General features: G+C 33.1%; 7 protein-coding genes across 12 annotated transcripts; 4 read left to right on the top strand and 3 right to left on the bottom strand.

Annotated features, from left to right (window-relative positions):
* Nucleotides 1-8,473: 8,473 nt before the first annotated feature.
* Nucleotides 8,474-9,474, top strand: LOC116011700 (heavy metal-associated isoprenylated plant protein 7-like). The gene is made up of 3 exons (XM_031251101.1): nucleotides 8,474-8,722; nucleotides 9,005-9,080; nucleotides 9,193-9,474. The coding sequence occupies exons 1-3, from the start codon at nucleotides 8,507-8,509 to the stop codon at nucleotides 9,327-9,329; spliced, it is 429 nt and encodes a 142-aa protein (XP_031106961.1). The 5' UTR covers nucleotides 8,474-8,506; the 3' UTR covers nucleotides 9,330-9,474.
* A 632-nt stretch (nucleotides 9,475-10,106) lies between these two features.
* LOC116013718 lies at nucleotides 10,107-13,222 on the top strand. The gene is made up of 2 exons (XM_031253618.1): nucleotides 10,107-10,684; nucleotides 12,998-13,222. Exon 1 carries the CDS (start codon nucleotides 10,221-10,223, stop codon nucleotides 10,680-10,682), a length of 462 nt encoding a protein of 153 aa, XP_031109478.1. The 5' UTR covers nucleotides 10,107-10,220; the 3' UTR covers nucleotides 10,683-10,684; nucleotides 12,998-13,222.
* Nucleotides 13,223-20,748: 7,526 nt separating this feature from the next.
* Nucleotides 20,749-28,183, top strand: LOC116012648 (VIN3-like protein 1). 2 transcript variants are annotated; one of them, XM_031252271.1, is made up of 5 exons: nucleotides 20,749-20,941; nucleotides 22,067-22,143; nucleotides 24,600-25,208; nucleotides 26,182-26,492; nucleotides 26,633-28,183. In XM_031252271.1, exons 3-5 carry the CDS (start codon nucleotides 24,751-24,753, stop codon nucleotides 27,820-27,822), a joined length of 1,959 nt encoding a protein of 652 aa, XP_031108131.1. In that variant the 5' UTR covers nucleotides 20,749-20,941; nucleotides 22,067-22,143; nucleotides 24,600-24,750; the 3' UTR covers nucleotides 27,823-28,183. The 2 variants fall into 2 exon arrangements, with proteins under 2 accessions (XP_031108131.1, XP_031108132.1); XM_031252272.1 differs by having other exon boundaries at nucleotides 22,072-22,143.
* A 5,290-nt stretch (nucleotides 28,184-33,473) lies between these two features.
* LOC116014137 (probable esterase KAI2) lies at nucleotides 33,474-35,084 on the top strand. Its single transcript, XM_031254143.1, has 2 exons — nucleotides 33,474-33,899; nucleotides 34,462-35,084. Exons 1-2 carry the CDS (start codon nucleotides 33,523-33,525, stop codon nucleotides 34,892-34,894), a joined length of 810 nt encoding a protein of 269 aa, XP_031110003.1. The 5' UTR covers nucleotides 33,474-33,522; the 3' UTR covers nucleotides 34,895-35,084.
* A 455-nt stretch (nucleotides 35,085-35,539) lies between these two features.
* On the bottom strand, nucleotides 35,540-40,714 carry LOC116013654 (nudix hydrolase 20, chloroplastic-like). 5 transcript variants are annotated; one of them, XM_031253530.1, is made up of 15 exons: nucleotides 40,602-40,714; nucleotides 39,505-39,560; nucleotides 39,264-39,315; nucleotides 39,080-39,151; nucleotides 38,677-38,827; nucleotides 38,386-38,468; nucleotides 37,846-38,202; nucleotides 37,667-37,731; nucleotides 37,237-37,423; nucleotides 37,018-37,098; nucleotides 36,738-36,863; nucleotides 36,362-36,441; nucleotides 36,111-36,226; nucleotides 35,880-36,000; nucleotides 35,540-35,749 (listed from the first exon to the last, which is right to left on the bottom strand). In XM_031253530.1, the coding sequence occupies exons 5-15, from the start codon at nucleotides 38,810-38,812 to the stop codon at nucleotides 35,680-35,682; spliced, it is 1,422 nt and encodes a 473-aa protein (XP_031109390.1). In that variant the 5' UTR covers nucleotides 38,813-38,827; nucleotides 39,080-39,151; nucleotides 39,264-39,315; nucleotides 39,505-39,560; nucleotides 40,602-40,714; the 3' UTR covers nucleotides 35,540-35,679. The 5 variants fall into 5 exon arrangements, with proteins under 5 accessions (XP_031109390.1, XP_031109389.1, XP_031109391.1 ...); XM_031253529.1 differs by lacking the exon at nucleotides 39,080-39,151; XM_031253531.1 differs by lacking the exons at nucleotides 39,080-39,151; nucleotides 40,602-40,714 and adding an exon at nucleotides 40,456-40,483.
* A 4,509-nt stretch (nucleotides 40,715-45,223) lies between these two features.
* On the bottom strand, nucleotides 45,224-57,996 carry LOC116013000 (pre-mRNA-splicing factor SLU7-like). The gene is made up of 3 exons (XM_031252665.1): nucleotides 57,853-57,996; nucleotides 57,466-57,608; nucleotides 45,224-46,610 (listed from the first exon to the last, which is right to left on the bottom strand). The coding sequence occupies exons 1-3, from the start codon at nucleotides 57,994-57,996 to the stop codon at nucleotides 45,434-45,436; spliced, it is 1,464 nt and encodes a 487-aa protein (XP_031108525.1). The 3' UTR covers nucleotides 45,224-45,433.
* A 6,545-nt stretch (nucleotides 57,997-64,541) lies between these two features.
* Nucleotides 64,542-66,620, bottom strand: LOC116013001. The gene has a single exon (XM_031252666.1). It carries the CDS (start codon nucleotides 66,618-66,620, stop codon nucleotides 64,542-64,544), a length of 2,079 nt encoding a protein of 692 aa, XP_031108526.1.
* Between the last annotated feature and the right edge of the window lie 5,185 nt (nucleotides 66,621-71,805).

The following is a 71,805-nucleotide window of genomic DNA, read 5'->3' on the forward strand; positions in this document are numbered from 1 at the left end:
ATAATACATACATTTATATAATTAATAGTAATTAAATGCACCAACCAATCATCGTCTTAGCCTACTGCTCACTGATACAGTGAAAATACTTTATTATAAAGTTTTTCAATCATACGACTGACCATAAAATTTTAATTTGTAGCCCTCCATTGGCGGCACGTGGATGAATTCATTTATTAATATTTAATAACAATAATAATAATAATAATAATAATAATAATAATAAACCATATAGTATTATATAACTATTTTGACGAAAAATCTAATTCAAAGTCATAAGGATTTGTGGAAGATGAAAAATCCTCGAATTCACTTCAAAACATATTTTGTGAAGACGTTATAGGAATCTCTAACGTTTTTTAAAAATATAATTTTTCTCTTCTTTCTTATTTTAAAATAGAATTGTAGACCTTTCGTTTAGATCTAACAAAAATTAATTAAGGGATTGTTTTATGCTTTCAATGTTTTCATTATTATAGATTACAGCTAATATAGTAAATGCTAGGAATATAAAATCTAGAAAGATGTATGTTAATTGCGTGTGTGCTTTCTGGTCGTAACGCCCTGTCAAGGTTGAATTTGTGGTATTACATAAGCCAGAAATTGACTTCCACATTTCAAATATAACTACTTTTCCTAATCTTGTTTTCGTTTTTTTTTTTTTCTTTTCCATCTTTTCTTATAGATTCATAGATTTCTTTCTAATCATGCACTGCCTTCTATCCAACCATCAGATTATAATACCACGTTATCTTCTAGAAGACAATGTTATTTATATGAAATTTTAAACTATTTGACACATTTTATTTAATTATACAAAATGCTAGTAAATAAATTATATAAAAGCCAAAAATAAAAATATGTTGATAAAAATTATTGACGTTACTTAAAAAAAATTATTGGAAAAGCATTTAGTTAAGATCATTTATTTGTCTCTTTATTTTTTCAACTTTTCAATTTTCTCATCCTACTTAGGACTTTGTTCAAGACCAATAATGCAGATACTTTAAAAAAAAAAAAAATCAGCGTAGAAAATTGGAAAATAAAAAAATGAAGAGACAACGATGCCCTTGTCTAATATATATAGAGTTTTAGATAAAAAGTTATTGGAATAGTCAAAAATATCCAAAATATGATAGTTTAGAGTATTAAATGACAAAAATAATAATCTATTACTCAATTTAAAATTATTATCAAAGATAATGTGACCTCCTCTATAATTAACTCATTGAATAAGTGTTAATCTCAATTCTCAAATGTGAAATAATGTCGTAATTCAATATGAGACAATATCCAGCAGGCTTTAGAAAATGTATTTAACGTGACATGCATGGCAACGTAGCCATGATGAAAGTTGATATCATGACAAGGCTATAATCATGACACAAGTGATATAAGAGGATCACTATAATTTAAAAAAAAAAAAAAAAAAAAAAAAAANAAAAAAAAAAAAAAAAAAAAAAAAGAAGAGGATCACTATATACTAAAGAAACATCCTTTCAATAACCTAATGTCACATTCGATTCCAAATAATAAAGGCATAGACTTTACAAAGAATTATATTACATATACTCTCAAATTCTATTCTTTCATTTTTACTCCATGATATGACAACCAATGATAAGATATTTTTATCACCCGGATCCCAGAAAAAATGTCCACATCAATAATTTGTGCGAAAGTAGAAGTGGAAGTCCATGTAATATTTTTCCTTTACAAATGCATATTTTATATCTTTTTCTTTTTAATTGCTGAAAAGGACGGCGAATTTAATAAAATTCCTTTAAAAAGAATATAGTACTAAGTTTCTAACTAATATAGGTGCATAATAATTAATATATTGTGCAAAAACATTTGCTACAACTCAGCTTTATGTTAATGATGATGAAGGTGGCAACATTAAAGTTCTCAACTAATTAAAGCTTTGCTATCAATGCTGTGATAGGTATTGTCTACTTGAAATATTAAGGGCTCTTTCAGCAATAATGAAGAGTTCTTGGGCTTAAAAGAATATCTAAAGGTGAACATTATTGGACATTGTCCCGATGGGCTGATCCATTATTTGAGCTCACTGCATGTAAACCAATAATTAATGGGCCAGACTTGTTCCAAAGCCTACAAATTTGGAGGTGAAACTGACTTGCTAGAGGAAGAAAGGCAAATCTCGGATGCAGGGTCGTTCCAATAAAAATATAAAAATTGGAGCCCTGTGCCATATCTTATTTTGGGTTCCTTTTCTGAGTAATTTCTATGTATAAATAATAGTTGTTCAAAAAGTTGAATCAAAATATAAATATTGTATAAAAAATACATACAGAATTTTATTTAAAAAGTGACATGCATCGTACACATTTAGACGCAAAATCATCAATCAAACTTTTGATATCAACTTCTTCCAAAAGCTCATTTTCAATGGAGATTAAAGCTAATTCATTGAGTCTCTCTTGCAACATACTTGATCATAAGTAAGATTTTAACAATTTCAACTTTGAAAAACTCCTTTCTGCAGAGGCAGTAGTAATCGCGATAGTCAATAATATTCGGTATGCAATAGTACCATTTGGAAAACAAGTAGCATTTGGAAAACAACTCATATGTTTCAAGAAGAATTGAAGAATTAGTTGAGTTGCGGTTTGCGATCTACGAAATTACCGAATTGTGAATTGTTGAATTTCGTTATGGTATTGCCGTATTTTATAGGGTTGGGAATTGAGAATTTACTAATTGTCTAATTGAGATGTGAATTATGATTTATGAAATATAATTGCGGAACGGAATTGGCAATCTTTTTTGATTAGGAATTTTTTTTTTTTGAGTACTACTGACTCTGTTACAATGTAGTATCTGTTTATAGTTACTTTCTCAACCTACTGAAGCACAATGAGTCAACAGTTACCTCCACTGAGGCTCGAACCCACTCCCATCATCCATGTGGGAGTGTTAACCGGGACATCCAGGCTTTTGATTAGGAATATATATATATATATATATATATATATATATATATATATATATAGTTTTTAAAGTAATTGTCAATTGGGCTCAATTTATCTTGTCACAAATTGGTCAAATCTTCATACATTTAGCCTAAATTTTTGTAAACTATATATACATATAATCATTTTTTTTAAATATGGGGCCCCCAAAAATCGGGGCCCTGTGCGGTCGTACATGTTAGACATGCTCAGATACGGCATTGTTCATATGGCATGTAGTGACTCTCTCATATGAGAGGTTATGAGATTGAGCTTCAGGGGTATTGACTTTTTGTGCTTCAATAGGTTGAGAAAGTATGTATGAACAGATACCACAATGTAATAGAATCAGTAGCACTATTAACAAAAAAAAAAAAAAAGTAGCAACCATAGTTTATCACTTTATCTTGCAATTGTGATCAGAATTCAAAACAACATTCAAAATTCATATAATTAATATATTATGTATTTGTAAATAAATTAAATGTACATAACATGTTAATTGCAGATACATAATCTGAACATGATCCACCATGAATGTACATGGTGGTCCTTGGTTCATAATATAACAATTGAGGAAGAAATCTAAAAATAATTTAAAACATGGTTCATATGAGAACCACTCCCAACTGAGAACCTGTGAACAAATCTAAACCATTGGTTTGATTGATAGAAAATCAAGTAAAAAAAATAGTTGGATCATTTTCATAAATATTACAAACTTTTGAAATTTGTAATATTTATGAAAACGATCACATCATTTTTTAAATAAATTTTTAACCACTAAATTTGCTAGTCAATGATTTTAATTTATTTATTTTTTTGAAAAACAGAAACCAAATATATTAATTAACGGAGTTCATACAAACGATATTAGAAATGCAACGAGGAATATATACAATCTAAATATTCAATAAAGACATTCCTAGAATTTCGTAAAGCATCCTTTGCCATCGCATGAGCCAGACCATTAAACTCCCTCGGCAAGAAACAAAAATAGACCGAGTCAAGTTGAGATAACAAGACTATTAGATCAATGATTTAGATTTGTTGACATGTTCTCACCTGGAACATGGTTCTGAGTTAGACTCAAATAAGTCGTCCTAAGTAACAACTTTAACCAGGCCACTCATAGCGTGAAATCCATAATATTCAATAAAAAAAATGTTATATTACACATTATGCCTCATATATGCTAAGCCTGCAAAAATTACTATTTCTTTTTCCTATTTGCAAAATTTGTAAACCGTAAATGCTTTTATATATATATATATATATATATAGTGATTGAAGACTGAAGAGGATGTACTCTAACTTTAGAGTATAGAAACAAAAATGACAAGTAAGAGATTCGTTAGAATTGAGAACAATTGTAACATTTTTCATTGAATTGAATATGATGATTACACGAGTGACTTAGTTAAAATTGCACCTTTGAAGATAATTAAAGGAGAAAATAAAAGTAGATACAATAATAATTTAATTAAGGATGAAATCTATATTATAGATATAATTAGAGGAATAAAAGTAGATAAAATAATAATTGAATTAAGGAACAAACACCTTAGCTTTTGAGCGTTGGTTCTTTTTTGAAAGTGGAAATTGATGTGTGTACTGTGTAGTAACACAAGTTAAATAAAATTTTGGCATAGAAATAAAATAGTGCAAAGTCTCGAAGTTAGGTTGCACGAATCAATTATCAATTGTTGATTAATGCTATTTAAGGGAATCTAATCAATTCAATTCATTAAAGTTGATAACTTATCTTTAAGCCAATGGAGCGAAGGACAGGTGCTTGCATGTATCACTAGAATCCAACACAATAGCAAATACGATTATACTAAACAAAACCATTGGAAAAATGGGAATCTAATGATCTATTAATCAAAGATTATATTAACTACACGCATACATGTGAGGAATGAATATTTAATTTATTAAGTAGTAGTATATATATTTTTCACAAATCTTAATGCATTTAGAACTTATCGAGTATAAGGTGCATAAAGTGTTACCTGTACATGTCTTTGAGACGTCACCGGAAACCACAAGATGATGTTGTTATTTGCAGAATTGCGGGACATTACTAATGACCACGAGGTGTTGTTGCCACAAGGTACCTAGTGGGGGACAACAAGTCGTTTGGAACCCTAGCAGTTGGCAGGGGTTAAACGTCTACGTGCTTTGTTGGGTGATTTTTAGGTCCTTGCAAGGTCTAACATGTGTGTGGACAATGCCAATAGACCACTGCACACATGCATTCTTAGAGGAATTTGGTGGGAACACACACACATATAGGGGTCATTTGTCCTGTTCAGACATCATCATCAATAGTGGACTCCACTTGATTTCTATTATCCTTTGTTTTTTTTTTTTTGGAAACTTGAGATGTCTGAGTGTTGTAATCAGCAGAGGATAAGAGCGTTCAATTATTTTGATTGAAAAAGTAGTGCATTTACTAACTCAAATTTTTTTTTTTTGAAAAATAAAACATTTGAGCTGAGAGAATAATAAAGAGTTTGAAAAATGAGTATTGGTAAATATCATATTTTCTAAATCAAAAAACAAGAACAGAAATTAGAAAATGGAGAAATGAAAAATTCCAGATTTAAAAAAAAAAAAAGAAAGAAAAGTAGTAGAAGAAGAAGAATTGAAGTACATTATCCTAAAACCTAACATATTTTATATATTATAGTTTGGTAGCTAGCTGACACACTTCAATGTCACGTAACCAGTGCCATTCATTAATATATCATCTGCGAGTGGTAGCCACCTTAATATTTTAGCCGGCAAGGCACATCCCTCCTTTTTTTGGTCACAACTCACAATCCATTTGGAAATTGTGTTAAAATAGCTAAATTTTTACATTTTATTCTTTTTATATATAATTTATTCGATCCGTCTTAAAAAAAAATAAAATAGAAGCATTATACTATTCGTAGTATTAATGAATCATACATCAATAATAAATTTTCAAAACGATAGTTTGTGTTGGGTTAGAAACTTATGACATCTTTAATTTTAATCATATAGTATAATAACATGCACACCTTCTTTATTTTATTTGGTATATATACTATTATTTTTTTTAGTACTACTGACTCTGTTACACTATAGTAACCTATTGTAGCACAAAGACTCAATATCACCTCCACTGATACTCGAACCCACCGGGTGCTACTAAACCACAAGGTCTTGAAATATATACTACTATTTCAAGACTCAAACATTGTTGTAACTTATTTATATAAGCATGCAAGTAATAGTCACAACATTTTGTTACTTTTTAAAAAGTCAATATGCTTAACCAAAGATCTCCGAATTCAAGCCCTGAGCTGCTTGGTGTAGGCTAACCTTTGCTTATCGTCCTAATTTAATGTGTTATTTGGTTAAAATTTGTATAGTTGTTCATAATTTTTTTCTTCACTGTACTCAAGAATTGGTTGAGCATGCGTATTTTGCAAGCTATTACATATGAGTGAAATTTACACAATAATGCGCACACTTTCAAATAATGACTGCAGTTTTTCTCATCATCTAAAAAAAAAAACAAAAAAAAAACATAAAACATAAAACAAAAAAGCAAGAAAAGAAGTGGTTGCCAACTAAAACCATCCTTTTAGGTTTTAAAGTCACTTTGAAATAATAGGTAGCAAATTCTCAATTACTTTGACCTTAACTTCCTAAAAATTATTATCTTATTTACCCCCAAAATATTTTCTTTGGCGCCGTTAAGCTTAGTTACTATGAAAGTAACTCTTCTTTAGTTGTTATACGTAATTAGGTAAGTGAAATATCATTTAGGGAAATAATAGCGATTGCTACATAATAATGTTTATTACGGAGTATTTTATGAACAATGCTTCCATATAGTGTGTCCACGTACATTAAAATAATATTTATTTTACACAATAATGATATTTATTTATTATACAATTTTAAATAATGGCTGCAATTTCCCTATCTCATCCAAAATGACCAAAACAATTAAAAAAAAAAGTCACTTTCTACAAAATTTTAAAAGAAAAGTAAAAGTGGTGTTGATCAATTTTTGACTTTTATTGCATTGACAGTACAACAACTTCATCCGTTAATCACTCTCACAGTCATATTCTTATGTATCTAGTTGAATTAATAAAAATAAAAAAATTATTTACAATATAAATTTTGAAATATTAGATTAACAATAATAATTTTTCAAAAAAAGATTAACAGTAATAAATAAAATTTATATATTTAGAAACCACATTACACTTTTATTAAAACCAAAAAACTCACATTTAAGTTTATAAGAAATTAATAATAATATTTAATAATTAAAAAAAATCAGTTTGAATAATGAATTATAGTAGATAGGACAAATAAGGCAAATTGGAAGGGGGTTATGTTATGCTTAGTCCAAATAAAGTTAATGGCAACTATTTTAAGTATATCTGAAAGAGTATAAATAATTTAAGATTTATTGTATAAACTTTTAGATTCATTTACTTCAATTTTTCAAATTGAAAAGATATACAAGTAAACAAATGACTTGTTTTCCTTTTTCTAATTTGTTATTTCTGTTGAAAAAAATAGAAGTTTTTTTAATTTGTAAATGTACCATTAAATTTAGACTTATTGTTGTTTTTTATCCTCCGATGTATTATTCATTTATTAGATTTGGTTCCAACTATTAATCTCAGTAACAATATTGTGTATTTAGATTTGAATGGACAATTTTTTCCTTGTAACAACCTCGAATGAGAGAATATTATATTTTTCGATAAGGAATTACTAGAGATTTAGTCGTGAAGACCAATGTGGCAACAAAAATATATTGTTCACCAAATGTGACAAAATTAATAGTTAAGAACCAAATGTGACAAGTGAATGATATTCATGAAGTCAAAATCGTCAATAAATCATTAAATTTATGACATTGGATAATAATATATCTGAATTATTGCCAATTAAAGGCAATGGATATGCATTATGCATGCTACTTATTAGCTGTACAATACTAGAAATGCTACTATACTGTATGTCACATATCATGACAAGTTTAGAGGGCCTTCTTCTACAAGATCCTTGTTTTATGCAGCAATTTCCTCTTCCATTTAATTGCCATATATATATATATATATATATATATATATATATATATATATATATATAGTTATCATCAAAAGAAACCTCAGCTCATTTCTACCAAGCTACTAATATAATTCTCAACAGAAATTGTTGAAGAGTCTGAAGAATGCATGCACTACTGCCCCCACCCAAATAAAAAACTTTAGTTTTATTTACTAGACCTAGCTAGCTCCATTCTCATCACATGACAAGATCTAGTTTTTGTTCCCTAGACAAAAGTGAGCCCACTAGTATTGGCTGTTGCTTTGACTCCATCCCATTTTGGATGGCTTATTTAGTGACACAAAATTGACCTTTGCCCTTCTCATTTCACACTATATATGCACCTTAATTAGCTTCTTCTCTTCTTGAACCCACCAGATCAGAGTTAGGCTTAATTTCTGATAATCTTGATCATCAAGATGGGGAGGCTCAGTTTTGGCAAGGCGTTGGATTCTTTGTGCCTGTTTTCTGGATCATCATTATCGTCAGGGTCTTGCTTTTGCAGCAATGGTTTTGACAGTCCAGATGATTTTGAGAAGAAGCCTTTCATTAGTCCTAAAGTAGCAGGGCAGGTGGTCAAGTTGAAGGATGTTGTTGCAGGACCTCCCACCTTGGCTTTTCACCTCAAGCCTAAGGTAAATATATACATGGCTTCCACTCTTCTGTCTTTTCTTCCTATTTCTCCATAGGAGGGAAACCCGCATCCATTAATTGAGGGTGTGCACTGGGTAAACCTACTAGCTAGTTCATAAACTACACAAGAGAGGTATAATAATATAAACCAATTTTGCTCTTTTTTCCCTTGTAATTAGTTGGAAGCTAGATAAAGTAATGAAAAAACATGATTATTATGACAATAAGCTAAGGGAAATTAAAGTGTGCTAATCTTAATTATATTATGTTGTTAAACCATGTAGACAGTGGTGCTAAGGGTCTCCATGCACTGCAAAAGCTGTGCAAAGAAAGTGGAGAAACATATCTCCAAGATGGAAGGTATGGCTATTACTATAAACTAATTTATATTATATATTAATTACATGCATAATTAGATTTTATTCTTTTTTAATAATGTGCAAATATATGATTTTAAAAAAAAATGATGCAGGAGTGAGTTCATATCAAATAGACATGGAAACGAAGATGGTAGTGGTGATAGGTGATGTTGTGCCTTTCGAAGTGTTGGAGAGTGTTTCAAAGGTTAAAAATGCCCAGCTTTGGACCACTGCTCCTCACCTTACTTAATTCATATATGCATCCTTCTCATGTTTATATATTGAAGTTAATTTTGTATGTAAATTTCAAGTGGCCATATGATGTTAAAGAATCGAGGAAGTTTAGCTTGTGTTTCAATAATAATGCTTGTGAAAGCTCCAAAAATTGATAGCAATTTAACTTTGTATGTATATATTAGTCTGAATTTAATGCAAATATTATGTATTGAGATGACTATAATGTCTGAAAGTAATTAAGTATGAAATTATGAAAATATGAAGCTTCCAGAATTAGTTGATCAAAACAAATTATACCATATCATGATGATACACATTGTAATATGAGCTTTTAATATAAAAATAAATAAATTTTTAGTATATATATATATTAAATGAATCTTCAATATAGCGAAGAAAAAAAATTATATATAAATGATCTACTTTCCTCAAAAAAATATATAAATGATCTACTTTAATTTGCAATGGATAATGGTCCATGGTATAAGGATTGATCGATGAATGTGCCGAAATCTATAGTCATATTAGGCCCAACACATAATTGTAGTCCATTTCAACTTTCAAGAGCCATATAGTTTTGGGTCTTAATAAATAAAGAGCTCACAGTATTTATCATTTCCACGCTCTTCTTTGGATCAAATTAATTTCTGGACCATCACTTCTTGGCCCAATGGACCCCGGCCACTCCTCCGTTATTGAGAATTCAAACTTGAGAATTACTACCTTACTTCAATTTATGATAAAATAAAATGATAACCATTGGGTACGGATTAGTATGTTTTCGACGAAGTAGTTGGGCGACAATAACGGGAGTCATTACGTAGTCAAATCTCTCTTTCATTTCATCCATAAAAAATCTTCTTCTCCTTCTTCTCTCTCGCACACTGATACTCGCAACACGAAAATGGCGAAGCAGCTCTTCTTTTTTATCGCCCTCGCCGTCTTCTTCACTCTCTCCCGCTCCGACCCGGATCAGACCCCGAAAGCGGCTCCATCCGAGGCTCACCGCGAGCTAATCAAGTACGGATTTCCCATCGGGCTTCTCCCGACAAGCGTCCGAGGTTACAGCATTAACCAGACCACCGGCAGCTTCGTCTTGTTTCTTGACGACAAGTGCCGCATCACTCTCCCGCCGGATAACTACCTGGCGACTTATTCGAAGAAAATCACCGGGAAAATCGTCGAAAATCGCATCGCCGAGCTCGACGGGATCAGCGTCAAGGCTTTCTTCAAGTGGTGGGGCATCACCGGAATCAGATCCAGCGGCGACAACTTGGTGTTCGAGGTTGGAATGGTCACCGCCAAATACCCTTCCAAGAATTTCGACGAGAGCCCTGAGTGTGAGGGCAAGCGCTCCTCTTCTTGAGGGTATGTACTGTCTTTTGCTCCCCTTAACTTTTAGTTCCTTTCAAATCTGCTTTTACTTTCTGAAATTTCAGTTGAATTACTAAATTTGTAGTGTATATATGTGTTATTGTGAAGAATTACGTATTTAGGTTTACTTTCAAGATTAAACTTTATTAGTGAGAAATGCTAAAGTTATGAGCTCTGGAACAAAAAATTTAAGAAAATTTTAATGTGGTTTATGTTATGTGGCCTCTTTAGTCTTTACCCCATGAGAAAATTTCTCACCTTTATTGAATTTGTTAAAACTGGGAAGTCAACTCTTGAGATCCCCTAAATCAAGTCATTGCTAACCAAGCTATACCCTTAATCCAATTTATAGAGTTCAAGGCAATTTTTTTCTTGATTTTCTTGAAAAAGTATGGCCCTTTTTAGACTTTGTTGTTATGAGGGTGAACTTGCTATTTTGTTGATGACAGCTAAATTAATTGTATGTGCAGTGTGCTTGCTTACTTCTTAAAGAATTTTACTTTTAAACTAGATTGAGTATCCAAGTTGAGTCAAAGTTTCATGGATTTTCCTTTTTTAGAAGAGGAAAAAGTATGGTGATGCATAGCATGTGGTGAACTGTCTGTACATACTACATAACTGAATTATCACTCTTCCAATTATGTGTGGTTTTCTAATGTCTTTACTTTTCTTTGTTCCCCAATTAGTGGAGCATATTGGGTTTGTTAGTTGGACAGTCTGTTGTCATTACTACTGGACAAGCATGATGATGCCAGCTAATTGTTGCTGCTTATACATTTGTAAATACACAAATGTCTCTCTGTGTGTATTTATTTATTTATGTATTGTATGTATGTGTGTGTATAAATCTTGGTTGGGGTTTTTTGGTTTCAAATACAAAAAAAAAATAAAAAAAATTAAAACAAATCAGTTCTTTTATCCATGACCTTTAATTTATGCTTAGCTGCTGTTTTGGTTTTTGCAAAATGTTTTGGTGGACCATTGTGTATAATTATTCTAAGGGTCTTAGTTGACAAAAAGTAGGAAGATAATGAAATAATTAATATTCAAAAAGCATATAGTTGCTTGTTGTGATTCAGAGTATTTTTTTTTAGCTTTTGTGTGGATGAATTATTATAGTGTATTATTGTATATGTGTGTGCAAAACCATTGCCGTTTATTCTTTGTACCTTTAGTTATTTGGACTAACTAGCTATTTCAACGCATTTTCTTCCTTAGTTCTATTTTTCAGACATTGAAGTCTTCTCTTCCAGTGGTTAGCCATTTAGCATTTGCTCTTTGTCGATTGATGTATATTACCTCATCCAACTAACATACAACAGTTTCTGTTACATGATACACCGTAAAAGATTCAACTTGATGTAGCTGTATTGAACTAATATTGCTATTAAAATCTGAATAAGAAACTAGCGAAATAATTTTAGCACGTCAACTTTTTAGATTGCAAATCTGTGATTGATGCGACATTGATTGACAGTACTAGAAAATTAGAGACTGTTCTTTTCCATTTACAGTACTAGGAGTATTGCGATGTGTTGAAAACCCGTTGTTAGTTGAAATCTGTCACTATAGTTTCCGAGTGAACATTTCCTGAACTTCTTGATGTCCCTCTAGCATTTGACAAATATAGCTTTCACAATTTCATTTTTATAGTTATTGAATGCATTCTGAATGTCAGACCATAAAAGGAACCAAGTTAATGGTTAACAAGCCGAGGTAACATAGTATTAATAAATAACATTAAAATAAACTAAAAATAGTATACTAATATTTCGCATGGAGTAGAAGATGAATATTTAATGGGCAATGTGAACAGAACAGCCAGAGCTCTCTTGTAAAGGCAGAGGGGCCGGGGCTTCATACTCGAGTCTAAGAACACATCTTGTTTGAAGTTTCTTAGCCTTACTTAAAAGCATTCTGTGAAGGAAGAGACATAATTATTTTTGTCAGAAAAAACAGCCTGGCTTTACGTTGTGATTTTTGAACCAACAGTCTTATGGTCAGGGAAATTGATAATCGGGGTGTGTGTGTATACACACACACACACACACAACATGCACGGGGTTTGTGGTTGATATTAGGAATGAAGGTAAATTCTACATTTCTACCATGCCGGGGGTGGAGTTGTACTCACCCTCCATGGTACTTTCGACAAAGAAAAGGATAGAATTGCATGGAGTATACGACCATCTTAGAATCGCATATGAAATGAATGCATATATGCTTGGCTACTATTGTTGTTCTGCTGATAAACAACAGCTTGATTTTCTATGGTAAATCCACTGATAACCACTTTTATCCTTGCAGGTGATTCATCTGTTGTGGATTTTAATTAGCCTGTGAAATAATTTCCGCATAATAGTGGACGCAGAATGTATTATGTACTGATAAATTAAGTTAAATGTAATCAAAAGATCTAGCTGCCTATGATAGCAGATTTGACAATGCATTTGTTGTATATATGCTTTATGTTTATTGTTTGTACTACGTAATGGCTCTAATGTTATATGCCTAATCGCTTCCATTCAGCAATACCTTTTTTCTATGTTGCACATAAACTTTGTAAGGGTAGCCTTTTTTTTGGGTTTCAGTGATCCGTTTCCAAAATTCGTCCATCGTGTTATGAGAAATTGAGTGGAGTCTGTCTGAGATATTGGTGCAACGCACGAGAAATTTTATTTAAGGCTTGTTTCTAGAGATGTTATAATATAACTCAAAAAAGATAATTTATATTTGCATTGCATATACGAGGTAACGTCATTCAAGTTAGTCAGACAGCTTAGTAACTACAATGTTTTAAGTTCAACTTACTGTGAGAGTTATCTATTAACACTCTTGATTTAAGTCGATTAGTTATAGTCTAACCACTTAATTAGTTAAGTTTACTTATTATGATCCTTTACCGGGTATAATATAAATTTCATTTAAATAGTGAGTGATGGTAGGTTTTTTGTAAATGAAATTAACGTTTTGCATGTACGGTGTTAATTGCGAGTGGACGGTGACTAATTGCATATATACTGTCTGATGAGTGGAATTAAACTTGAAAACGCATGCCAATGAATTCTCCACCAAGAAAGTCGGTCATTTGCACCACTAATAAAATTTGGATGCATCATCAAACAAACCAAACCAACCCCCAAGCACGGGTACAAATGTGCAATTCCAAATTTGAACAACTCCAATCGAAATCAAAGTCAAATTTCAAAACCTATAACCCACAATTAGACCTTCAAACCAAGTTTTCAAAACTTTAAGTTAAATCATTTTCTAGGAATTTGTAAATTTATTATTATTTTTTTGTGCTACAGAGGATCCTTTAAACGGTGTTCATTTTATTTTTTAAATGGTCACTCCTAAGACGTTAACCTGAAGAGTTCCTCCCATGCTATTTGGCGGGTCAATCCATATCATAGTTCCTAGTCTCTTTCTTGACTCAAGTTGGTTACAAGATCGGCACATATGTTATCCTCTCTTAGGGTGTGAGAGATCGTTGTGATATCGTAAAGAGAGATAAGCTTCTTACAATCCGTGATTAGTGTTGAGAGACCCTAATCAGAGCTGAGTCTTTGAGGATGTCACCACTTCTTAATCAAGCAACATGAGCACTTTGTTCTCCCGCCTTGCCCCAATGCCCCCGCCCCCCTTCTCCTTCACCAGCCGAAGTCCCTTTTGTTTTAATTAATACGAGGATAAAACACACCTTTGGATTCCAAACGTTGTAAGTTTGGCCTCTCATTTACCTTCTTGTTAATTTTTTTTTAATTATATCCTTTTCTTTTCATTTGATCTAAATAAATTATTTACTAACTTTTTATATAGACAATATAAAAATCTTTTATATGTACAATTTAATTATTTTGTTAAAAGAAAGCCATTTACATATTCTTTTTTAAATCTAAACCGACAAATAAACTACTAATTCGTTAGTTGTACAATTTAAAAAAAAAAAAACATAGTATAGTTAGAACTTTTCAAATACAGGGTCTAAATTGATTTTTTTAAAAGACATAATATAATGGAAAAAATATACTTTTACAAAACTAAATACGCCTTCTATGGCTCTATCCCAATGCATCCTAAAAGTGCGTGTAAAGCGTTCGTCTCATTCAACCTTATTTTTTACGTGGCAAATTTGACCAAATTTTCTCTTGAAATCAATGCACTTAAATAACACTAAAAATTATGGGGTTTTATTATTTTTTAATGAAATAAGATCAAATAGATAATTAAACTGCACACAATAATGCAATTAAAGCACTGAATTTAAAAATTACAATTGAATCCTTAATTAATAGGGCATAACTTATTTTATGCAATTAAATTCAGTAGTCTAATTATATTATCGCAGGCAGTTTAATAACTTATTTGACTCTTATTTATTTACTAGTCTTTTCCATGCACGATGCGCAAAGACATATGCCCAATATTTATATTTTAAAAAATATCTAACAAATTCTTATTAATTAAAATCTAAATAAAAAAATTATTTATTATATAATGTTTACAAATATTATTATCATTAAAGAATATAAAAAAATGATAAGGTAGATGCATGTGCATGATAAAATTAATGGAAAAGATAACAAAAGTTATAACGGTAAGGGTATTTTTGTCCAAAAATTTGTATAGTACAACTCTAAAAACACAATATACAAAATAGTTAGCACTTAAAACATGGACATAAATGAGGAATATAGACTTATTATGTTTTTAGATTAGATTTTTTAATTAAAGAAACCCAACAAGAAAAAAAAAAAAAAATGGGCCGCCGCCTGCATAATATTCGATGATCCAGTGGCCAATTTGTAAGCAATAAATACTTTACAATAAAGTTCTGCAATTAACTATCTTATAGCTGTTACATCAACAATATGAACCAAGCACCCCAAAAAAAATCAACAATATGAAACCGAGTATTCTTTTTTTTTTTTTTCTTTTTTTTTTTCTTTCTTCCACGTTGGATATGATGGATGAATTTATTAAACAAACATATTTAGTTGCGTCTTCATGTTCATTTCAATTATATTGCATACACTATTGCACTCATATAATATAAATACAAATGAAATTAAAGATCAATTTTTCTTTTGATTTTAGGTTACGAGGAAAATTCACACTCATTATTTCAGAGTGTACACTAAATAACCTCTCTTGCTCCTATGACTATGCATTTTTTTATCACACAGATTTTCCTATTCCTTCATCGCATGTACACTTATGCGCCCCAATTACTCCTCAGGTTCTCGACTATGACACTGTCGTTGAAAGTAGGACTACAACTAACTAAGCATTGATTTGGTGATTACTTGAGTTACCTCGCACGAGACATTAAACTCGTAAATTCATATATAAGAATCACGCTCTACTCATTGGATCATTCCTTCGGAACATGAGGGCTCATTTTTGAAACATGTTTATCATTTTCTAAGGCGATAATTACTTTTCGTGCATTAACGTTGATGATTTTTGTATTTTTTTTTCTTGACAAAGCATCAACGTCGACTTTGCTTCTTGAGTACCAAATAAGTTTCGATACACATATATGCATACACAGTATATCATTGTCAAGTTGATGCTAAAATTTGCATCTTCTATATTTTAGAGTTAATTCCAACAATGGTCCTCCGACTATATTGATTTTCCAAAATTAGTCCCCGACTTCCAATTTGGACAGTTTAGGCCCCTTGAGTTTGTAATTCTTTCCAATAATGATCCTTTCGTCAAATGAAAGGGAAGTTAATGTTAAATTAAGGGTAAAATCGTCATTTCAAGTGCTTAGTGTATAATTCATGGTCTTTCTCCCTTCCTCCGGTCCCGCCTCGCTATCGACTTGATCGTCCATGATGCCATGTTGCAAAACTTCGTAGCCGTGAAATTCTTGGTCGGCTCGATCACGCCGAGGAGGTGGTGGGGCACGTCGCACTGCTCCTCCTACTCCTTCACGTCTGTAATATCACATATCCCTTCTCCATCCATGGTCGGAGCACCTCCATCACGGCAGGGTGTACGCCGCCGGTGTCATAGAACACAAAATGGGATTTCTTGTCGTACACCACCCATTCTCGTACCCTCATTGTAATGTGTATATCTATCCAAAGAGTTTTTATCCATTTCTCTTGGCTTTTCAGCATCATCAAACTGCAGCAAGCGATCTTTTTTGTCCATCTCTCTTGGCTTTTCAGCATCATCAAATTGCAGCAAGCGATCTTTATTGTTATAGAAATAGCAAATGTACATTAATGAATTATATAAACTATAGAATCTTACTGCTCCATATTGGTTTGCTACTTCATAACGGTTGCATGCATAGAAGTCACTTGTTTTCTCATCGTGATCCGACCATGGACCTAGGCAGAGCCTGCAGACCTTAATAACAACAGGATTTCATCGTCTAAAAAAATGAACTTACCAGCAAAACACAAATTTACAGGGAGATGTGCATGCAACCTTGATTTTTTTTTCAATTGGCAGCTTGCACTTTGGACAAGGTTTAGAATTATCTAAAATCCTGAAATATGTTGCAAGAAAAATGTTTCTAACACGAGAAATTTAAATATGCAAATTCCGAAAGAAACAGCCATTTCGATTTATCAATCACCAGAAGTGAAAGTGGCGAAATCATGCGGTACGCCATCCATTCTGTTGGAGGAAGAAGGTGGTGAAGGGCATTAGAGTTTGTTAGTCCATGTCCTTCTCCTTCCTGTACATATATATACACACACTGCACTGTACTTCTTCCAACTTCATATTGTAAGCTTCCATTCTACATTCATCAATACAACATTTCCTATCTTTTCCTTTTTCCTTGCTATACTACTGTGCACAATTCCAACAAATTCTCATACTCTCTAACGGCTCAAATTGCAGTATAGAGATGAACCGCAGTAGAAGAAGTCGTAGTTGGGCTTAGACGAAAACACAGAAGTGAAAGTGGCGAAATCCTGCGGCGTCTCGGTCAGGGCATTGAACGTGTCGATTACATTGAGGTGGATGTCGCTGGTGTCGTTGGTTGTGTTGGGGGGCTTCCCGAGACCCACTCGCCGGAAAATCAAGACTCTCCATCGACCTGGCCACCCGGTTCTCGGCGGAGGTGGTGAACTCAGATAAAATGCAAGTGTACCAGGGAATGGAATTAGTGATGAACAAGATCACAGAGAAGGAGAGACGTGCCCCACCACCTCCTCAGCGTGATCGAAACGACAAAGAATTTCACGATGACGAATTTTTGCAGATGGCGTCGTGGACGATCAAGTTGATAGCGGGGCGGGACCGGAAGAAAGGAGAAAGACCGTGAATTATTCACTAAGCAGTTGAAAGGACGATTTTACCCCTTAATTTAACGTTAACTTCACTTTCATTTGACGGAAGGATCATTATTGAAAAGAATTACAAACTCAAGGGACCTAAATTGTCCAAATTGAAAGTCGGGGACTAATTTTGGAAAATCAATATAGTCGGAGGACCATTACTGGAATTAACTCTATATTTTATGCATATTATATTCCGCGTAGAAATCTTTAATTGTCAACGTCGACTTTGCTTCTTGAGAAATGGTCCATTCAACTTATAGTGCGTGCAAAATGTGAAATCAAAGCATATAGTTCAGCCGTGTGATATGGTACATACACTGCATCTATATATAACAAAATCACATAGTTCAGCCGTGTGATGTGGTACATACACATACACTGCATCTATATATAACAAAATCACATGTCATACTGAAAACTTTTTAGTTTATTATGAGTTTATTATAGACTATTATATGTTTCATGTTTATATTATATCTAGTCTTTTATATGTGCGATGTGCAAAAATATATGCTAAATATTTATATTTTAAAAAAGTACTAATAAATTTTTACTAATTAAAATTTAAATAAAAAATTATTTATTATACTAATTCAATATATAATGTCTACAAATATTATTATCATTAAAGAATATAAGAGCATTCATTTTTTTGCACAATTTTTTAGAAGCCACAGGAGAGAAAGTGTGAAAGAGAAAATATAAGAAAAAAGGGAAAACAACATTGTCAGTAGTATCATCTCTTTCTCTCTCTTTGAAACCCAAAAAAAATCATTTCTTGTAGGAGTTAAAATTTGCTTCTTTCCTTATTCTCTCACATCCACCTCACGATGGGCTCCACAAAAAACCAACAAAAATCCACTAGTGTGGATGCTTTAAGAAAATATATGATGGATGCATCTGCATGATAAAGTTAATGGAAAAAATAACGAAAGTTATAACGGCAAGTGTATTTTTGTCTTAAAAAAATTGTATAGTACTAATCTAAAAACACAATGTACAAAATGGTTTAAAAACATGAACATAAATTAATGATATAACTTTGATTGAGATGTAAGTATGCAAAATCATATATATATATATATATATATATATAATTTAGTTCCCGTGCGGTTGGTGTGTCACGTGCGATTATGCGATTAAATCTGAGTCATTGATCTTACTTAAATCAACGTCCAAGATTAACAAAATAAAAAAAAAATACGGTGGCAATTTGGTAATTTTTGCATCTATGTCAAATTTAAGGTGTGTAGTTTTCCTTATTAAGGTGACTAATTTTTTTTGCTTAAGGTGCGTGGGTTGTGTGCTTAATGTGAGTAGTTGTTGAAACTTAAGGTGCGCCAACTTGAAGCTTAAGGTGCGTGATTTATATGCTTAAGATGCGTGAGTTGCTGAAACTTAAGGTTCTTAAGGTGCGTGGTTTGTGTGCTTAAGGTGAGTACGTGATTTGTGTACTTAAGGTGCGTCATTTTAATGCTTAGGGTGCGTGATTTGTGTACTTAATGTGCACCATTTTAATGCTTAAAGTGCGTGGTTTGTGTTCTTAAGGTGTTTTGTTTGTGTGATTAAGGTGCGTAATTTGTGTATTTAAGGTGCGTCATTTTAATGCTTAAGGTATGATTTTGTGTTAACCGCACAAACGCAAAAGATGCGTTCAAACCGATAAAGTTAATAGACAACTCTTATATGAAGTCGAACTTGGGATATTATGGTTATGTTAATAAAAATTTCGTCATATTAAATGTATGATTTATTGGCAACAAAAAAAAATCTTGTAATTTAGTAATCAATCAGTTATTATATTTCATGTAAGGCGTGATTTTTATTGAGACGACTACATGAGTAATTCTATCGTTCTCATTTAGGCAATATGATATTATCTTAGTTTTTTTTTTTTTTTTTTTTTAAATACAAAGAAAAAGAAATTTTGAAATTAATGAACTGTGATTTTTCTGCTCTAATTTTGTTCACTATCAAATCGATTGATGCCAACTGACTAATTATCTACAATTTGTAAACCAAATTGCACACAGTCTACATATATCACCGGCTAATATAAGTATACATAAATTGATATGATCAATTATAAATATACCCGATACAACATTTTTACTCTCCCGCTATAGCAACATTATAACATGGACAAAAACTTGTGTGAGACAATTTGATGGATCATTGTTTGTGGGACGGGTCACGTCAAGATGAATAAATATTTTATTTCTGATTAGTATTACATTTTCATTTATAAATATTACATTTTCATATTGACTCGACCTGACACATTTGATCAATAAGAATCTGTAAGGCGTTCACACACACATGTGACACTATGGTATAAGATGCGAATCTATCACATTACCACCCCCTCATAATCTTCTCCACCGTATTCATATACAACATTAAAGGGTGACCTAATATATATTCCCCATTTGGGATATTGGCGAAAAATGGGGTCGGGGGGCTATCTTATTACGTAATACACTAATACGGAATAATAACTAAAACGAGCAATTAATAATTTAAAAGAAAAATGAGACATATCCAGATAATCTTATCTTTACGCGCGAAAACAACGCGTGATGATCACGAACAAAGCAGAGACAGACAGGTGGTCCTGGTACTTCCAACGCCAAGAATCAACCACTACGCTTTTCCAGCTGATCCCGTTTACCCACGCGCCTTTCCCGCCCGTGACGCTTCGCCGCTTCAGCTCCAATCAGCGTTCAATTACGCAGCAGAAACAAGAAAAGTCCCCAACTAACACTCCAAACAAAAACAGCGAAAGAGAGAAGAAAGCTTTCGTTTCAAAGATTTTTTTTTGTTTTTTGTTTTTTCATTCGTTCGTTACCCTCCAGAATGAAACCCCATAACCCCTTTTCTCCTTCCCCTGCGTAGAAGCCCTAGTCGTTTTCTCTCCCTGTTTCTTTCCTTCCCACAGGTATATTTTTTTCTTCGAATTTTTCCGGGTTTGACATCATATATTATACGTGCGCTTCTTTGAATTTGGATGTGTAGAATGTTTCTGGGTTCAGATCTGCGACTGGGTTTTCCATACTGTGAATATTATTGATTATTTCGAAAGTTTGGATTTTTGTGTGGGTAATATATGTGTTTTATATTTACGCCGGGGATAAGCTTGATTGCGACGATGCCATGAGGGGAGTATGGAGTTTGCTGGTATGGGTTTTCAGGGATTTTGGGCAATGTCTAAATTCTGTATGTGGGGGACTGCTTTAAATGCCAAATGTGGGTGCGCTGATGTTTTGTTTTTATCGGGTTGTTTCTATATTTTCGTTTTGGGTTCTTGAATTTCCAGTATTTAGCTAAATGTCATTTTTTTTATTGGAGTGTATAACAATGGATGTGATTACTAATCGTATTTGTGCTTTTATATTTCTTGTTTGTTTTAGCCAATTAGTTGGGCTATTTTGTTGACTTGTTTTCTCCCTTCTTCCGTCAAATACCATTCCCAGTGAAAAAGAGATTAAAAAAAGAGAGATTTTTTGTGGTTCTTGGGAATGATGGTTTGCTTTTTTATATGTCAAATTGAGCTTTAATAATCTCAAGAACATGCACATACTGCTACTAAGTTTTTGGAGGTTGTATACTTGTTTCAGTTTCATATCTTTGAAAATCATAGAGAGTTACATATGTATCCATGGAATAGAGGGCAATGATAATCAGATTCAGGAGCACCATATCTGACATGGTTGCATGCATTTTAAATAATTCAAGTGAGTTACTTTTGTTTGTTGAATGCAGACAGGACATGGTTACATCAAGATTACAACAAATGAAGGTTTTAGTAATAGAGTTTAGAAGCACCATGCAAGTTTACTGTAGTCTACAATTCTACATATAGGGAGAGATAGGAAAAAAGTGTCTTAGTCAATTGTTGCCAAAGTTTTTATTTTTTATTTTCTTCTTCATGCAATATGTATGTGCTTATTGGAAGTGGTTTGTAGAGAAAGATTATTGTTTTTACATTACATGGGATATATGCATAGCTTGACACCTTATTTTGCTATGTCAAGAATTATTTCAAAAATGATTTTTAACACAGATCAGCTGGGAGGGTTTCATCAGCACTTCTAACTGCCTTTCACAACTTGGATGTGGAAGATAGATTTCTTGCTAAAGGTGAGATGTTTCCTCATGTTGTTGTTTCTTGTATGTTATAAAACATTTCCCTTGATGTTTCCTCAGGCAGCCTTTGCAGTGTCCCCTGTTTCTTGAACTTGAACTTTAACATGTATAGTTTGTTTCTCTACACTGACTTGCTCAATCCACTTCTGTACAAGTATTCAACATTTATTACTGGTTTAATGTTCTTTGGGTTGTATAGATTGCTCCTTCAAATCCTTCCTGGTGCATGTGGCTTTTAAGTATGATATCTAGCTGATTCTTGAATAAAGAAAATCAAGTTGATTCTTCTCTAGTTTTCTCCGATTATTTTAGCTTCTTGTGCAAGGATATCCTTAAACAGTCTTAGCCTTGGCATTGCAATTACACTTACATGCATTCTCTCTCTATAAAAGCAAAAGTCCCCTATTGTTTTGATACCCTCTTTTGTTTCCTTTTTTCATGTAATTGGAATATAGATTGCATGCTTTATTTTACCAAATTTTTGATTTAATAAATCAAGTAAGATATTGAGGATGTTTTCCTCCTCAACCTACATTGGCTTGAGGTTTGATACTTCTCATCTCAGTTCTGAAGTGTTTCTCATAAAACTAGGGGTTGTAGAAAATGGGAGATGAAACCAACCCTTTTTGTGCTTTGTGGTGGAGAGTGGCTTAAAATTTGACTGGTTCTATGGCACCATATGAGCCATGCAAGGTCTTTAAACTACCTATTTACAGTTCTTTTCCCTATGGATGATAAAGAAACTTTAAAACATAATATGTGGAAACATTAAGTAGGCCCCATGTTTCCCTAAAGTTTAAATATATGAGAAGATAAGCTTTTATCAATTTCATGCTTTTTTTAGTTTGTCTTTCTTTAAAAGAGGAGAAATGATATTAATTTCATGCATGGGTCATTACTGTTCTTGCCTAAAATAAGAGAACAGCTGGTTTGTGTATACGTCGTTTTACTTGGTAAAGCCTTATTATTTATTTACATTTAGATGCCCACTTACATGAATCTTCCTCAGTACATGCTTCAAGGATAAGTTCAGAGTATTACAACGATACTGGCATTTATTATGTGAATGATACTGGCTCTTGTAAATGGTGCAATTGTTTGAAGTAATCTTTCCTTTCCTTTTCCTGGTGATTTTTATTGTTAACTTTGAGATGTAATGATGGAGATTTCTCATGTGCATTAAAGTTATAGGATTGGTAAAAACTAGTATCTTTCATGTTATTGGATCATGCCTCTAGGCTTTTTAGGTGGATCATATTTCGAGGAATTCAGCCCAATACCATTAGGAATTTAGGATTTAACTTGTCAAAGTTTAGAAGGAAATCATCAACTATTTATACAGGCATGATTGTTAACTACTCTCATCGATGAAAAGACAAGGCATTCAGATTGATGTAATGTGAAACCCTCAATATTTCTAGATCTGGCATTATTATTTGAGATCTGGTGATATGGGTGTTCTTCTAGCATTTGTCTTTGAGTTAATCCACTCGTAATCCATTCCGTTTATGATCAAGGTGTTCTGTGTTGATTCGTTTGTGGTATGCTTCCAGTATTACGTAATCTCATGCTCATTCTGTACTTGCTTAAAGGATGATTGGTTTCTCTTTAACTGTAATCCCCTTTAAGTTAGATACTCTTTTTTTATTGCCCACAGAGTTGAAAATCAATCTTCCATTAGCATGGATGTGTTTTAACTAACAAGGTGGGAAACAAATACATTTCTGCTGGTCATTTCCTGATGACAAAGTTATTTGATTTGTTCGTTTGAATAGAAGATATTTCTTGAATATCATCTATTTAGTGTCATCCTGGATGGAATCTGCATTCAGTGTTTTGCTATTTTTCTATAGTTTATCCTGTGCTTGCTTTCTATCTCCCCTTGATTTTTTATAATGTCTCTTTTAAACTTAAACAGTTGAATGCAAGAAAAACCTCATTTGCTAGCCTAGCCCCATTGGATCTTAACTCTGAAACTGATAACTAAATTGCATGCAACAGGACAAAATAGTGTTTGGTTGTATTTGATCTTCTGTTATCATTATCAGATCTTATGTATCTTAGCCACGCCTTACCACTGATCACATTTGAGAGCATTTATATGCTTGGTTGTCAAAAAAGTTCTGTTTTTTCCGCATCTTAAACATAGGGACAGCATGGTTGCGAATTCAATTGTGTTTCCACCATCACGATGGTGATTTATGTAGTTCTTTTTTACCTTTCACCATCTTTTGACTGCTTGTCACAGTATGGATTCAGATGCAATAGTCATCAAATAAGTTCTCTATGTAAGAAACCTATTGGCTATTGGATAACATCAAAAGATATATTTAAATTGAAGTGTTCAATTACTGATAAATTCGTTTTGTGAATTCCAAATGCTATGAATAGATGATGCTGAATTGGATTTGGTATGCAAGATTGACTGGCACATTTTCCTTTGGTTTCAGGTTTCAAAATCTTTGCTCGTGATAAAATGGAAATAAAAATGTTTCATCAAACTGTCCAGATTCACTCCAAAAATTGCTGATTTGTTATACAAGAAAAGATCTTTTGAAACGCTTCAAGGAAAAGAAGAAACTGGCTTCATCCAAGTGTAAAATGTCTGAGCAACCACCAAAGTCCAGCAAGAAAATTTTGAAGGGTCAGGAACAAAAGAAATCGTCTTCTAGTCCCAAGGATCATCTTTCAAGAAAGCAGCAGAGGAAAGGGGAAAACCCCGTCCGAATACCACCATCCACAGAGCAGTGTTCAGATTTTAAATGTTCAAATTCATGGATCTGCAAAAATTCTGCTTGTCGAGCTTCTATTTCAATAGATGACACATTCTGTAAGAGGTGCTCTTGCTGTATTTGTCACTTGTTTGATGATAATAAGGATCCAAGTCTTTGGTTGGAATGTGCTTCAGAGTCTGGTCAGGGAGAATCATGTGGATTAACTTGCCACATTGAGTGTGCCATCCAACGAGGGAAGGTAGGGGTTGTTGATCTTGGACAACTAATGCAGCTAGATGGGAGCTATTGTTGCGCTTCGTGTGGTAAAGTTTCTGGAATACTGGGGTATGTCCTTCACCCAATTTCTCTTTTGTGTAACTCCTCTTAACCCACTCCCTCACTTCCAACAGGACAGACGAGGGGAAACCTCTGGATACATAAAACTGATTTGAGACTGCTAAAAACAGGCATGGGGGAATTGTGTTTGCCCCGTAGTGTGACATATCTTTCGTTCAAAGTCACTTTGCCAAGATTTATCAGCTTTTTACTAATGCTTAGTTATCTATATGTGCTTGACTGCAGCCAAAAAGACAAAGCCAGGATATACGTTTTAAGTTATAGTGCCTCATATAAGAATCAATTTAGGGGGATGCATTTGGTGGTATGGGCCAACAAGCAATTTGGCACTTCCCAACCTCAAAGGATGATGTAATGTAGGATTGAGACAGATCCAGATGAAAACAAAAACACACCAAAAGAGAGGATCAACAAGTTCTAGCGTAGGAATATTCAGAGGGTACAAATTGGTGGTAATTCCATCTCAAACGGAACCCCAAAAATCCCAAGTTTGAAGCCCGAATAAAGAATGCTATTGCATTTAGAAATATGCATTTACTAAAGCTCTCAAGCTCTAGGAGGATATCATCTCAAATGGTTATCCTCATAAGATGGGATTTTCAACAAAACTGGTTCACTCACAAACAGTTCATTCCACCTCACTAAAGGCTCTCACCAAATTGGGTTCTCTCTAATGATTTACTCTCACTATCTTGAAGTGAACAATAGGGACCTATATCAAGTTCTTTAACATTCTCCACATCCTCTTTCGGCATGGAACAATGCTCATAATTTATGTTTTGAATGACATATCGCATTTTAGTGTAGCAGGATCATGACCTGTAGTTCATCTCATTACTCATTGTCATTTACAGAAATTCTTTGCCCACTAATGATGACATGGATTTAACTTGAAGTGCTTGTAATGTGTTGACTGTTGAAATTCTAGCTTATTTTTCCAGGCTTTGGTTGAATTTGTCAGGTTTTGGAAGAAACAACTTAGCATAGCAAAGGATGCTCGCCGTGTTGATGTCCTCTGTTATAGAATATACTTGTGTTACAGGCTCCTTGATGGGACTTCTAGATTTAGAGAGCTACATGAAATCATTAAAGAAGCCAAGGCAAAATTGGAAACAGAGGTTGGCCCCGTGAATGGAGTTTCAGCCAAGATGGCCCGGGGCATTGTTAGCAGACTTTCTGTTGCAGTTGATGTCCAATTGCTTTGCTCTCAAGCTATTGAGAAAGCAGATGAATGGCTAGCTACAAAGTCCTGTGCTGCCCCTAACCTCGGAGGTATTACTTGTCTAGTTAAACCAGCATTAGGGAATAGAGATAATTTTTGTTTTGATATACTGAATTAGAATGTGGGCTATCGTCATGAGTTGTGTCTTTTCTTCTGCTGCTTTTTTATGTAATGATATGCCTTTTTCCAGAGGGTTCACGGCCAGCAGCCTGCAAGTTCCTTTTCGAGGAAGTGACATCTTCTTCAGCTGTTATTGTGCTGATAGAGCTATCCACTGCATCGTCAGAAGATGTCAAAGGCTACAAGCTCTGGTACTGTAGGAATAGAGAAGACGTTTACACCAAAGAGCCACTTTGTGTCTTTCCAAGAAGTCAGAGAAGGGTTTTGATATCTAATTTACTTCCCTGCACAGAATACTGCTTTAGGATTGTATCATATACAGAGGCAGGTGACTTGGGACACTCCGAGGCTAAGTGTTTCACAAAGAGTGTTGAGATATTGAATAGAAACTTGAGCCCAACTGATAGAAATCACGGGAAGGGGAATCTAGACACTGGAGGAAGCTCTAGTGCAAATGCAGACCACAAGGCTATAACAGCAGTGGAGTCGGATTCTGGGTTCAAGGTCCGTGACCTTGGAAAAATCTTAAGGCTAGCCTGGGCTCAACAGCAAGGCTGCTCGGAGGGGTTCTGTGGAGAAGAAATAGAAAAGTTTTGTGAATGCAACAATGTTAAACCTAACAACACCGTACAAGAGGACCATAAACCTTCTGCTTCTCGGCAGCTTGACTTAAATGTTGCTTCAGTTCCTGATTTGAATGAAGAGTTAACCCCTCCTATTGACTCTTCTAGGGATGAAGATAACGGGTGCACGATTGGGCAAACCGTTGAGGCAGATGATGCTGTCTCTCATGACAACGAGAGAAATGGTGTTGCCGGGTCACATGGGAGCGGTGACTCCCAAAATTGGAACCACACGCAGACAGGAGACGTGACAGTAGTCGATTCTAAGGTGGAAGGACGGAAGAAGAGGGCAGCTAGCACCAACGGTGAGACACATGACTCTGATAGCACTCTGATAAATGGATCACCGATCCAAATTCAGAATGGTTCAGGGTGCTTTGACGAAAACTTTGAGTACTGTGTAAAGATTATACGCTGGCTGGAATGCGAGGGTCACATAAAGAAGGACTTCAGATTAAAGTTGCTTACTTGGTTTAGTTTGAGATCAACAGAGCAGGAAAGGCGGGTGGTGAACACCTTCATTCAAACTCTCATGGATGATCCGGGTAGCTTAGCAGGACAATTGATTGATTCTTTTTCGGACATCATATCCTGCAAGAGGCCTCGCAATGGCTTTTGCAGTAGGCTCTGGCATTAAAGGTGCAACACAGAATTTGAAACTTAGTAGTTTTAACATTTATTTTGACGAATTGTTGCAGAAAATCTTGCCCATTCTCTGTGTACAGGCAATATTTTTTGTGAAGTTGCTAGTGAAGTGATTCATTGGTAGTGGACAGGCAGGCCTGTGTAGCTCAGCCTATAAAACATTTGGATTCAAGAAAGCTTTTTACTTTTGTGTAGGAAGAATTGACTCTCTCCCTCCTGAGGGGAGAGAATTTAGATTCAAGAAAGCTTTACCACTTGTAGGAAACCATTTCTTGTTTCTCTGAAAGCAGCCAAAACTAAAACATTACTCATTTGAGTATTCATTTGGATAATACATCATTGTGTTAGTTACATTTGGTGCCCAAATCCTATTTAACTTCTTGAATCTTGCTTTTCCAGTTCTCAATATGCTGAAACTTGCAGAGTTTTGATTAAACTTTTATTGAGCTAAGTATTTGATGCACTTTTAGTGTATATATTGATAGTGAACAAGAAGTTGTTAGTTCATTAATGGGTAAGTCAGTTGTGGTAATTTATGATCAGATCAATTCGGGCGTCATGTGAGTCTTCAAAAAAGTATTCACATCAAGAATTTGAGAATGAGAATAGTAGTCGGGAGTAGAAAATGAGAATATGCGTAGTATTTTTCGTCCCCATTGTCAATATATACATTTCGATCATACACTAATATTGCATTAAATATGTGTTCATTATCAATATTATAAATTTAATGATAGACTTAATACTTGTTTGAAAACAATTATGAGCTATGGATTTTGCCTGCTCTTGTTAAGTTAATATAATCCAAGACTCTTTAGGTTATTTAGAGTTCATTAACTAGTTAACTAAATGATGTAACCATGCCATGCAAGGGGTGAATGACTTCATTATAATATATGCTCACCAAACATGATAAAGCCTCATTAATTATTTATATATTTATTTATATTTAAGCTAAGGCCAGAAGAGTAGAGGATTCAGTATCAACTAATTGACCAAAATATGATTGACTGTTTCTAAAAAATTATTGAATTTAGTTTGAAGAAATTAAAATAAAAGAATGCATGGTTGGCAATAAGTCATAATTAACGATTGCCTAATGAGGAGAAAAAAGTTGGTCGTTGGACTTCTCTCGATGGAATACTCCAACAGCAAACATAAGGACAAAGGAATCCTTTTTTGACTCAATAAATTAATAATGTTTTCCATTATATTTTTATTGTCTGAAAACAACCAATTTTTGTTAATTATATTGCTCCCGCCTGCTGATAGCTGGCTGCCTGGCTGCTGCTCAACTAGTTATATACGATCTTCTTCTAGTAGTATTTATGGATTTTTGACTGAATTGGGTTGTTTTCATGGACAAGTGACAAGAATGAGAAACTTTTAAAATTTAGACAAAAGATGAAAAAATGTGTTTATAGCTTGAGTTTCTTGTTAGAAACACAACTTGCACTTGACTTGAGCGTCACTTGTGTTTGTTAAAATGTATACAAGAAACACAACGAACAAGAAACGCATGTACAAGAAACGCAAGTATGACATGCGTTTCTTGTTCTCGCTGGTGTGGTATCTCCGGCAACAAGAAACGCAAGATTAGAAACTCAATTCCCAACAATTTTGAGAGTCTAGATCATGCTTCGATTGCGTTGGACCATCATTGATCTATGTTAGTATGTGGTATTACCGATCACATCCAATTCCAGGTAACTCGAGATTTATGAAACCAAAGGGCTTCCTCCTATTCCATGACACTATTAATCTCTTCAACAAGCCTTGCCTATAAGTCCTATAGGGTGGTGGAAAGTGATAATCTACTCCTAGATACCTAGAAATCTAGAATGTGGGCTTGTAGGAGTTATTTTTAATAACAAATATTTATGAAAACTTTATCATTCTATTCCTTTCTTTTCAATGTGACATCGATAATAACAGTGACTAAGTTGTGTCCTCGCTCCTTTCACGTAGACCTTTAGAGTTCCCTATAATCATCTCTAGGAAGCCAGACTACTTCAATCTAAAGGATCTAGACTCAACCATGAACAAAATGGGATAATGGTCAGAATAAAGCCTTGGGAGGATGATTGTCTTAACTTTTGGAAAGCATCCATATATGTTCCAAAGGACCCCATCAAGTCGACGCCTCAAGACTCTATGTCCTCCCTCCAACAATCCAACCTTGCGAGTTGCGAACCCAATAGAACCTTGACCAGAGGACTCCAAGTCAAACAATCCACAGTCGTCAATAGCAATCACAAACTTGTTAATTGTCAAAAAAAATATTTTCTAGGTTCGCAAAAGGACCCTAAGTCAATTTACTAACATACAACCTACTTTTAAAATTTTTTATTTCAATTACTAAATGTTTAATTACGATTTCGTGTTTTCTATATTCTAACAAAACACGGGGTCAACTGCCTCATAAATGTCTTCCTCAAATTTTCCTTAGAGTTATGGTCTTCATTCTAAGTCCATTTTATCCAGCGCTGTATCTTGATGTTGCTGAGAGTTTGACTTTATATATATATATATATATATATATATATATATATATATATCTAAAATCAAGTGTCAATAATGATAGTCTTTAATTAGAATGAAAATTGTACGTGTTGTTAGTATAAATTGTATAAGTGTTTGTTCTTTGTATTGTTCTTTTACACTTTTTTCTAATTTTATTGTTCACATTTTTCATTTTGACATTTATTTTAAATTAGTTCTTAGATGAAATTAATTTTTTTAGTGAAATACCAGTAAGTAGCATTAAATGTTTTTATTTGGTGACACCGTTTAGTTTTCCTGTTAAGTCTGTGCATGTCAGATTTTGTGAGGTGGCATATAATAATTTGATTAATAATAATAACTTGAACCTCTTGGATAAGAAAAGCAATTCTTTGCCACTAAGCTATTCATTAATCTTGGCATATAAGTGTAAGAAATAACTAATATTCTTATTCTACTGAAATACTAAAATATAAAATAGGAAAAGACATCCAGAGGCGCTTAGTAATATAAAATAGGAAAAGGCAAAAACAAAAATCAGTTATTAATGTAAGCAAAAAAAAAATGTCTTAGATATATTTTTACAATACTAATTGGCAGTTTATTTAGCACATAAAATTAATTTTCATTTTTGGTAGAACTAGCTAGGACAATCTAACAAATACGTAGTTGCAACATCTAATACATTAATACTGGATCATGAATTTCACTTGGTAAACTACAAGTAAGTTGCAACAACTAACTGCCTCTAAAGGCCTTTTCCTATTTTATACTTCGTATTTTAGTATTTTAGTTGAATAAGAATATTATTTATTTCTTACACTTATATATTAAGATTAATGAGTAGCTTGGTGGTAGAGAACTAACTCTATTATCCAAGAGATTTAATTTATTAATATCTTCTTTGTCTTTATTTATTCTTTTCAACATGTCCGGTATTATACTGGTTGCGCTGGGACGCAATATTAGAGGATCTGCTCAATTGATGTAGGAAAAAAAATTGACAATCCAATAGGATAAACAAAATTCAGGGTTCAATAAAACTTCAATTTAAATGGTTGATAATAATATTCAAGATACATGCTGATAAACAAGGCTATAAATAATCAGCAATACAAAGTAAAAGAGAAACTTAAATGCTAAATAAATGAAAGGTGGCGTGCATGGAAACCTGATAGCTATTCCTAAGGATACTATTCTTTTGGCATACGAATTTGTGGCCATTTTCATCAATTACCTGTTACCTGTACAAGAGGTAACCACTTCTATATTGGAGTGTTTTGGAGGCAAAGTGTGTGTAGTGTGTCTCACATTCCACCATTTTTAATGAGTTTGGAATGTGATATAAATGTCTTCGAAAAAATATTTATTTCAAAATAATCCAAAATATTTACATTATCGGTTTATGTTACATACACAACAATAACAATGTTTACAATTGTTTATTTAAAGTAAATATAAGAAATACAAAATATAAATTTTAAATGAAATAAATGTTTTTGTAATTAAATAATATTTTATTTTTATTTATATAATAATAATAATAATAATAATAATAATAATAATAATTGAACATTGTTAAGGTGAGACATGATACTAATTGTAAGGAATGCAAATTTTGCAATTCTTACTATATACATTGATGAATAGACTTGTTGATGATATTAACATGGTCAAAGTACCTATGAGGTCCATATACTATAGTGCTTTGTTTAATTTAGTCCTTGTATCAATATTTTGTTCAACTTAATCCTTGTACTTTAAAAAATGGTGCAATTAAGGACAATGGTTAACAATGTTAAAATTACCGTTAACTTATGAGGCGCTGAGATCATCACTATCACATCATGATATTTATATACCGACTCATATATTATTTTATAAATATTTAAAATTAATTATTTTTATCACCAATATATTACATTAATATGTAAAAAATAAATTGATAGAACAAATAGTTATATACAGTGTGTAGAGAGTGTGTATATAAAAAATATGAGCATAGGGAAAAATTGGCTTTGGTTAGAGAGAAGATGAGAGAAAATATCATTTGTATAGAGAAAGAAGTGGCAAAAGCTCCCCCTCCCTTTGTGTATGGAAGAACAAGTTATATATTGGTGGTAAAAATAATTAATTGTAAATATTTATAAAGTAATATATGAGTTGAAATATAAATATAATGATATGATATGATGTTAGCACCATGTAAGCTAAGTTAACTGTAATATTAATATTATTAACTATTGTCCTTAATTGTATCACTTTATAAAGCACATGGACTAAATTGAACAAAATATCATAAATAATAACATGTGTTTATTTATTTTTTATATTTGAATTTCAAATCAAATCTTTAATAATAAATTTAATAGAAAATATATTTTGTTAATCATTTATGAAATTAGAAAAATGTTAAGTTCTCCTAAATTTACCACTACAACTAACAAAGTCACTTCATGATGTAACAAGTTTAAATAGATCTGTTTCTATTTTTATTTTCTTTTTTAAATTTCAAATGACAACCTATTAGAGGGAGTAACTTCGTTATGAGTGGTAGATGTATGAGCATATATCATTGGCTATAAAATTATTGGACAAAGACATCCTTTGGGTTTGGTTTTTTTTTTTTATAAAAAAAAATAATAAAGAAACGCATTCATTTAATTATAAGCTAAAACAATTACAAATATGATCAATGGAAGTATAGAACGGTATACCATTCCTTACAGCCAAACATCCTTTGGGTTTTTATAATGAATTTTGTGTGTTAAATTAACAAATTAAAACGTCCAACTACTAACAGTGAAGAATGTTCAAAGTATCAAGAATTTAAGTCTCATCACCTCAAATATGTTTGAAACGGATGGTATTAAGATCCCATATACTAAATTCTTTTAATTTAAATAATAATCGATTATCTTAAAATATAAATTTTGACTAAAAAATATTCAGTCAATAATATAATAGTGTTGCATGAGCATCAATGCATCATAAATTATAATTAATTTATTATTAAAGTATTATATCGTATATACTTTCATATCCTCCGATCCATTTGTTGCCTATATATATAACAAAGTCCTAAACCATGAAAACCCACACAAACAATATATTAGTTGCCTATTCAATATATTGTCTTCTTCTTCTTAATTATATTGTTTCAAAACTGTACGTACTGTGAGCATAAAGAATGAGTACTGAGGGTTTATCAAAAGCTCTGAATGTAAGAAAGGTTGGGAGTGGGGAAGAGACACTGGTTCTAACACATGGGTTTGGAGCAGACCAGTGTGTGTGGGACAAAGTAGTTCCCAGGTTGGCCCAATCGTACCAAGTTGTACTGTTCGATTGGTGCTTTTCTGGAGCTGTTGAGGACAGGACTTTATTTGATGCTGACAAGTATTCTTCCTATCAGCCTTTTGCTGATGACTTGATTGCCCTTCTGGAGGAACTCAACCTCAAATCTTGTGTTCTTGTTTCCCATTCCATGTCTGGTCTTATTGCCTGCATTGCTTCCATTACAAAACCTCACCTCTTTAAGAAGCTCATCCTTGTCTGTTCTTCTCCCAGGTATCCTCCAATATATCCTTAGCATTAGATCTAATCATGTGTTTATGGTTCATTCATATTCTAATCATGGTTGAAAAAATCTCTAAGCCCTCCAGGAGCTCTTAGAGCGTTTAGGTGATTGTATTTTTTATTTTTTTTTTTTAAAAAAATTTGTTTAAAATTTTTTAATTTTTAAAGACTTGATAATTATAAACTATTTTAATTCTAAAATATTAAATATTAACCTAAAACACATCTAGAGTATAAACAATTTTGAATTATTTCGTTCAAAACGATATCAATTTTGAGTGAAATAACCTAGTTAAAAAATAAGGAACAATAGCTAATCGCCGACTATGCGACATAGTTGATGCCTAGGAGGCTTAGGCGGCCTAGCCGGCCAGTCGCCTAGACCACTGATTATGATGATACGCTAGGCGGCCGGCCAACGCCTAGGCGAGATTTTTGCAACACTGATTCTAATCATCTAATGTATGTCAAACTTCATCTCTAATGTATGTTAAAACTTCATCTTGACATAATAATTCTTGGTCTTAGACACTATATATATTTTGGCGTGCAGGTTCTTGAACGACACGGATAATGATTATAAAGGAGGGTTTGAAAAATCAGACATTGACCAACTCCTCTTCAACATTGAAACTAACTTTGATCAATGGACTTCAGGCTTTGCAAACGCTGTAATGGGTCCAAAAGACCCTCTTTCCGTGGAATATTTTGAGAAAAGTTTTAAGAAAATGGGAGCCCAAGTTGGTTTAGCCATGGCAAAAGTGATCTTCGTCAGTGATTATAGGAGTGTTCTTGACAAGGTTACTGTCCAGTGCACCTTAATTCATGCCGAGGTTGATTTCGTGGTTCCGCCCGAAGTCGCTACCTTCATGCACCAAAACATTGGAGGTGAAGCCACGATTAAGGTTTTTGAAGGTGAGGGACATTTCCCTCAGCTAACTGCTCATGAAGATTTCCTCGAGGCTGTTCTTGCAGCCTTAACTTGAAATGTGGTTTTGCATTAAGGTTTATCCGTTTATGTGCAACAAAAAATAACCAGTTGGACTGGTTACGCTTGTTTCAGTGTGTTTTTGTAGTTTTTATCAATGTGTTTGTGTATTTTCTTAATTTTTATCAGTCTTTTTGTAACCTCCATATCACCTGTTTTAAACAGTTAAATTATTATTATTATTATTATTATTATTATTATTATTATTGAGTATTATTTAGGGATCAAATCAACCAATTCATGACACCCAATGAATACAAACCATAAACCATGAAGAAAATATTTTAAAAAATTTAATCGGGGTATCCTATTATTTATCCGCCAGAAACCAATCTAGACACATCCAAACACTAAAAATTCAGAAAATAATTTTCAGATATCATTTTCCGGGTTTCCAAACACACCCTTATACGAAGATAAGTGTAACCTAACTGACTGAAGGAAAATTTTTTTTTTAAAAAAAAAACCGGATCACCTGGTTAATCAACTCAAAATAAGTTGTTTGTGTGTGCTAGTGTATAAGTATTTAGGGACCTATTAACTAAATGAGACATATTTTGTACGGAGTAATTTACTTCCCTCATTTACCAAGTCGTCCTAGTTCTCTAGGACTGGAGCGGTGAGAAATGGAGCACGGGCAATCAGAGTTGAAAACTTAATAAGATTAAGTTATATGTCAAAAAATGTCCCTCTCAGAAAAATGAAAATAACTCAAGTACCATTGCTAAAAAAAAATGAGTGGCAAAACAAAGAATCAGAAAAACAGACTGATGTAGTTCTAAATTAGGAGCAATCTCCACTTCTCAAACTCTGCAGTAGCTCTAAATACCCGAATTCTTCGGGCTTTATGTACCTGCAGGCATTTCATCGGGTTGTTAACGCTGCAACTCGCATTAGCTTGCTTGTACACATACTGAAGTTATTACACAGCTGAAGACATGAGAAATGCAGGCAATGAATTAATAGAAAACGGAAATTCATACCCATGCCGTATAAGGAAATCAATTATAACAACATTGCAGTTTGTTTTGAAAAATGAAGTCCTCCTGATTATATTTGCAACTTCAGAGATGGGGACCAATCTAAAGCTTTCGACCTCCCCATCTGTAAGTGCAACAACGAAGAAAACATATAAGCTTACAATCCCTGCATCAGCCAATTTATTATTTTCATCATCTCTATGGGAATAAGAAATTCAGAATTTGATCAATTACCTTCATTACTAGGAATAAAGCTTTCGGGAAGCTTAAGATCATAGCAAAAGAGGACATCTCTCTTGAATCTATATCTATCTATATCCATGTATGACACAGCCCCTACTGGTATAGCCCTGACCAGAAGAAAATAAGGTATATAATGTTTATAACACATGAGTATCTGGAAAAAAAATATTGAGTCTCTAGCCCACAGTTGGATTACTCAAAAACTCAACATCAACTCTGACACAAATGGCGATCCAACTTACTGGGTGGAAAAAGATTCTGGAATCCCTGCTTCTTCTTTGCATTCTTTCACAAGATTCTCTCCACAAGAAATCCCATGTGGCTGCAATCAATGATCGCATACATTAAATGTTAAATGATCTTGGATAACTAGCAAACTAGAACTCCATTGGAGAAAAAATATTCGGTCTGCAAAAATAAGAATTACTAAATAGCTTTCAACAGTATTAAAAAACCTGCAAACAGAATAATGGCACAAAAAAACTCCTGGTGAAGTGTCGGTAGCAAACAAAGCTGATAATGTATGTTCCGAGACATAACCTTTGGTCAATCAAGGTACCATGAAAATATATAGAGGCTATATGTACTGAAGTATAAAGCTTCCAGTTAACAACATACCAGTCCTCCAGCAACTAGATGATCAAGCATTCCAGGAAATGTTGATTTTTCTTCACTTCTCTTCCCTATCCATAGAAACTTCTGCCCGTTGCTTTCAACATAGCCATTCATATGAACTCCATAAGCCTGGGATGCAAAGTTCCAGAAAGTGGAAGAGGAGGGAGGGAGGGGTTGGTTTAAGAAACTTATAAGACCATTAAATGAACTGAGCAAACAAAAGGGCATTTCCAAACACAATTGTGCTACTCCATACACCTGGTAGTGGAAGCAAAAAACGCACCTTTATCCCAAAGTACGGTGCTGCTGCTCTTTCCATTGAAAAAAATATTGATGTACCAAAAGATGACACTACTGGATATAGCTGATTGTGGTCAACATATCCCGAAGAGGTATCAAAGAAGAGAACAAAACAAGTCAGTATCATTGATGCCTAATCATGGAAAAAGTGATCACAGAGTGAAACGGGGCTACAACATTGTTAAGTGATCAAAAGAAGTACCTCATTCCGTATACCTGGAATCAGTTCTTCCCCTAAAGACTTGACCACTTCAGCAAAAGCAGCAGTCCTATCCTCCGGTGTCTTAAGCAACGGATGTAATGTAACATGGCACCCAAAATGGCTGCCATAAGAATTATCTTTGGGGAACACAAACACATTTCTAAATGCCCTCAGGTGATCAGCAAACCTACATAACATTGAATTAGCCCCTGATTAAAGAAACTTTAAACAACTCTGTACGAAACAAAAATTCTTAGTATGTTGCAAAGCTTTGAGTAATATAATTCTTCAAGCAACCTAACAGTCATGAAAAATTCAATCTTTAAACCAATTATATTTCAAACAGACTATAAATTGACAATAAAAATGTGCATAAGATTGAGTCCTGAACAAGATACAGTACTACAAGTCATAAATTAAAGGGCATTACCCATTGTGAACATAGCCAACTATTTGATTCTCCATAACAAATGGCATGAACTCATTTTTCTTTTCCTGCAACAAATATCAAAATATCACCATCAAAATGTTTTCTTCGAAAAAAAAAAAAAAAAAAAACCTATAATAAAAATCAGACCCGTGACAGAGATGGAGGTTGGGGGCGTTTACCGAATTGCGATTGCAGAGTTTGACCTTATCGAAGAAGCCTTGTAGGTCAGAAGAGTGATTTCCAGGAGAATTAGAGAGTCGAGACACATCATCCCAAGTGAAGCTGATAGTGCCACTTCCTCCGCCACCGTGGCCGTGAGAGGAGACTGAAACGGCGAAGGGCCGACAGGGGTAGCGTAAGGAAATGGTGGGTAGAAGGGTAAATGAGGAATTTGTCTTAGGAAGAAATGAGGGAAATGAGAGTTTTTGAGAGAAATGGTGACAGTAGAGATGGGAAGCCATTGTTGAGTTCTTAGGAATTTGAAGCACAAGATTCGGATGAACCGACGTGAAGAACACCTGATCGCCTGATCGTGCCTGGCACGTGAATATAAATTGAGCATCAAGATTTTTTTTGTTTTAAAAAAAATGGTCAAATAAGTCCTAAATATTTTACGAAAAGTCAATTAGGCTTTTTAACTTTACACGGAGTATTTAGTAAAAAAGAAAATTGAAACAACAAAAAGTAATGATATGTTCCGAAGCACATGAATCACTGACCCTTAAGATTAGATTGGGATAAAGGGTAGTATGAGATTTTTCAATGTGGGCTACAGGAGTGATGTTGGAAACTTGGACGTTACCTTCAAATTCAACAAACTCTTCATATTCAGTAGTGGAAATAATTTGATAATTTGATTCACTCATTTGAAATTGAGCGACATTAACTTAAGGAAGCACACTTTCCCATGAAGTTTTGAATATTGACCTTGCATATGTCTAGATTTATTGCAATAATCACAAAATCTAGTATTTTTATATCCACCATGATCTTTGGTTTCAATGACGTACTTGTGTCACTAGAGCATATTGTTCGGAAGTAAATGTTTGAACAATTGGAATGGATATTGATCTTCAGGTTTGATCTTGGAAATATTCCACGCAAGTGGCTTGAGGAGAATGGGAGGCCTCTGAGAATTCTTTTCATGGTTTTTGCCACTATCTGCATATATAGTATGAAGCCATTGTTATGTGCAATCCAAATAATAAGTATTTGATTAAAATTATCACCATCACATACCATAGGAAGTGCTAATATGTTTTCATCTAAATACCCATTTTATGGGGGTTATAAGTTCCATTTTCAAGTGTTCTCACACGCTAGCAATCTATACTAAGATGACTAGCAAAAAAAAAATACTAGTAACATAATAAATCTCAAGAGCCATTAATTAGTAAGCCCTGAACATATTACTCCTTGTTCAACACTTTGGGAACTTTGATGTAAGGCTCCTCGTAGATTGGCAAAGCGGCTATCATGGCTTCCCTGTTAGAGGAATAAAATTGATTTTTTTGAAGGCAATGAATAAAATTGATATTTGTAATAGAATAAGAAAACATGCAATGCACTCAAAAATGAGAAATAAAATTGATAATACCTATTCTCAAATATTTCAGGAAAATCATCTCGCAAGTTGTCACCTTCAGCATCTGTAGATGGAAGAATATAGATATTTATATTACGGAGTAATTAAGTTTAAAGATGTATTCCTATTATATGAACAGAATAACGTGGGACTCTTAACAAAATACAAAAGGTTGTGTCTCTTCTAGTTTTACTCCACACACACACAACATATTCTTCTCTTCTTTTTCTACAGTCCTAAGCATTTAAATTACCTGCCCTAATAACTGGCTCAATACTTTGAAGATCCACGGCTTGAAGCTGACCAAACCTACATAAGAAACCAAAATTTTAAACGAAAAGCATTTGAAAGCAACATCAATGATGTTTGTCAAAGTATGAAATAGCCTGAAACTTTACAGGTGTCTATGCAATGAGGAAAAATCTAATGAAGGTATTATAACTAGGATCGGAAGTATGGAACAAACATCTCCTATCTCAAGCAGTTTGAAATACAAAGATACAAACAGTTATGCAATATGATAATATGATTTTATTTTATAAACAGCTAAAGTAATAAACAGAAATAACCAGTGAAAATATATGTTTCTGGTCAACATGGACTACATGAAAGGCATGGGGCTCAGTAAAATAAATGAAACAAAAGGGAGATAAGACAATCTGAGAGTTTGAACAGTTTTTACAGGTCCATCATTCAAAAATTCACATTCTGTCAATACATAGTCGAATGAAGCTAAGCACTTGGTGTTACTCTTCTATATCCCAAAATAGATCAAAAGCTTAAATCCAATCATTGCCTTCAACAATACGAAATCAGGGCCTTTCAATTAACCTCGCAGGCTCACACAGAGGTATTTCAGTTCAGACTTCAAGAGTTGATAGTTCTCCGAAATCCATAAATTCAAAGGTGCAAACTTAATAGAAGTTTTTTTTTTTTTTTTTTTCAAACAAATTTAATAGAAGTTTATTAACATGTGATCCTGCTTTCTCTAGCTATCTATGATACCCAGTTAATATATTTGTTAAAGTCAATTCAAGAAACAAGTGTACTTGGGCTTTGGTAGATTACCAGACTAGAAGTTTATTAACATGACTTAATTCAAGAAACAGAACAGAAAGAAAAAAAAAAAATTGTACCCACATTACACCTATCAATCATATAAAGAGACATAAACACAAACATATAGAGGGAGACAGAGAGAAACCAGTCTATCACTTGTCGAATTTTTAGAGCAAATTCTTCAACCTACAAAAGCGAAAAAGGAAATTCATAGAAAAGACAAATTTTCAAAAAATTTAGTTTCTGCACATAATTTTCCCTGAAAAATCTATGAAATTTGTACCAATATACCTCAGCCATGGTGAGAGAAATGCGAGCTGTTTCAGCTAAACGGGAAACATCAGGGGGCTGAAGAGCAGTATTCGCTTTCGTCGAGTAGCTTCGACTGGCCACCTGCCTCAACCCGAATGGCTGTCTCCGAAAAACAATTCGTTTCTGGTTCAAGGTAGCACCAGTTGCTATTGGTAGACATAGAGAAAGCAATGTTCTGCTTCCCATTGTTGAATTATGTTGTTACTGTGTTTCTGAAGACAATTATCACGATGGATGATAGAGTTCCAAATGGACTTAATACAATATAAAGGTGGGGAAACAGTACACATGCATATATAATATCTCCACCTACCAACTATATATGCAGAGATTGTAAAAACTTGAGGGTGGCAAGAATATAACCAAAAGGAGGAATACATAATGACTATGGCAGAAAGTGCAGCTTGCTCCTTCCCAAAAATAAAATGAACAGAAAAAACACAACCAAACAAAAATATAGTTAAACATTTAAAAGAACGATTAAGAAGAAGAAGAAGAAGAAGAAGAAGTGGAATTTACTTACCCCAAAGACATACGCTAAACCATTACAGTAACAAGCAGAATGTCCCCATCTTTCAGAAGGATTAGCATTCATCACTTTTGGATATACCCACACAGCCTTCTTGCTATTTGCAATTTCACCACCTCCCAAAGAACCCATTTTGCTTTTATTTTCTGGTTTTTTTTTTGGACTTTGTATGAGGGCAGGCGTGTAATGTGTTCAGGGCTTAAAGGTTAATATAATCAAAGTTAAGTGCACAATGCTTAACAGACAGACAGACATGAAGGCTAGGAATAGAGAAGAAAAAGGCCTAATGCCAACTCATATCTCTATCCTCTAAAGGTAAAATAGCTCAATTTGTTTTTTATAAACATCCAAATTCATTTCTCAAAAAAACTACAGCAATCCTATATAAAGTTATAAACACTGCAAAGTATATCCTAATTCCTACATTTTTAACAATTCAATTGTATATCTCAAATTCTCAATAACAAATTAACAATCCAAAATTCCAAATTCACACTCACTGCTACAGTGCTGCACCTCACACGGCTTATAGATGGAACAAATTGAATCCTTCAAAATCCAAAATTCAAAATTCGTCAGTCACTCAGCCCACCGTAGATTTCAGTCGAAGAATCAATAACTGAAGCCTTCACGATATAGAATCAATGAATAAACTTAATGAAGAAGACATACCTAGATTCGCAGGGGAGGGCTGGAGGCGGAGGCGGCGGTGTCGACTCGTCGGCCTTGGGGCTTGGGCGCTTGGCAATTAGAGGGACATCTAAGTAATTTTAGAGGACTAAAATAAAATTAAAAAAAAAAAAATTGAACATGGTGGGCAAGAGACTATCTTGCTCAAATAGTTAAGCAGACAATGCTTAACATATTTGAATTTCTCAATTACATACCAAAAATCTTCTAATGTATTTTCATCCTTGACTTTGCCAATCATCAACAATTCAACTTTTATCTAAGATTGCCAAAAAGTGATTCTTAATACTTTAAAACCATTCAAATAATTAAATCTTTAAACCAACCATTAATCATTTAAAATGTAAGAAATTAAATTTTGAGTACTACTGAATGTACAATGCAATATCTGTTCATAATTAATTGCTCGAACCCACAAACTTCTATATGAAGTGCAACTTGGTGCCACTAGACCACGAGGTCTTGGTAAATGTAAGAAATTAAATTGTTTTAGTACAAAAAAATGTAAAAAGAAACACATTTAAACCATTAGGATGTGCCTATGTACATCTTTATATGTTATCAAATCAGAAAATTTTATTAAGATTACTGAAATTTTAAAAGATTTTTACTTAGGCGGAGAACATTTTATATTATTATTAGCACTCTTAAAATGTTTTATAAAGTCAAATCCTCTGCAAATATATCAAGCAAATTATACCATTCACTAACGAAGTGGTGAATATATATATATAGGAGGGGTGAATGATGCCCATAAATGCTAAATTGAAGGTGAATTAAGTTGCTTTTCAAATTTAAATTTGAATCCAATAATAATATTTTGTTTAAAACATTCCAATTTTGACATATAAACAAGGTTAACCATTAATAAAAATATTTTAAAATATTATTTTATTATATAAAAGTATAAATTTATATGATGAGGCAAGTAAATTCTAAATTATATTTTACACAAATATATATTATTTGTCAAATCATAAACCACAACTCTAAACCCTAGATTTGACCACTAAGCAGTAGCTATAGTAAATTTAAGGAAATGAACTTTATTCATAATCTTTCCAGGGTTATAGTTCAATCAAAAACTATTACAAAAGCATCTCTATTTAAAAGTCCACCATTCTCCAGAACAATGGTTGAGCCTGAGCCTAAAGAATACTCCGATATTCTGAGTCTAAGGAATACTCTGATATTAATAGCGCAGCTCTTTAGCACGCACTCCATAGAACAGGGAATGTGACAATATCATTAGTAGTGAGGGTATCTAGTCGTTAATTAATGTAAACAACTTCATCATATTTGCTTCTAGGAAGTGACATCTCCTCTCACCACCCTTCAATTATACCTGTAGTACAAATTTAATCCCTAAGTTATATGTGTAGTTATATGTGTGGCATCTTTGACCCCTAAGTTATGCACGAAGTGACGACAATTTTAGTTTCTCGGAAACTATTTCTACCACCAATTTGTCACTTAATAAAGTGATTGAGTTGGTTCTTCAAGGACTATTTTAAAACACTGAATTTTTGTGATATTTGTTGCATGCAAGGAAGACTCATACTATACTTTGATGAAATATGAAGCATGAGGAGTCTGTCAAAATCAACGGTTATTATTATTATTGAGATGCACATATCTTCGTTGATAAGTGCTTATTTGTCTACATTTTCCCCCTTTCACTAAGTTATTTTGTTTATTTATCATTCCAAATTTCATGAGAATTAGTGCTTATTTGTGTTACTTTGCAAGGAGTATGAGTTGGAAAGCATTAGAAGCAAAGATGAGCATTTTCATGCATTTTGGTGGGCATTGGAGTCAAATGGAGGCCAAATATGAAGCTATGTAGATGGGTGCAACACTTCCAAGGGAGCCTAAGATTGGTATTTTCAATGGTCTTTGTCATTTAGACAAACCAAAACAAAAGAGAAGCAAAAGATCAATGTGTTGAAATTTCTGCACGTCGACATCTTAGTAATTGGACCATATCTCAGCCTAGAAATTTCCAAATTAAGTGATCTTTAAACCATTGGAAAGAAGACTTCAAGGGCTACAACTTTTCTAGAGATACAAATTTCGTAATTCTGAACGGAAAATGGTGAAAAACAGCCTAGAAGTCAAAGCAGCTGCACAGAGTTCGAAAATGCAATTTCTGGAGTGTTGGCAAACGGCCTGGGACACGGCCGTGTACATGGGCGTTTGATTTATGCCGATTTACAGTGTGAAAATGCAGTTTTTGAAGAGGAGGCAAACGGCCACTGACACGGCCGTTTCCTAGGCCGTTTGGGACCTGCTCTGCTCACTATTTAAGCTCGTTTTGAGCATTTTGAACACGGTTTTGACCCATGGTTGAACCCTAAACACTCCCATTCACTCCCTTTCATATTTTTAGGTTAGATTAGACTTAGATCTATGTATTTTAACACTTTTGGAGCTTGTAATCTTGGATTTGAAGCTTGGATTTCAAGATTCTTCCTCCCATTTCAATAGAGAAGTTTTCTTTCCTTTATCTCTTTTCTTTTGCAAGATTTATGTTTATTACTTGTGTTTTTGTGTTCTTTATGCTATTTAATCATGAGTAGTTAGTTTATGGGCTTGAGTTAGGGTTGTATTATCTATTTGGATGCTTAAGTTGTGATTATTGTGAAAAAGGGGAAGAACCCCAACCTAGGGTTCTTGAGTTTGAATTGGGTTTGTTTCTATCTTTCAATGATTAGTGGCCAATGATTGTTGTTTGTCTTTGGAAAGTCTTTCATTTCAATGGGAATTGGATGGGAGACTTGAGCCAACCCAATCTCAAACCCATTTTCTCTTCTATGGAAATATGGGTAGATTTGGGGCTTAAATAGCTTTTGTTCTTCAAGAACTTAGGTTGATACACCATGGGAATGGGGCAACCTTTGTTCTAATCCTTGTGGAAACTTGGATTTATTAGTGCTAGCCTCTAGAACCTAGGTAAAATGTTCTTCCCCCAAACTTAAGTGTTAAAGCATCTAGATAGTAATTCCCCTAGCTTGAGTCCTATTTCTTTATTTTGCACTTATCTATTGTTTATATGTGTTTGTTCTACCTTGTTATCATTTCCTTAGCTTCTTGTTGATTTCCTTGTGCTAGTGCCTAGTTTTGTGATTGCATATTGCGTGCCATAACCCCCAATCCTCAGCGGAACGACATTTCACACCCGTACACTCACCATCACTCATTTTTGCTACACATCATTCGTCTTATTTTTACTTGTTTTTATCTTTAATGATGATGAGTATAATTAACTTGCCTAAGTGAAAAATGGTGGGGAGATGGAAAGCCCGCAAACTGATCGTGAAAACTTTATAAGATTAAGATAGCAAAAATAATAAATTCTGAAAAGAGTGGTACGTAATTATTCTTTTGCACAAAATCACCATACTGCATCAGTGTATCATACGTCAAACCAAAAATGTCCTAATTGCAGGAGTGAGTAGGACTTCAGTGCTCAAAAAATTAGTGTCAAAACAAATGTGTGTTTGCAGCTCTTTCTGAAATTAATTTTGAATAATACAAAACTCTAAACACAAAAATATACTCGGTAATTGAATATAAGACTCTATTTATCTTCCTAGTAATAAGTGTTTCTAATTGTTTGTTTGCAGCACTTATAACCCCATACATTCTCCTTCCACCAAGAACCCCAAACACTAGTATGATTGTTCTTGTAAACATCCTCTTCATATTTGCTTTTTGGGAGTGACATATCTCCTTTCACAATCCTCCCAAACCGATCATATTCTACTTGAATATCACTTTGACCCAGTAAAAGTTCTGGGGACAGTGTTTCCTCATTAGCTGCATTCCCATATTTCTCCATGATGGTGTCCCTTCTCTCAGACTTCAACTTCTCCTCACTGATTCTATAGCTTTTATAGAGCAATTCGGCTTCCGAGGGAGCTGCTTCAGCTTGCATATGAAGAATATGGAGACGCTTCAACTCGAGCGCTTCACCGCTTAATCTGTTATGGTTATCCCCAGCATAGAACTTGTCTTTGGGATCCATATCAGGAAGGGGATCTTCACGCATGGACCGGGTTTTGGGATCATAGTGGGCAGAATTGGGATCAAGATTGAGAAGATACTTAGCAGTATCCTCTCGAATACGCAGATTCATTACAGTCCCGGGGATACTTTCATCCTCCAGATCTTCATCATCTTCCTTGAGTTTCTTAACGTGGACATAAGAAGCAGAATCGTACCCATTCCAGCGGTCCCTTTTACCGTCATAATCCAACTCCAATTGCTCTATTTTCTCGTCTGGGGCAATACGTTTCCCCGTCCATTTTGCTCCTGATTTCCGAGGCCTTTCCGTGCAAGATTTGGCGGTATGGGTCATGGCTCCGCAGTTTTCGCAGGCGCCGGTTCTGTACTTGTCGGCCTGATAAATCGTGGCTCCCCTGTCGTACCATGATTTGGCGTAATTGGGTTGTGGCTTCCATTTTCTTTGATGCTTTAAGGAAGGTTTCTGGGCGTTGAGATACCAGGGTGCAGAGGACATGTAGTGTGGGATGTGAGGGTTAATTTGGTTTCCATCTTCGTCAACCTCAGGCGCTGCTAGCCCGGCCTTTCGTGCATTCTCCAACTCCAACTCCAACTCCAACTGTTTCCTATGCTCAACCCTAGATTTGAATGCAATGGCGACCATGAATAGGGAGGGATGTGAATTAAAATGAATCTTGGTTGAATTGAATTTGGGTTGCTCTTTATAATATTTATAAATTATAATGATGGGGAATTTCCCACTCCTATTTGGATTAGAGAAATATCACGTATATTTGGAATAGAAAAAGATACAATTAAAAATGAGGATCATGAGCCTATCTCTATCAACAAGTGTAAAGATAGAACGCAATGATTCTTTGAATGAAAGAGATTTCCTACTTAGAAAATATCACAAAATGTTATCTTGAATATATTTTGATAGTAATTTGGAAGAAGAAACTCCTCCTATTTTACGATTCAAACCGTCTACTATTTTTGAATTAGAACTTTCTACTCTTTGGGGAGGAGAACCTTCGCGTCCTACTAATGAAACAAACGAAAGAAATAAATCCCGTAATTATAGTCGGATAGCCAATACAAAACTCTTACCCAATTTAAGACATTTTAAACATAAGAACTTAATTTGGGTAAGTTTTTTTTAACCTAGTATAATTGAGTTTTCTTAATTTTTGTAAAACAGAAAATGATTGGATGGTCAATGGTCAATGTTGAAATATGCAATCAAAAAAGAATTATAGTCATTTGCAAAACACAAAGGGATCGCAGTGTTTGAAAAGTTGGTCATAGCCAAAGTCTAATTTGTTTAACCAATTTTAATTTGTTTGATTGGTCAAACAGCTAATATGAGTGTTTGTAATGCGCCACAATTTTCTCCACGCTTGTTGCGGGGAGGCAGAAGGAGCAAAAAAAAATTTAAAATGCTTTCTCCTTAATGATTGAAGACATCTTCGTCATTGTTCTCATTCTAGATTAGAGTAATTCTTTTTCTTTTTCTTTCTATACACATTTGTACTTTAATCTTATAGAGGCATAGTCATAATTGTGTGGATTTGACATCATTCGACAAAAATATGTTGATTCAAAATCCTAGACAAAAATTTGTAAAGTACTAATGCCATTAACTTCTTTTCAAAACTTTCTTTTATTTCTTTTTAATTTTTTTTGAACGAAAATGTCACAAAGAAGGCAATTGCCTTTTTTGTGTTAAAGTTAAAAAGAAGGCAATAGTATTACCTTCTTTACTACTATACACCTATATATTAATTATTATTATTATTATTATTATTATTAACTAAAAATCAATAATAATAATAATAATAATAATAATATCAATAATAATAATAATAATAATCTATTGTGGAAGATATTAACTTGGATTCTGATAACGTTACAACATATCTCAATGGTGTCATAAATGAGCACAGGAATCAACGATTTATATTAGTATCTTATGAACGAAATAGATAAGATTCGAAACTTGTGTGCGGAATACTTTATAAAAAAAGTGCTGCGAAAACGGAAATAATTAATGTTTAGCTCTAGTTAGGTTTAGCACTAGAATATATTAGAATAGTGTAGATTTCTTGATCTTTTTCATTTTCAAGCTTAAGAACACTTTGCAAACTTGGATTTCGATCAAAACTTCAATAGAGAAGTTTTCTATTTATCTCTTACCTTTACTTTTCATTTATACTTTCAATTATTCATTGAATATGCTTTTATAATAGAATCACAACTAGCTTTTATAATAGAATCACAACTAACTGCTCTGATATGCTCTGATCTAGTCATCAAGAACAAATGAAATATAACATTTTTTTAATAGTCCTGACTAACTGGTCCACGGCGAACAAATGAAATATAACATTTTTTTAATAGTCCTGACTAACTGCGTCACGGCAGACATATGCAGCCGGAGTTTTCCGGACGCAAATAGTCCAAAACTTCAGACGCAAATGATCCTTTTTGTGTACTAGTGTCTTATAACTGTGATATAATTTTCCATTCACAATGAGCATAAGAAGCATGGTTGTAGAAAAAGACATGTATATATAGACAATATAGTGAAACATAAAATATTAGTCACTATGAAGGGTTAATTAATACTTATTTCCTACATACGAAGAGATCATTCCAACCATTCTCCATCTATCTATCTTAGCCTTCCTCAACAATGGCAGAGTGATTTCCTAGTGGTCACCCTGACTTTACTATTGAAGTTGGTCGCATCATGAAAAATGCCTTGATATGTATCCGAATGCAAAGTGAAGATGCAATTATTGATGTGCAGAGATGCATAACAACAATAAATGAAGATGCAATTGCTGATGTACAGAGATGCATAACAGATTATAATCTCTAGTGAAGCTGTTTATAAGGTGGAGCTGCAAGCGCAGAGAAAGAGCTATGGAAGCCGAGTTGGCCAAATTTACCATAATTAAAGTGGATGAGAAATTTACAGTTACTGCAGATGGGATTCTACGACTTTGGCCAAATTTACCATAATTAAAGTGGATGAGAAATTTACCGTTACTGCAGATCATGTGGAATCTGCTCTGCAAACTCTTGGCTTGGATGCTACCACTTTGGACACTCTTGGCTTGGATGCTACGGCTAGGTAGAAAGAGTAGGAAATCAACACAAATTAGAAAGAAATAGAAGAAAATAATGCAAACACAAACCTCTTGATCATGAAAGACACTTTCTGGACTTCTATTGTTTTTTCCAATGTTGTTTTCAATCACAGGGTAGCTTTAGTGGTTTGGTGTGGATGAAGCTGAGCAGAACAATAAACTGCCCAGACATTGTGTGCACTAATTCAGTTTTCTTACTTTGTACTGCTTCAACAAGGATTTTAGTTTATTTGCTAAATGTTGAGTAGTAAATGCAATATACCTATGTATGTATTTATACGAAAAAAGTCAGCTACAAAGAGTAGAAATGGTGTCTGATCCATGTTATTAAATTCATAAAAAAAATGTTAAAGTAACATTAAAAAGTACAAAAATATATGTTTACAGAAATCAGTCAAACCACAATCTCTAAACACCACTTCACACGCCACCTACAAATATATGTCTACCAACTCTAAATTTAAGCCACACCCCTATAAAATAAAGCTTCTTTAATAAGACACTAAAAGAAACAAAGGGGTAGAATCAGAAAATCAAAAAAAAAAATCAAAATCCTGAGAAAACAACAAAACGACGTCATGATTGATGGGCCAGATATCTCTGGCCTTTGATTGACTAAATCCCTATGACTTTTATATATATATATATATATATATATATATATATATATATATATATAGATTTATACTTTCAATTATTCCTTGGATACGCTCTGATATGCTCTAATAATAGAATCACAACTAACTCCTCTGATATGATCTGAACCTAGCTCTGATATGCTCTGATTTACTGTCAAATGTGAGTCATCAAGAACAAATGAAATAGTTTTTTGTAAATGTAGTGATCATTGGATACTTATCGTGATCTGCACACATTCAAGAATTGTAATGTAGAATTGTACAACGAATAGGAAAATATGAAGTTCAAGAATTGTAATGTAGAATTGTACAACGAATAGGAAAATAGGAAGTAATCACATCCTAAATATTGTAGGACTGTTTTGGGCGGAAAGCTTGTTTTTTATATATAGTAGTCTTATTACGATAGAATTGTAGTATGATAGGAATTGTAATGTAGAATTCTGATACAATAGGAATTATAATGTAGAATTGTACAACGAATAGGAAAATAGGAAATAATCGCATCCTATATATTGTAGGACTGTTTTGGGCGGGAAGCTTAAAGTGAGGATTTTGTTTTTATATATAAGATAGATATAGTATAGATAAGTATTTTAAATTTTAGTATGTTATTCATAATTTTTTTATATGTTTAATATAGGGCAATTGATCAATGTTTTCCTGCAAATGTATGAGAAAGAGTTATTAATTGGAAACAATAGTCATTTTTATTTATTATTTTAATATGATATTAACCTGAATTAATATATGTATGTATTTTGTAGTGTCCACAAGAGTCGGGAAACGTTGAATATGGATTCTATGTATTGAGATACATGTATTAAATTGTTACTAAACATTCGCAGGTTGATTATTTAGATGTGGTAAGTAATTTAAATAGAAATATGTATAGTTAAATTATAATTTATCAATTAATATAGTTACTAATTTGATTAATTAAATTTGTTTTGTATGCATTTGAAAAAGAAGTGTATACTATGAACGAAATATATGAAATTCAAGATTTGTGGGCGGAATACTTTATAAAAAAAAGTGCTGCAAAAACGAAAATTATTAATGTTTAGCTCTAGTTAGGTTTGACTTTAGAATAGATTAGATTAGTGTAGATTTGTTATTATTTTCCATTTCCAAGCTCATGAACACTTTGCAATCTTGGATTTCAAGACTTCAATAGAGATGTTTTCTATTTATCTCTTACCTATACTTTTCATTTATACTTTCAATTATGAGTCATTTCCATTTTTGAACCTACTGTTATTGGAGCATTGCCAATTTTAGTTCACTTCATTAATTTTTGTTACATTGTGACCAGTCTTATTTAGTCTTTGCTACTTTTAGTCCACCGTTAAAGTTTTCGTCAAATTGCCGTCCAAAATAGGGGCATTTTTTTTTATCTTTTTGGTCTTTTCATGCTTTGGTCATCTCCTTGACCCTTTGCAATGGTTTTCCATACAGATTTTCATCCATTGAAGAGGTCCGGCAAATGCAATGTGAGCCACATTACAAAGCCATGGCTTTCGCCGAACCTCTTCATTGGATGAAAATCTGTAAGGAAAAACACTACAAAGGGTAAAGGAGATTATCAAAGCATGAAAAGATCAAAATACCCCTGTATATCAAAAGATCATTAAACTAAACAGGTTAGGCCTAGATATACCACGCTCGGCCTTCAAGCTTACAGGCCCGGCCTATATATATTCATAATCAGGTGTGGTCGCGTCATAACGTGTGGTCAGTACGGCCGCACCACTATGTATACAGATATATACACCACTTAATATTAGAAAATTCATCACATAAATATGCACCGTTAGGTACGCATCACCAAAAAACACACCACTAGGTATGCAAACATACACCACACAGTGTTAGGAAATGCACAATTAGGGGCAGGGGAGTTATAGTGCATTATTTTGGGTGTGTGTTGTATCTTTTAGTGTTTTTGTGTATTTTCATTGTGGTGCATTTTCTAACATTGGGTGGCGTATATTTGTATACATAGCGGTATATTTTGCACCGATCGCAAGGGAAGACGCGACCACATTTGAATATATATATATATATATATATATATATATATATATATATATATATATATATATATATATATATATTCTATTTTATACCTAATATATATTTTATATTTACAATATAATCATAAGTATATATAATTACCAAACTCTAACTCTCCACCCAGGGCCAGATTTTAGGGCGTGTAAGATGTGCAACATCACATGACCCCAAAATTTTGGGGGCCCCTAATCCAGCCTTGGCCTAATAGTTAGTATATGTATTTGTGATTATATTTGCCCAAAATTAAGTTTTTTGCATTTTTTTCTTTGAAATTTTTCTTCAATTCGCAGTTTATTTATACTTTGATAGGACCTCACTTATTTACCAGCACAGGGATATACAAATAAAAAAATCGGTCCTGCCTCAACCTCCAAAATCTCATTCTAAATTATGATTCAATTATAAACATTGCTGCTATTCCTGTTGTAAGTATTATTATTGTTTTTTTTTATTTATTAAATGTTCTTACTGTCATAATATTTAATGAAATGCCGCAACTTAATTATGTGAGTTGATTGTTTATTACGGAGTATTTATGATATTATATAGGATAACAAATAATAATACAATTAAATTTATTTCTAAACAAGTTAACGAGCATGCTGAAGTTGCGACTTGTTTTATTTTATTTTATATTTTAATGTTATTATGTTTGTATTTTGGTGGTATACTTATGTAATTATGTATTAGGTATATTTCTTAAATTATTTAGATATACTTATTAAAGTTTTTTAAGAAGTAGGACTTACTTTAAAGTAGGACATTGCAACCAAGCTTCTTTGTTCATTGTAGCATCCTCTCCTTCTTGTTCAAATTATTTATAGAATTCGCCCTGGCATTTTCATAAACAGTTTGCAGGTATGAATTTTTAATGTTAGATTTTCCAGATCGATTCATTCAATGCAACAACCAAATACCCATAGAAGACAGAAAACAATTTATATCATAAAACAAACAATAAAAAATTGATAAACTGAATTTACCTCCTCATCGTGAAATAAACATTCTTTACTTTTCATGATTTCGCCTCCTCTAACGTTTTACTCTTTTGTTGTGCAGTTGACTGATCTCCTTGACATATTGATAAGGCATATTTTTGGTGCAGAGTGTTGTTCATTGTCGATAGTCTTTGGGTGAGCTTCTGGAAGTCATTTGACATCTTTATATAGAGGTTGAATTGAATCAGGAGCCTTATAGAATAACGAAAAGGCAAGCTTTGGAACAATGAAGCATCAGATTATTGGTTTCTCAATATTTATTTGAATTGGAACAATGAAGCATCAAATTATTCGTTTCCCCATATTTATTTGAATATTGTGCTTCTTGAATATTTTATTAATTGGAAGTTTCAAAGGCATTAATTTAGCAAACTAATACGTGCATAGGTAATATAAAAAAGTAAGAAACTAAATATAAAAACAATTGATGATGTAGGCTAAACCTGATAACCTAATGTGAACATCATTAATAATCCGAACTAATACCCATATGCTCAAAACAACAATTTTTGTTTAGGAGGCAAAATAACTCCAGGAAGTTGTTGCTTTAATATAATGATGATAGATGATAGATTGTACTTTTTATTTAATTTAAAAGGATGGAATTGGGGAAGATATATGTGTCGACACTATTTTTGTATATAATTTAGCATGCAATTTTATGAATGAAAATGAGGATATGAGTCTATCTCTATCAAAGAGTGTAGACATAGAGATGATTGGCCAAATGTGAAAAGATGCGATCAAATAAGAATTGTAGTCATTTGCACTTATAGCCAAAATCTAATTTGTTTGGTCAATTTTGACTAAACAAACAGTTAATATGAGTGTTTGCAATATCAATTATAGTTTAGGGATAAGAATAAATACGTCCAATAAGTAGGGACGAATTCTATAATTATCATATAATTTGGAGACAAAAAATATAATTTTCTCCTAAATTAAACACTTTAAAGGGGAACAACTAACTAGAGCAACCTCTCCCATCAAACCAAACAACATTAATAAAACTTGCTTACAAAAGGTGAAATCCCTCGCCATAAGAACCCATACCCGGCCCAGCATGATTATGAATGGATAAAACATATACAGTAAATTTTTTTTACCACTGATATATTAATTGCAAGTTGCAATCGTATATTAGAGTGGACTTTATTGATAATAATGGATAGAATTAATAAAAGTTCTTTAATAATTTATTTGATTTTCATAATTTTACAATCTTTGGTTTTTTTTTTTTTTCCATACCAACCATTCCAAATAGAATAATCTCTCCTCTCTTAAATCATTGTATGTATACGAAAATAAATAAATAAAGACATTCTAGAGAGTCTTAAACTGAGCACCTCTTCAATGGTTGTTGGTGGAGTAGACAAATTCAAATTACATTTAAAATGTGAGAGTTGTGTCTACTTGCGTTGTTGGAGAAAATTTGGGTGCAAGTGTGCAACCCCACAAATTGAACTTGTTCCATCAGTTGGACTCCATCTGTCTTTAGAAAAGTGGAAACTTCTCCAATAACTCTACAGTTTTATATATCAATCATTATTGTGTCTACCATATTATCAAATAATGTATAGTTAATATACGAATAATGTATTTTTAGTATATTAAAAATGTATATTATATTTTAAAAGTATATTGTTTGAATATTAAAATACATTATTTTGTGCAATGTAAATTCAATACACATATAATATACTACGGTGGAGAGGGTGAGGTGGAGGAAGGATAAAGTGGAGAGAGAAGAAAAAACTTATCTCCTACAAATATGGGGATTTTACCGCCTTTGCGGACCCCACCAAAATTAATGAGAGTTGCACCTCACATGAGTGAGGCGCAACTCTAATGCCCAGGTGGGCGTGTGTAGTCTGCCTGAGCGCACGCGTAATTATAATTCTTTTCTATTTTATTTTTTCAATTTTTTGTTTTGTTTTTTTCTTTTTTTCCTTTACTCTTATTTTCTCTTTCCTGGTAACACTTGCAAAATCTCCTCAAAAACCCACCACTATTGAGGAAGGCCTTAGAGCATCCACGTTTGTAGATTATATGAAGTTTTTTCAGATAAAAAAAATCAAAGGTGAGTTTTTAGTTAGTGTGGGAAGGTTTTTTTTTTTTTTAAATTATTTTTTGTTTTTTTTGTTTTTGTTTTTTTGGTGGTTTTTAATCCCTGCAAGTAATGGATCTTTGTGGGGTCCGCTATCGATGCATTAAACATGAAAAAACAAGGCAGGCACGAGTTTCATGCACATGTTGTGCGCCTTGCTGACGCGTGTCGCGTAAATCTGATTTGTTATTTTATTTTATTTTTTAACTTCTGAACTCCTGCCAACTTTTTTTTTTTTTTTTTTTTTACTTCCTCCTCCTGATCTCTTTCCTACCGGGACACCAAAAAACCACTAAAAAATTAAAACTAATAAGGATGCTCTTAGTATATTAAAATGTATTTCTTATTATGATTCACATTGCATTGTGGACATTGCTTTTATATATACTTAGAGCATCCTTAATAGTGAGGTCTTTTTGTGATTTTTGAGTAGTTTTTGTAAGTGTGATTAGAAAGAAAAAATTGAAAGGGAAAAAAAATTGATTTAAAAAAAAAAAAAAACAAATCTGTTAGGCATGTCTAACGCACTCATTGGGCGCCATTGTTGCAGCCCACGCGAATTTGCAGCGGCTGGCCATTGGATTTTGTGCGTCTCATTACTGTTTCTATAACTCTTTTTTGCAGATGAATCCACTCCCTCTCTCTCTTAACTTCTCGCACTTTTACATCACTATGTATTGTACTAAAAATTCTAAATAAACTATTGATATGTTGCTCGAAACATTGACTCCCTGCCCTTTATGTTTGACCAACAAATAATGTCCGCTGCAAGTGGCGCCATCTAGAATATATATGCAAATATTTTATATTAGCCGCCGTCAGAGACGGCACTCCGCTTATCCTCTTAAAATATTTAATATTAATTAATACTTTAAATAATTGTTGAATAATTGAATTGGTTGGTGGAGTTAACTGCGAGCTAGGGAGAAGAACAACATATATATTTGGCTATCACTATCACTACATCACTAATTCAAATCAAATTTAATAACAATAGTTTCCCAAAAAAATTAACGACAATTACTTTACACATTGTAATTTTGTATGATCAAAGTTCTATACAGTTTATAATATAATAAAAATTTGTTATAAATATTTTATTTATCATGGACATTAGTTTTGTAACGTTTGTAAATGTTATATCATTAATTCACTACTTAATTAGTTAATTATATTGTATATATTCTTTCCAAAATGTTGAATTCCAAACCTCAAAGGCGCTCCAGCCCGACAATATATCTGGGATGATATAAATCATAATAACACAGAGATTAGACATTTGCTTACTGCACAAGGAGTCCCCTCACCTTGAGTTATATATATATATATATATATATATATATATACACACACACTCTTGTATATTGAAATGATATGAATGGATGAACACTCCTATATCTTATTTTCTTTATCATCATTTCACTACTCTTTATCTACATTTTTTTTTGATCCATATGTTTGACCTAACGGGCTAATTATAACAAAATTGACAAATTTCATGCTTTTGTCAAAAAAATTGAGTTAGTATTATTCTTGTGCTGTCAATATAATCAACCAAATCAAAACTATGAGAGTGGCATGCATTACTGAACTTGATGACTTCATTTACGAAAATTAGCACTAATTTATTTAATGGGAAAGTGCCATAAAAAAATCCTGTTAGAAGAATTATGATTCTAATTTGATTAGCGAGAAAGTCTGATTGTTAAGTTATTCGGATATGTGTTTTAGACTTTTAGGTGAAATTTGTCTTGTTACTTGTTACCTAGTTAGCTGACAAAGAACTACAAGAAAATAAATTTTACTTACGTTGCCCATAACTTTACCAACTTAAACTCAAAAAGACAAATAAACAACTCTTACGGAGTCAAACTTATAATCTTGTGATTATCAAACTAATTATCTATAACCAATTTGATCCAGAATTATAGTATACAAAAGGATGATTGTATTTATATTTGATAGTACATAAGTACACAATATATAGAGGAATTTACAGAAGTAATTAAGCAAATAGTTTCAACAAAGATAATCATAATCTAGTATCATTATATTAAGAAATTCTACTCTTATTATATTATTATTAACAATGATTTCTCCAAATAAAATTTCAATGATCAATTAAATTAAAGCTCAGATTAACACTCTCACACGGATGATGGGAGTAAGTTCGAGTCTCAGTGGAGGCAACTGTTGACTTGTTGAGTTTCAGTAAATTGAGAAAATAGCTATGAACAGATACTGCATTAGAATAGAGTCAGTAGTATTCAAAAATTAAAGCTCAGATTATTCTAAAATCTAAACATGACACCTTCTGAAATGCCCCTGACCCTGAGAGGTTACATCATGCAATTAGGAGGTGTGGCAAACGATAAATTAATTAAAACAGCTAGCACGGTCGGTTTTGGATGGCGTGGCGGCGTCAGTGTTACAGTTAAAACAGAAAGAATCGGAATCTAAATTGAGGCCCCTGTTAAGTGATAAAAGATAAGATAATTTGGTTGAAAAGGAATTCGGAACAACCGAAAGTAGTGTTTATAGGTACATTACGAAACCCACGAGCGCCCGAACCAGATACCATATTAAATCTTTCCAATTGTCGGCCCACCTCGAAATCACTCAGAAATTTCAATCGGGTCAGTTACGATCCGGACGCCGACGTGGCATGTTCACACGACGTAGACGCGTGCCGGTGACGCTCTCCTTCCTTCCCCTCCAATCCTTTCATCCCCACACGCTTCTTCCTCGCCTCGGATAAGTACGAATGCGCAGCATTCACCTTATTGCCCTTAGGCCCAAGGCCAAATTACAAATTTGTTGCAAAACATCAAGGGTAGTCCAGTCTTTTTAGTAAAACAGCAGATCACAAGTTGACATTGGACTCTTCAAACAATGGGACCCACCAGGATGGGCGAAGATGCCTCGGCCCTATAAAACAGCCAATTATCTCGTCATTGCTCAAATCTCTTTAAATCCCCAAACAAACACTAATCTCGCTCTTAAACCCACCCACCATGACGCTGTTTTCATACTTCTTCCCGTCGTCGGATTCTCGCCGGAGGGCTCGCCGGGAATCCAGCCTCCGCAAACGGTGCTTGACCATGGCCAAACAAGAGAAAACGAGGTTCTATATTCTCAGACGTTGCATCATGATGCTCCTCTGCTGGCAAAACCATTCCATAGCCGATTGACTGTATTATGTTTTGTTTTCGATCGAGAAACAACAAAAGATGCCGCTGAAGAAGAAGACGAAGTTTAAGGAAGCCACGATGATCGATGGTGAAATTCGAGAAATCTCAAATGAAAGACGAGCCTGTCAAGACGTGACGCGAGTTAGTTCGATCGAAATTCACCGTTTTCCAACCGTGGATCATGTGTGCTCCGAGGAGTCGTGAGGTTTTTCTATCTTTCTGGGATACGTATATGTTTGGCTTCCAAATCTAGTAAGAACGATGCAAATGGCAAGTTGGAATAATGGGATTAGATTCACACAAATTCAATTTTGTAATTTCTATTGACGAATCTTATTTCAGAAATCATGATGTATTATCAAGCACCATTATATTATGGCATTTGTACAAACAGTTCTTACCAGGAAATGGTTTCTCCTTTCATTTTACAATATTGTCCATATTTTTAGTGACGAGAACAATCGTCACTATTGTTTTCTGTCACTATTATTTTATTTAAGCACACTGAATAAATCAATCATTGTATAATAATTCATAAATTGCACAGAAAATATAAAATCTACTAGTTTCATCCTTAACAAAAATATTAACCAAAAAAAAAAAGAAAAAGAAAAAAGAAAGGGAAACTAGCAGCCAGCAGTCTTGATTTAGGATCTATCCAGTTTCATTTCAAGTATTTTTCTAATTTTGACTTCTTATGAATTAAAGAATTATTATATATAATTGTCAGTATATATTTCTCTGGTTTTGGGTTTGCTAGCTAATACAGCGGAATAATTAATCAACATTTGTCCGTGGCGCTCAAGGTTTACTATATATCTATCTGATACAGTAATTGTTATGGGAATTGAATCATATGCCTACGATTTACAAGTTCATTTTATTTTAGGGTAATCTCACGTAAAATTAGATATTTTGTGTTACGATTTTTATATTTATGAATTCCTCGATTAAAATCATAAACTTTAACAACTTTTTTAAAGTAAAATTAATTTTTTTAAAGAGAGATTGTTTAACAAGTAAAAAAAACAAATAAGATATTAATTAATTTATTTTATTTTTCTCATCATTCACCACAATCACAAGTAATCTCCAATCATCATACAAAGCAAGAAACACTTATTGTGGATCCATTTCAACCTCCACCAAATTCATAACTTCAATTTTTCAACATAAGATGATTAAAATGCTAAGGGGGTTGATTGAATTTAATTTTTTTTTTGTATAGTTATCTTTTGTCATTTTCACTTCCCATAATAATTAGCACACTTCACTATCCCTCTGATTTGATCCCTCAAAAAAGTAAACACACTTTATGATTTTTTATTCTTTTAAACATTGCTACGCTCTAAAAGGAAATCAATTTAAAAATACTCGAGACTAATACTACTTTTTTTTTTTTTAAAATACTATTGAACATTGCCCCCACTGAGACTTGAACCCATGACCTCCCACTTGGGAAAATCACTTCATGCCACTTGACCACAAGGCCTTTGGCAAACTAATACTACTTAATAAATATACTATTGGAATTTTTTTTAAATCAAGAATAATTAATTAATTATTACCATAAATCATGAGCTATCTATACCCATGTAATGTAAACTAGTATTTTATCCATGCGGTGTGGTCGTAGCATAAAACCACATACAAATACCCGGAGTATTCCGGGGTTATCGAACCACAGGGAAGTGGGGTATCAAGCACTAGTTACTAATTATATTCGCAAGAAGCTATTCCTACGTTCACAATGGGTGATTATCTATGGATATGCAAACAAGATAATTAAAATAAGGCAAACGGGTTTTTGTATTCAAAGAGGTAAAAGCGGGATTTTTGGGAGTTAAAGTGTTTAATCACCTAGTGCCAATCTAAAGTGAAATAATTATTTGGGTTAAACAAGTGTGGAAAATTGCCATCTAAAAGGGAAAGGTTACTCTCGTAACTCAAACCCAAAATACGGTAATTGGAATACTCACTCTCGTGAGCTATTCAAAATATATCCCTTAACCAAATTGTCCTCTCTCGAGGTACAATAGTCAAGTGCAATTGTGGGTGCTCTTTGATTCATAGACAAATCTAGCAAGGGTACAAACAATCATATGCATCTAATTACAAGTATCAATAACATAAATCACAATTGCAACACAAGCAATAAACCCAAATAGATATTTCATTAAAACAAAATAAGAACTAGGCACATAGGTTCATAAACACTTTTATACCCAAAAATCCCAAAAGGAAGTTTAGCCTAACATGGCTAAAATAGATCCAACAATTATTCAATAAAGTTCAAAATAGAAAAGAGAAAGGAAGATATTCTCCCAAATGATGCCTCCAAGCTCTTTTCTTTGATCTCCTTTCCAAAAGTTGTGATGATTTCTTCTTTGACTTTTGGAGATGATGAAGCTTCTTTTCCTTGTTCTCTTTCCCCTTTTTCTGACAAAAACCAGCAGCCAACAGGTAGGGTTTGGGGAGAAATGAAGCCTTAAATAGTGGGATCCAAAACAGGGACAAATCTGGAATTTTGTTCTGGGATGAATAGTGTCCTGGGCAGGATTCTCGACGCGTCGAGAATGTTTCTCGACGCGTCGAGAATAAAATGGCGAAATTTTTATTGCTCTCTGGAAGGTCTCGACGCGTCGAGATATATTCTCGACGCGTCGAGAATCTGCGGTGAACAGTACTTTCGGTCCCATTTTGACTTCTCAACACTTTTGATTCCTTTGCATTGCCTTTTTGCTCCCAAGTGGTTATAATGCAGCACTAAACACACCAAAGACACTCAAACCAAGCATTATACCACTTTAAATAAAATAACAAGGAAAAAGCATTGGAGATAACATTTTAATACACAATTAATTATAAAACCTAAATAAAAACACAAGTAAAATAGGTACAAATGAGAGTGTATCAAACTCCCCCACACTTAAGATCTTGCTTGTCCTCAAGCAAAATAAGAAAATAAATCACAAGTCTGGCATAAATTTTCATACTCTCTCTTGTACCTCCGGTCATACCACAAAGCCAACAAGATCCATTCCCAAGCCAACATTCAAGCACCAAAATTATTAGTTAGTGACAAACCCAGTGTGTGCACCTACTCAGTTAGGTTTATGCAGAATTTGGTATTGAGAAGAACATCCCAAAAGCTTGCCTTTCACACTCCTCTAATACAGACCTAAAAATTGCATGCAAAGATCAAGTAGGTCTTTATTGAGCTTATAACGGGGCTAGAGGTTAAGGGCTAACAAAGAAGGGGTATGGAAGATACACAAAACGGAGAGAAGTTCACAATTATTCACATTTAAAGCTAGAAGAGTTTGATGAAAACCAGGAGCATAATGCAAAGACGAAACGAAGCAATCCTAAGGAATAGTGGGGGTCAATTACAAACTCTACAAGAAAAATAAAATAAACAACTAAGCTATAATTTTCATTTTTTTTTTTTTGAATTCATAAGAACAAATTAACAAAATACATTACAAAAGATGAAGAGGACCCCCACACTTGAACTTTTCAAAGATAGGATTACTTTCAAGATAAAAGCTCCAAAAATTCTCTTCTACAAGAATATCAAAGAATAAAAGTTACATTCTCTCAAGGGCGAAAGGAAATGTTTTTGGTCAAGGGTTAAGGGTTTAATAATGAGGGTTTAACAAGAAAAACAATTCACAAAGAGGGGTTTAAGTGCTTAGCACTTAATAAACAAATAAAAAGGGACAAGGGGACACGAGGGATAATAAAAACACATCGGGTGAAAAGGTTTAAAAGGCTAGGGGTAAACAAAAATGGCCTAAATCATTTCTAAGCATGCAAGAATTAGACTACACTTGAGGAGTATTAAGGCAAGTTCTAGAACATCAACCAACACCGGAGTTCCACATAATCATTCACTAGCACAACACTAACCACTGGATTGAAAATTAGTTCAGTTTATTGGGTGATTAACAAGGATATTGGTAAGGGAATGAAGCAAGTTCAACCAAAACGATCCACAAACCCACAAGAGAGAGTAATAATAACTATGCCGACAAGTGATTCAAGCAAAAATTTGAGTCATCCAAGAAAGATCAAGAGAAAGCTAAGACAAAACGAAAAAGAAATAACATAAAATGAAATAGTCTAAACCCTCCCCCACACTTAAATTCTACATTGTCCCCAATGTAGCAAATTAAATCAAAAGAGGGGTTATGAGATACATCCCTGAAGTGTCACTGCTGATCTGCATCATCCGGTGGTGGTGGGAAATGAGGCCTGTAGTAGTCTGGAATGTACTGGGGATCCTGAAGCCATGGTGGTGGTGGTGGGAAATGAGGAGTAAAGCCTAGCGCCGCTTGATTTTGTTGATACGTAGATGTACCAACATACCAGTTTATTTCATCACTTCTCCTCATGAATTCCTCTTGCCTTGTAATGAACTGTTGCATATTGAATTGTTGAGGAATTTGAGGTTGCGCTGGCATAGGATTAGGGTCCACCATATCTGCATTTTCAGCTTGTTGACCGGCTTCTTCATCCTCCGAGTCATTGGCGGGTATTTGGCCTTGCCCATAGTGGGTCTGAACATAGTGTGGGGAGATGAAGGTAAGGGGCGTGAGCTTGATTTCTTGCTCTTCATTGATGGGAACACCTGCTAGCCTGCACAATTCAGTGATAAGAAAGGGATGGCTAAGAAAGCATCGTGATTTCCTATCTGATGACGCAATGTCACGAATGCTCTGGTTGATAATGGCTCCCACATTCATGGGATGCTGCTCCTTGATGCAGTAAGCCATGAGGACTTGATCTCTTCGAACATGCCCTTTGTGTGAATAAGGACTGAGCTTTGCTTTGATAAAGTCAAGGAGTGCACGGTCTCGTTGTCCAAAGTAATGATAATCAATATGGGCTGGCAATCCATGTGCAATGTTCCAAGTAGCTTCTGGGTGAAAGGATCTTGCAATCTCATTTAGCATCTCTCCAGTCAGTCTGCTCAACCTCAAGTCTTGATGGTAATAATCAATGGCTCTATGATCTTCAGTACCATAGTAGGCATTAATGTCTACCGTAGAAAAGCTCACTTCAACTCCCCTAACAATTGCCGTATTAGTTTGCATGCCATCACCAGCATTAGCATAAAACTCCCTGACTAGCCCAGCAAATGCATCTCCAGGTTGAGCAAGAAATGTAGGTCCCCAATTCCAATGTGCTGGAACATTTAGCAAAATCCCCCTTTCTTTTTTGATCCCCCGTGTTGAAATCCAAGTGTTGTATCTCTCACGTGCTTGGGGAGTATTGAAGATTTGGAATTGTGGCTCTTGGGGAAGTTGTTGTGCTTGTTGTGATGATTCTTCCCTTCGTCCCCTTCGTGAGTTCCTACCTTTTGGAGGCATTTTGTAACTACAACATCATAGAGTGAGAACAAGGCTTGCAAAAATCAAGTATTAGGAATTATTAAACAAAATGCAAGCTAATAAAGCAAGAATGGAGTAGCTAAGCAAAACACTCCCAATCACCTCAAGGTTAGGCAAGAAATTTTCAAAATCATCATTGGGACATTTTAACAAACACCTTGTGTGCATGATTTTGAACAAAGGTGTTAAGTGCATTCTAGCCTTCAAAATCTATCCATTTTTACACAACAAGCAACACCACCAATCATACAATCAATTATCCCAACCACCAAGCAACATTATCATCAAAAATTCAATTCCATTCAAGAATGTATCAACAAGATTCAAGACTAGTTTCTTCAAAATCAAACTAAAATCAACAAAGTAATGGATAGAAACAAGGAATTATAGCAAATTAAACACACAAGAACTAACAACCACTAACCCAAAGACATTTAAGATTCAAATTTTGAAATTTCGTGGGTTAGGGTTCATACACAAGAAAATCGAAATTATGAGCAAAATAACAAGAAATTGAAGAAGAAATGATGCAAAGATGATACCTTGATGCCTTAGAAAGAGTTTGGAGTGGATGGGAGTAGAGTTTATGGCAAAATAGTGAAGTGGAGAGTGAAGGGGGGTTTTTTTCGCAGCAGTTCGGGTAGGGAAGATGGGGAAAAATAAAACATTCGGGGATAAAAAAGGGGGTTGCCGGTTCGGGTCGCCGGGCGACCCGACGTCTCGACGCGTCGAGAGAATCTCTCGACGCGTCGAGAACGTCCAGCGCGCAATTTATTTGCGCGCTGGACGAGTTCGACGCGCGTCGAGAAATTTCTCGATGCGCGTCGAACTTAGGCAGTGAGAAATCCCTTTTTTTTTCAGCTTAGACTCCCAATTTCCTAACTCCTAACAACACCTTATCATCAAACAATGCAAAATATCACTCCAAAAATCACTTATGACACAAAACAAAGGCTCAAAGATCATCAAACATAAAACAATTAACAACTAAATATAGAAATCTAAAAAAATAAAAATAAAAATGCAAAAATTAGCACAATGCAATAACGCAATACAAACAAATTAAAAAGAACATGGGTTGCCTCCCAAGAAGCGCTCGTTTAAGGTCATGAGCTCGACCCCTTTTTTTTTCTTTCAAGTGTATGTTGGGGAACAAAGGCTAATCACCACTTTAGCCTCGATGAAGCGCTCAACAAAACTCTTGAAAGCCATAGGGTATTCTTCTATCAATGCCTTCAATTTAGAATTGTTTGCCCAATCTTTACCCTTATTTTGTAGAACTTGGCCTCCATCTTCAAACAAAAATTCATATTCTTCAATTTTTCTCACCTTAGATTCTTTCTCCAAAAGTGCAACATCACCAACTTCCTCATGTAAAATTTTTTTAAACTTTTTATGCTCATCAAAAGTTCTCTCATCAAGAGCATCAAACTCTTCACCCTTCTCCAATCTCTTGTTACCAACCTCATCAACCCGATAACATTTTTCAACAAAAGGAGATTTAGGCTCATCAAAAACATTAAATGCTACTTTCTCTTCTCCAAAGTCAAAAATTATTGATCCCTTCCTTGCATCAATTATAGCTCCAGTTGTAGCCAAGAAAGGCCGCCCTAATATGATTGGAATATACGGATCTTCTCTAATATCCATAACAACAAAATCACAAGGCACAAAATATTTATCCACTCGAACCGGGACATCCTCAAGTATTCCAATAGGGCTTTTGGTTGACCGATCGGCAAATTCAAGTGTGAGTTGAACCGGCTTTGGCTCTCCCAAATTTAACCTTTTGCAAAGAGATAGAGGCATTACATTAACACCTGCTCCTAGATCACAAAGTGATCTATTTATGGTGAACCCTCCAATGACACATGGGATAGTGAAACTCCCGGGATCCCTTAGCTTGGTAGGAAACTTTCCTTCATCATGTATTAGGGTCCGGTACTCTTGTGTCATAGCAATCATCTCTTGAGTACCAAGTTTTCTTTTTCTCGAGAGAATCTCCCTTAAAAACTTGCCGTAAGAAGGCACTTGAGTGAGTAAATCAAGCAAAGGGATAGACACATTCAAATTTTCAACCAAATTCAAGAATTTCTTCCATCTACTCTCTTTGGCTTGACATTGAAATTTTTGAGGAAATGGCAAAGGTGGTACATATTTCCTCTCCGGCTTCACTCCATCATCTTTGTTATGAACTCGTTGATTTGGGATAGAAGTGGGAGGGGTAGCTTCCTCTTTTTCAACTTCTTCTTCAATTTCTCCATTACTCCTTCCTCTTGGCATTGGCTTTTCAATTTGGAAAGATGGTTCCTCAAGTTCCTTTCCACTTCTTGTTATAATGGCATTGACATGTTCCCTTGGATTTTCAGGGTAAGCGGGCAACTTACCTGTGACTTGAGTACTAGAAGTAGAAGCTTGGTTTGCAATTTGTCTTTCCAACATTTTGTTATGAGCACCCAATTGATCCAACTTCTCTGTCAATTGCCTAAACCTCTCGTCACTCTTCATTTGAGATTTAAACATCATTTCCATCATGGCTTCCCAATTTGGTGGAGGTGAATTTTCTGAAGATTGCCTTGGTTGAGTAGTCGGGGCTTGGAATCCTTGATTTGGCATGGATTGTTGTTGTTGGCCACCTCTAAAATTTTGCTGCCCTTGGAATCCCGGTGGCGGTCCTCTATTACCAAAGTTTTGGGGATTTGCAGCCCCCATCGGCTTACTCCAAGAAAAACCGGGATGATTCCTTGGTGCGTTTGGATTGTAGACCCCTTGAGGTTGAAATGATTGTTGTTGCCTACCGTATCCTACCAAATCAACATGCTCCAAAGTAGATTGAGAACCCATATCATCATTTAAGCATTCTCCCATATTGTGTTCTCCTCCACATAATTCACACATCATGATTTGCCTTGAAAAATTGGGAGTAGTAGAAGTATAGCTCATATTTTGATTTTGGAGAGTGATTTGAGCTATCTTTTGAACCATGGATGCCATATTATCCACCTTAGCCGACAAGGCGGATATTCGATCAACATCATGAAATCCTCCCACAAGCCTTTGTGAAGATCTCTCCGAATACCAAGTTGTTCCATTTGTTGCAATCTTTTCAAGTAGTTCCTCGGCTTGAGTAGGTTCCAAAACCGTGAATGACCCTCCCGATGAAGCATCCACCAAGATCTTTGAATTATCAAGCAAACCTTCATAGAAAGCCATCATTAGATCCCATCCTTGAATACCATGATGAGGGCATTGCCTTTTAAATTTATATGCATTAATGTAGTCCCTAACTATATTACATAGACAAATTTTTAAATATTTTTGAATTTTTAATTAAGATTATGAGTTTAGATATATTTTAAAATAAATTTTTTATAAGTAATCATTGTAGTAATTAACGTGTATAATTACACCAGTAATCACATTTCTATAAAAAATGTGTATATATTTTCACATTGTACAAAATACTATAAATATAGTATATGTCTACATAAATGGATAAAAAGAGAAATGGATAATTTTTTTTTATTATATAGATATTGATAAATATTATATACTCCGTAATTTTTTCCTTGCATGAAAAAACATTCTTATTTTAAAAGTTTACATTGATATTTGAGTTTGTGTCAAAATCTACTTTGGTGATATTTTAAACTTTGAGTAACACTTGTGCAAGACCGTCTTACAAGTCTCAATCCATAAGACGGATTGGATCTTTGATTAATGGATCAAATATTTGATTAATGAGTTGGATCTTTTTGACCTCATTAATTAAAGATACGACCCGTCTCACGGATTGAGGCCATGAGACGGTTACACACAAGTTTTTGCCACTTTTGTTTGTTATCATAAATAGTAATGGATGTTTGGAAACCATTTAGTTTTGTTTCTAAATATTTTCAAACCCATAAATGTAAAACAATCAAAACATCTCTAGATCACCATTTAAATAATAGGTCCATAATAGACCTATGATATGTTTTTAACTAATTTATTGAAAGTTTATTTCTTTTAGTTCTATTATCTCTTATTATTCTTCATTTTAAATTGATAGATCTCGAGATGATGCATCATTCTTAAATATGTGAATTTCAATTAATTTAATAACATTATATTTAAATGTGAGACATTTACCCAGTATAATTTTTTTTTTTTAACTTCGCAAATGTAAGTTAGTTCAATTAGTTTATTTTTATGTTAGTTTTTCTTCAGTTATGTTATTAACGTAAATTAATTTGTTTTGGACTCATAATATTTAAATAATAACTATTATTTTAGATTTGTAAATTTTTATAATTTATGATATTTTATAAAATTTGTTTACAGCATTTGTAGTACAAAACCTTTAAATTAATGCAATAATACTTATATTTGTTATTAGTAGAATGTTAAAATCACAATAATGATATATCATAACAGATACTACATTGTAACAGAGTCAGTAGTACTAAAAAAAAAAAAAGATATATTTTACCTTTCACATTTTTAAACTTTGAAAACCAACATCATTTATGTAGGAAGAAATTTATATATAGTAGTAATACTATTGTTGTTAGTTTTAAAAGTTAGATGAAGTAAACAAATTGACATGGAACAATTTTTTTTGGGCGAACTTTTGACATGCAACAATAATTCAATATGTATATATCTATTATAGTTATTATTTTCGAATCAAATTAAATTATTTTAATTTTAACAATTTTAATTAAAATTCAAATATAAAACAAATGAAATTAAAAATATCTGTAATAAAAAAATACTAAATTGAATAGAAGATTTCAATTTTATCTTATTAGAAAAAATTAAATTTGACATATCTATTTTGATTTAGAATTTTTTAAATTTTAATAAAATATATATTTTTCCTTTTTATAAATTCTATTTCCATTAAATTATCATATTATTATTATTTAATGACTTTAAAAATGATACAGATCTATATATATAGCAATATAATAATGAAAAATAGAATTATAAATAACAATGAGATTTATTTTTGTTTTATTTTGAACCAAAGTTTAGTTTTATGCTCATGAAAAGTTTATAAAAGAATTATTTCAATTGTCGTACGTAATTAGGTTGATTTAATATAATTGTATGTTTATTTAATACATAAAAATAAAAATACCAATATTGGTGTTATTTAAAATTTTTATTTAGAACTTTATAATGATATATATTTTTTATATATTAATTTTAGGGAAAATGACACTTTTTCCCCCTATGTTATGTGCATATAGCACTTTTTCCCCCTATGTTATTAAAGTGACAGTTTTTCCCCCTGAAATGTTAAGTTGACATTTTTACCCTTAAAAATAATTATTTCATTATTTTTCTTCTCCAACAAATTATTACGTATATGTATGGATGATCACGATTCGGTTCGAACCTAACCAAACACTGTAGCAATATACGGAAATATTATGGATGGTTCTGGTTACGATTCACAATCGAAAAAATAAAATTAAATAATTGTTGAACCGTGAACCGGAACTGAACCACAGTTATATATAGTGAAAATGATCAAACACTTATTTGATAAATCAGTACGGTTCGGATCCAATTTTGATTTTGAACCGCCAATCAAAACTTATTTATTTATTTTTATAATTTTATTTCTTATTTAAAAATAGTCTAAATTTAACAATTATTTTATTTTATTTTTTCGGTTCTGAATCGTAACCGTAACCGTCCATACTTTTTAAGTTCAATTGCTACGGTGTTCGATTAGGTTTGTATCTAACCGTAATCTTCCATACATATTAGTAATATAATTGGTTGAAGAATACAAATAAATGAAATAGTTATTTTTAAGGGCAAAAATGACAATTTAACATTTCAGGGAGAAAAACTACCACTTTTAAAATAACTAAGGGGGGAAAACTGCCACTTTGATAACTCAGGGGGAAAAAGTGCTATATGCACATAACTTAGGGGGAAAAAGTGCCATTTTCCCTTAATTTTATTTGTATATAAAAAAATGAAACTTAAGTTGAAAAAATATACTGAGTATTAGTTTAGTGTACCTTAAAGTAGGCCATGATTCGTGGTTGAATAAATGTTTTAGGCCATCATTACTATAAATTAAATTAATCATTTTTTAGGATGGACGGAAAAACAACACTCCTGTTTTAATATATATTTTTTTATGTAAGTCTATGTTAATTTTAATTATATATTGCAATAGTATTGTAAAAAATCAATCTACAACATTTTAAAAATTAACCAGTATCATATTAAAAATGAATATAATATAGTGATTTAATATAATTGTATGTTAATTTAATACATTAAAATAAAATATTAATATAGGTGTTATTTAACAGTTTTTAATTAGAACTTTTTTAATAATATATTTTTTATATATTAATTTTATTTGTATTCAAAAAAAAAATATATATTAATTTTATTTGTATATAAAAATAAAAACTGAACTTAAGTTGAAAAAGAATATACTGAGTATTAGTTTAGTGTACCTTAAAATAGACAATGATTCATAGTATAATAAATATTTTAGGTAATCACTACTATAAATTAAATTAACATATATAGCATTGTTGTAATTATTTAATTAGGTAAAAATGATTGTAATTTCAAATTTCAAAACAAAAGTATTTTTTTAGGATGAGCGTTAAAATAACACTTTTGTTTTAATATATATATATATATATATATATATATATATATATATATATATATATATATATATATATATATATATATATATATATATANTATATATATATATATATATATATATAGAAATTGCGTACATTAACATAATATAGTAGTATTTTTTTTGCATACTATAATATACATCATATAGTAATTTGATTGTTTATGAATATAAAATAAAAAAAATGCGCAAGATTAATATATTTTGAACCTTAATTGAATTGCATGGTATATTATCATGAGAGGAATTTAATTACGTACATTAACATAATATAGTAATTTTTTTTAATACTAAAATATATATCATATAGTAATTTGATTGTTTACGAATATAAAATAAAAAAAATACGCAAGACTAAAATATTTTGAACCATAATTGAATTGCATGGGATATTATCATGAGAGGAATTTAATTACGTACATTAACATAATATAGTAATATTTTTTTAATACAATAATATACATCATATAGTAATTTGATTGTTGGAATTTTTTTTTGAATATTATCATGAGAGGAATTTAATTACGTACATTAACATAATATAGTAATATTTTTTTGGAATACTATAATATACATCATATAGTAATTTGATTGTTGACTTTTGTTTTTGAATATTATCATGAGAGGAATTTAATTACGTACGTTAACATAATATAATAATATTATTTTTTGAATACTATAGTATACATCGTATAGTAATCTATATATATATATATATATATATATATATATATATATTAAAAATACGCAAGGTTAAACTATTTTGTTTAAGGAATCCATACAAAATTGAATTGAATATAATATTTCATTAATTTCTGTGTATAATAAGGAATGGAATCATATTTTGAATATTTTGTCAATTTTAGCCATAAATAAGGAATGATAAGAAAGGCTAGAATTTCTGATAAGAAATTATTATATAATATTATGTTGACCGATTTCAAATTATTTGGACTAAAATGAGCGGGAAAGCTAGCACTTCTGTTTTAATATATATATAGATGAAATAGTGTGTGTCTCTTCTAACTTGATTATAAATTTTGAAGATAAAAACATGATTAGTCTCATCGTGTGGAGTCGTCCTAGTGCATTCTAACAAATAAAACCTATCCTATGAAAAAAAATAATGAGCTATCTATTATAACAAAATCAAAGATAATTGGAATAATGATACAAGTTTATCTTTGAAGAGGATTGATTGAGGAGCACTTTACTCAATTATATTAGAGTCATGAGTACAATGATTCCCTCCATCTAATAATTATTATTAGTAGACTAATTATATATAATCCTATTGCGTGTATTGCAATTTGCAAGGCCGTCTGATAAATAATAAGCATCCCCCCCCCCCCCCCCCCCCCCCCCCCCCCCTTTTTTTTTTTTTTTTTTTTGAGTACGCATTTTCCCTTATTTATTTTGCTTTTCAATTTCTCTCATTTATTCTTCCTTTTCTTTATTCACACACATATGGATTAAAGGGAGGGGTAACCTCCAGGCTCCCGCTGTGAAGTCTATGCTCAATAACTCATTCTCCGCTAATATAGGATACGCATGATATCGTGTTGCACAAGTTCATAACTTATAAGCGAAGGTTAATTGGTCAAAACGCTTCATATATATATATATATATATATATATATATACTCTTCTTCTCTCCGAGTGCCATCTTGCTTTTGTATAGTGTCTCCTCTTAGTCTTTGATTTAAAAATAATAATAAAATTCAA

This window comes from Ipomoea triloba, chromosome 3 (assembly GCF_003576645.1).
Source record: "Ipomoea triloba cultivar NCNSP0323 chromosome 3, ASM357664v1".
NCBI classification, from domain to species: Eukaryota; Viridiplantae; Streptophyta; class Magnoliopsida; order Solanales; family Convolvulaceae; genus Ipomoea; species Ipomoea triloba.

What these genes read in the sequence shown, in the direction of transcription:
- LOC116011700 (XM_031251101.1), top strand. Translation starts at nt 8,507, where the DNA reads ATGGGGAGGCTCAGTTTTGGCAAGGCGTTGGATTCTTTGTGCCTGTTT. An exon ending in CTTTTCACCTCAAGCCTAAG is followed by an intron (nt 8,723 to 9,004) that starts GTAAATATATAC and finishes TAAACCATGTAG; the next exon opens with ACAGTGGTGCTAAGGGTCTC. An exon ending in ACATATCTCCAAGATGGAAG is followed by an intron (nt 9,081 to 9,192) that starts GTATGGCTATTA and finishes AAAATGATGCAG; the next exon opens with GAGTGAGTTCATATCAAATA.
- LOC116013718 (XM_031253618.1), top strand. Translation starts at nt 10,221, where the DNA reads ATGGCGAAGCAGCTCTTCTTTTTTATCGCCCTCGCCGTCTTCTTCACT.
- LOC116012648 (XM_031252271.1), top strand. Translation starts at nt 24,751, where the DNA reads ATGTCTGAGCAACCACCAAAGTCCAGCAAGAAAATTTTGAAGGGTCAG. An exon ending in AAAGTTTCTGGAATACTGGG is followed by an intron (nt 25,209 to 26,181) that starts GTATGTCCTTCA and finishes TGAATTTGTCAG; the next exon opens with GTTTTGGAAGAAACAACTTA. An exon ending in TGCTGCCCCTAACCTCGGAG is followed by an intron (nt 26,493 to 26,632) that starts GTATTACTTGTC and finishes GCCTTTTTCCAG; the next exon opens with AGGGTTCACGGCCAGCAGCC.
- LOC116014137 (XM_031254143.1), top strand. Translation starts at nt 33,523, where the DNA reads ATGAGTACTGAGGGTTTATCAAAAGCTCTGAATGTAAGAAAGGTTGGG. An exon ending in CTTGTCTGTTCTTCTCCCAG is followed by an intron (nt 33,900 to 34,461) that starts GTATCCTCCAAT and finishes TTTGGCGTGCAG; the next exon opens with GTTCTTGAACGACACGGATA.
- LOC116013654 (XM_031253529.1), bottom strand. Translation starts at nt 38,812, where the DNA reads ATGAAAAGAATTCTCAGAGGCCTCCCATTCTCCTCAAGCCACTTGCGT. An exon ending in AACTCTGCAATCGCAATTCG is followed by an intron (nt 37,732 to 37,845) that starts GTAAACGCCCCC and finishes TATTTGTTGCAG; the next exon opens with GAAAAGAAAAATGAGTTCAT. An exon ending in CCAGAATCTTTTTCCACCCA is followed by an intron (nt 36,227 to 36,361) that starts GTAAGTTGGATC and finishes TCTTCTGGTCAG; the next exon opens with GGCTATACCAGTAGGGGCTG.
- LOC116013000 (XM_031252665.1), bottom strand. Translation starts at nt 57,996, where the DNA reads ATGGTTTTGCCAGCAGAGGAGCATCATGATGCAACGTCTGAGAATATA. An exon ending in GAATCCGACGACGGGAAGAA is followed by an intron (nt 57,609 to 57,852) that starts GTATGAAAACAG and finishes CTTGGGCCTAAG; the next exon opens with GGCAATAAGGTGAATGCTGC. An exon ending in GCCACGTCGGCGTCCGGATC is followed by an intron (nt 46,611 to 57,465) that starts GTAACTGACCCG and finishes TAATCCAAATAG; the next exon opens with GAGTGGGAAATTCCCCATCA.
- LOC116013001 (XM_031252666.1), bottom strand. Translation starts at nt 66,620, where the DNA reads ATGGCTTTCTATGAAGGTTTGCTTGATAATTCAAAGATCTTGGTGGAT.